Source organism: Coregonus lavaretus (genome assembly GCF_964263955.1).
Source record: "Coregonus lavaretus genome assembly, chromosome: 33".
Taxonomy (NCBI): domain Eukaryota; kingdom Metazoa; phylum Chordata; class Actinopteri; order Salmoniformes; family Salmonidae; genus Coregonus; species Coregonus lavaretus.
In genome coordinates, this window is record NC_140020.1 from 20,128,174 (window position 1) to 20,179,086 (window position 50,913).

The 50,913-nt window shown below is 41.0% G+C and overlaps 4 protein-coding genes across 5 annotated transcripts; 3 read left to right on the top strand and 1 right to left on the bottom strand.

Annotated features, from left to right (window-relative positions):
* Nucleotides 1–839: 839 nt before the first annotated feature.
* Nucleotides 840–5,658, bottom strand: LOC311108496 (uncharacterized protein). Of its 2 annotated transcripts, none has more exons than XM_084151127.1 (8): nt 5,587–5,658; nt 3,864–3,999; nt 3,744–3,773; nt 3,556–3,658; nt 3,277–3,391; nt 2,582–2,634; nt 1,647–1,721; nt 840–1,495 (listed from the first exon to the last, which is right to left on the bottom strand). In XM_084151127.1, the coding sequence occupies exons 2-8, from the start codon at nt 3,965–3,967 to the stop codon at nt 1,364–1,366; spliced, it is 612 nt and encodes a 203-aa protein (XP_084007253.1). In that variant the 5' UTR covers nt 3,968–3,999; nt 5,587–5,658; the 3' UTR covers nt 840–1,363. The 2 variants fall into 2 exon arrangements, with proteins under 2 accessions (XP_084007253.1, XP_084007254.1); XM_084151128.1 differs by having other exon boundaries at nt 1,259–1,495; nt 3,864–3,996; nt 5,587–5,654.
* A 2,542-nt stretch (nt 5,659–8,200) lies between these two features.
* On the top strand, nt 8,201–17,770 carry knl1 (kinetochore scaffold 1). The gene is made up of 24 exons (XM_084150885.1): nt 8,201–8,443; nt 8,769–8,808; nt 8,912–8,971; nt 9,058–9,140; nt 9,237–9,289; nt 9,596–9,652; nt 9,776–9,828; nt 10,091–13,783; nt 13,887–13,995; nt 14,132–14,199; nt 14,289–14,387; nt 14,508–14,623; nt 14,727–14,817; nt 14,961–15,077; nt 15,217–15,304; nt 15,503–15,568; nt 15,678–15,717; nt 15,893–15,997; nt 16,104–16,204; nt 16,373–16,438; nt 16,535–16,644; nt 16,804–16,925; nt 17,096–17,221; nt 17,332–17,770. Exons 1-24 carry the CDS (start codon nt 8,412–8,414, stop codon nt 17,426–17,428), a joined length of 5,592 nt encoding a protein of 1,863 aa, XP_084007011.1. The 5' UTR covers nt 8,201–8,411; the 3' UTR covers nt 17,429–17,770.
* Nucleotides 17,771–19,266: 1,496 nt separating this feature from the next.
* LOC311108050 (DNA repair protein RAD51 homolog A) lies at nt 19,267–23,055 on the top strand. Its single transcript, XM_084150699.1, has 10 exons — nt 19,267–19,320; nt 19,923–20,033; nt 20,203–20,340; nt 20,469–20,586; nt 20,717–20,808; nt 20,960–21,054; nt 21,261–21,374; nt 21,600–21,729; nt 21,931–22,052; nt 22,192–23,055. The coding sequence occupies exons 2-10, from the start codon at nt 19,950–19,952 to the stop codon at nt 22,313–22,315; spliced, it is 1,017 nt and encodes a 338-aa protein (XP_084006825.1). The 5' UTR covers nt 19,267–19,320; nt 19,923–19,949; the 3' UTR covers nt 22,316–23,055.
* A 14,655-nt stretch (nt 23,056–37,710) lies between these two features.
* LOC311108374 (cdc42 effector protein 3-like) lies at nt 37,711–41,900 on the top strand. The gene is made up of 2 exons (XM_084151010.1): nt 37,711–38,041; nt 39,452–41,900. The coding sequence occupies exon 2, from the start codon at nt 39,548–39,550 to the stop codon at nt 40,181–40,183; it is 636 nt and encodes a 211-aa protein (XP_084007136.1). The 5' UTR covers nt 37,711–38,041; nt 39,452–39,547; the 3' UTR covers nt 40,184–41,900.
* The last annotated feature ends 9,013 nt before the right edge of the window (nt 41,901–50,913 follow it).

Below are 50,913 nucleotides of genomic sequence, written 5' to 3' on the forward strand. Positions count from 1 at the left end.
CACACTGCTCGTGCACATCAACGAGCGTCTGCGTAGCCCAGGCGCTATAATTGAACTTGGTTCTATTTGTGACGCATTACGCGCTTTAAGTCCCGCCTCTCCCATCTCCTCATTGGTTTTAAGAGCCTATACCCACGTGGGTGATTGAAAGACGAGTTGACTCCAGTCCAGTCGGTGGTAATGAACCTTAAAGTTGGTTGCCAACCGCCATGTAAAGTCCAAAGAAGTAGAAAAAGAAGCCTGAAGGAGGAGAGACTACTAGAAACGAACTCGGTTTACCCTTTTATCTGGATTAGTCGGAGTAGAGGACCTTATGCATTTCAGGTAAAATAACAACCCAATGTTTGTATCCCAGGACAAACTAGCTAGCAACAGCAAGCTAAATTGCAATACATGTTTAATGGTTTTCGACCAGTCCCCAAATTAATATAGTTGGTTCTGAGTTCGTTTTGATATTTCAACCTGAGTGTCCTGATCGCGTCTGGCGTGGGTGGACAAAATCAACAAGCGCACGCGGTGTGATCAGCATGTTCGGGCCCTGAGTCTCAATCAATATTCAATATAGGCTAAAGATCCTACAGCAACTTCCAGAGAGGGTCAGGCTCTTGGCCTTTACGGTGGCCACTGGTTTATGGTGTCGCTGTAACCAAGTGGTCACACATCGTTCTGGGTTCCACTGCGCAAGAGCAGGTCGCTGGAATTTTATAAACATCAAGGCAGACAGCATTTATTCTCTCAACGTTCTGACGTTGTCAAACCTCTAATTGGTCTCTGCAGTGCACACATGTAGCCTACAGTTCATCATTCGCCAGAGAATACAGGGAAGAAACCACGATTTACCTACCTCTAGGCTGCTGTAGCCTACATATTTATTTGGTTTGTCGTTATCTTTTTTCATGGAATTTCTGTGGTAATAATTTATTTAGAATTGATCATAATTAGTGTATTTTCAAATTGGAAAAAAGTGAAGGAGCACTGCTCCCTCGCACTCCACATATTATTGCTTGTGAAGTTAAGGCAGCTGGTGGTTAATTAATTGTCGCGCCACTTTCCCACCCCTCGCGAAAAAAATCGCAGCACCCCAACCACCAAACTACTTCCCCCGGCGGTGGAGCTTGGAACTTTTCACAGACTGGTTTAAAAGACAGTACAGTACAGGTTTAGAAACCCTGGTATCTAGGCAAAAATAACACTTGTCAATCCAACTGCTTTTAAATTTGCAGTCTTCCAGACAAATAAAATAAGACTGAGTGAAAACAACTGTTTGCAAGTATTAACAATTTAACTTAAGTTAGGTGAAATATACAAAACATTTTATAATTACATTTACATTAAAAGCAATAAAAGCAAGCGCACACAGTTTCTACTCCAATAAAAGCTGCTCTGCATCCTCAACAGCCTTCTCCATTTCTTCAACTTCCAAGGAGAAATTCTCCCTCTCCTGCACGAGATGCTCCCGAGCCTCCGTGAGATCCTTCATGGTCTTTTGAACTTCCTGGAAATTAACAAACAATTCCCATTTCAAACGAGCTCTAGATAGAACAGACTTACCAGGGGTTGACATTAAGCTCTCAAAGGCACTTGCCCATCGGGTATACACACAGGATTACTTCTGCTTTTATGTCAATCAAACATAATGAACTTACTGTTAGTTGTGCACTTTGTTCTGTTGCCATGTCACCAAATGTCCGCAGTTCACTTAACAGATCTCGGGATACATTCTGCATCATTGGAGATAAAAAAATTACGTATACATCAACAAAAAAATACCTACATACAATTACAAAGCCAGATTCCTGCAAACAAGGACCTCAGTAACATTTGAGTCTAAGGGCATTTTCACACACAGTTTTGAGCTATCGTTCGAATCAGAGTTTGATTATTTGTTACATTGTATGTTTTATTATTTTTTGGTCCGGTTGGTTTCACAATGCCAAATGTCAAACAAACTAAAATCCCTAAACAAAACCACGTGTCCATGCAAGTAATTTGTTTATTGGACAAAAATGCTCATGTTAAATCCATCTATGATTATCATGAAGCTCACTTGTGTGTCCCAATCTTCATATTACTTTCATTTTGGTCTTCAAACAGCATGCTGGAGGAAACATCGCAATAGCCGCTCTAACTACAATGTGAATAGGCTATATTCAGTAGCCTATATCCCCGGCACAGCCCCCCCGTCTCCCTTAATCTGCATTGGATGCACTCAAAGGCGCTGCTACTAACAAAACATTTCAGAGATATCAAGTTATGACGCTGCGTGCATTTCATCATGCTCGCAGTCAAACAACCAATAATACTGCACGACTGGTTCTTTTCCTATGTTTGGTCCGAACTGTGTTCTCACCTGCAGCGAACAGCCCCACAGTACGAATTGAATTGGACCACCCTTTTTGAGTGAACCACGGTGCGTTGTTTAGTGCGCTCCAGAGTGCGGATAGTGTTCACACCAGTCCAAACTAACCGAACTAAGGGGGGTAAACGCAGCAGAAAAACTGCACCAAACTAATTTGGTGTTAAAGCCCCCTAAGTAATAAGACTGTTAAACAATATTGAAAAAACGAGTGAAAGTCCTTACCACCACCTCTCGCTGTTGATCCTCATTTTGCAGTGCAGTTTCTCCAATTCCCTCTCCCAAAACAGAGACCAAAAATGGTTAAAGAAACAATCTTTATAAAGCTAACCAAACTATCCAAATAAACAATTGTAAGTTGTTCATAGCTTTCACCTGAGAACAAATTCCTGTAGTCTTAACACCTTGACTAAACCGGCCCATGCATGCGCTGTCGTTTGCATGTTGATTTTGTCTATCCCCACCAGACGCGTTCATGACACACACATTACAATACCAGCTATGAACCAGCTATATTAATTTGGGGACAGGTCAAAACACACATGAAACATTCATGGACATTTAGCTAACTTGCTGTTGCTAGATAATTTGTCCTGGGAGATAAACACTGGATTGTTATTTTACCTGAAATGCATATGGTCCTTTTTTTTGTAGAATTTGAACCCATACAAAATTGTTTGTTTTCTACTCCCGACAATTAATCCAAAGATAAAAAGGGAAACTTAATTTGTTTTCTTTGATTAATATCACCTTGTTAATATTTCAAATCACCCAGGTGGGTTAGTATGCTCGTGAAAACCAATGAGTAGATGTAGAGGCGGGACTTGCATGTCGTCAACCGTCTCAAATAGAACCAAGTTCAATTTTAACACCTGGCTACGAACGTAACGTGGCCGGTCTAGTCAGGATGTAATGATTACCTGGATCAATATTTCCAGCGACTAGTAGCGCATGGCAGTCCTTCAGATGTTTCTGGATGTCTGCATTGGTTCCCTGGAGGTCACTGTATTGTTGCTCCAGCTGGGCAACTTTTTGCTGCAAAATGAAATGAAATGACTGCACTAGTTCTCTCTTCTGTTCAGGGCTAACATTGAACTCTTCTCAAGACGTTCCATTCAACAGCCCATAGAGAGAACCTAGTGCAGTGTTATGCTCACATATGTTTGGAAAGGAGTGAATCATCCCTTTAACGAACTTACCTGTGTTTCTGTAATTTTTTTCTGCAGTTCCTCATTGGCTTCCCCTAAAAGTTTATTCTGGCCCTTCAGTTCTGACTGCTGCTGTCCATGTCTGGTGGAAGCCCTATCAAAAGACAGAATGCTATGATCATTTTTTATTAGCAAATGTATTTCTCCCAACTTTTTAAAATGGGAAAGAGAAATCTTACCCTTTATGCATTTTGGCTACAAAATGATTTCTGGAAAAAAGAGGAGAAAGGTAGTTGGTCTTAAAATGCCCATACACTTAGATAGCCTTAGTTATCTCTCCTTTGTTAAATGAAAGTTACCTTGGTACGTTCTTATTGTGAGGCTTAGAAATAGCTGGAACGAAATTGAAGTCTGACGGTATGGATGTCTCTTTGAATTCGTATTTATTGGCCGCTCTCTTCATTTCTGCAGCACTGCCATCAGGTCACACACCTGCTAAATTGCATATAAATAGAAGAAAGGTCAAATGAAGGCGATCCAGATTCTTGCTAGTTACAATTCTGCCGAATGACAAGATAAACACAGAAAACACTGCTATTTGAAAGGGGGCTTGAGGTGGAACTGAGGTGTAGGAAACTAATAACTTCAACTTACTCTGTCCGCATTTAGTAATTTTCTATGCCATCATAACGATACTGTGTTACAATAATTTATTTGTATTTTTTATAAATATACTGAACAAAAATATAAAACGCAACATGCAACAATTTACACGATTTTACAGGGTTACAGTTCATATAAGGAAATCAGTCAATTGAAATAAATTCATTAGGCCCTAATCTATGGATTTCACATGACTGGGAATACAGATATGCATCTGTTGGTCACAGATACCTTAAAAACCAGTCAGTATCTGGTGTGACCACCATTTGCCTCATGCAGAGCGACATATCTCCTTCCCATAGAGTTGATCAGGCTGTTGATTGTGGCCTGTGGAATGTTGTCCCACTCCTCTTCAATGGCTGTGCTAAGTTGCTGGATATTGGAACTGGAACATGCTGTTGTACACATAGATCCAGAGCATCCCAAACATGCTCAATGGGTGACATGTCTGGTGAGTATGCAGGCCATGTACAGATCCTTGAGACATGGGGCTGTGCATTATCATGCTGAAACATGAGGTGATGGCGACAGATGAATGGCACAACAATGGGCCTCAGCATCACGTCACGGTATCGCTGTACATTCAAATTGCTGTCAATAAAATGCAATTGTTTGTTTTCCGTAGCTTATGCCTGCCCATACCATAACCCCACCGCCTCCATGGGAAACCGCTCACCCACACGACGCCAAACACGTGGTCTGTGGTTGTGAGATGGCTTATGGTAGAGAGATGAACATTCAATTATCTCACAACAGTTCTGGTGGACATTCCTGCAGTCAGCTTACCAATTGCACGCTCTCTCAAAACTTGAGACAAAAGTGGCCTTTTATTGTCCCCAACAGAAGGTGCACCTGTGTAATAATCATGCTGTTTAATCAGCTTTCTTGATATGCGATACCTGTCAGGTGGATGGGGGATTATCGAAAGCAAAAAGGAGAAACACTCAGTGACAGGGATGTAAACAAATTTGTGCACAAAAGGTGAGAGAAATAAGCTTTTGTGGGTGTGGAACATTTCTGCGATATTTTATTTCAGCTCATGAAACATGGGACCAACACTTAACATGTTGCGTTTATTTTTGTTAAGTATATATTGATAGTCCTAACGTTAGGTATATGTTATCTAGCTGCTACACAACTAAATAAGCTCGCTAACGTTAGTGACTCATTTCTTTGAGTATCTTGGCTACAGCTCCGGAATTGTTAGCTAGCAAGCTAGCTTTCTTCACGATGGAGTGGAGTTTGCCCGCTAAATTAGCTAACGTTAGCTAACTATCATCATCAGCAGCAGCAGGGAGTAGTTCGGTAGCTAACTCTCATTTACACCTCCACACCCACAGAATAAAACAATACTTAATAGGTAATTATTCTGACAGCCAATTAGCTAGCTAACTTGGCAATAAAACAACGCATCCTTACCGTATATTTTACTCAATGATAAAACCATTGAAAAGCGCTCGAAGATTTGAAAATTGTAGGAACGTCATTTCCGTACCACTTGCTTTCAACACAGGAAATTACTTATTCTTCTTCTTCAGTGGGGTTTATCGGCGATTGGCATCCAACGTTATGGTGCGTTACCGCCACCTACCGTATTGGAGTGTGGGCCAGAGACAGGGATAAACTAAAATCCTACCTGCCAACCCCGTTTCTCTTAAAAAAGATAACAACATATTTGAGACTATATCTAATGACGCTCTACTCTATATACTCTTTAAATTAATTTCCTGTATCTGCTTCTCCCTCATACTAAATCTCATCCTCTCTCTTTCCCTCTGATCCTGCCCACACTGTAGCAATACATGCTCCACAGTCTCTATTTCCTGACAATAATCACACTTTCCTCATGGATGCTTTCCTATCACGTTTAATTTCTTATTCAACGGGCTGTGTCCCACCCTTAATCTTGTAAAAATAGCCTCCTCTCTTCTGTCCCTTCCTGCCATCCTCCCCTCCCCGACTTTCCTCTGTACTTGAAATAAATGCCTTCTCTTATTATTTATATTCTACTGCTCCTGCCATCTCTGCACCATCACTATATATATCAGTCTTTTTGCCTCTGCCTTGCTCATTGACACTTCAACATCAACATCAACATCCCCACTACTAAGTGCTTGTTTAGCCTGTTCATCTACCGCCTCGTTCCCCTCCATCCACAGGAAATTACGTCAGCACACTAGTTATTTGTTTACCTTACCACAATATTCCGAAAGAGAGCGCATTTTAACATAAAATAATCTTGCTTCTCAGATTAAAATGATCCCCCTTTAAAATCAAATCAAATTGTATTCGACTCATATAGATTACAGCAGGTATAAAAGGTGCAGCAAAATGAGTATGTGCTAGCCATGCAGTACATTAATCAAAATCAATATTAACAATAAAAGAGTCAAGTCAAAAATAACAAGTAATAGAAAAGGTAGTATGCATGGACTGTATTTACACTGTATTTACAAATATAGAGTGGGTAGTGGCTTGGTCAGGCAGTAGAGTAAATAGTATATAATATAACAGCACCGTTGACTGTGTGTGAGAGAGAGTTCTGAGTGAGTGTGTGAGTTTAGGGTTTTTTGTGTGTTTGTGTGTAAATTTGTGTGTAAGGGTTGGATGTGTGGGTAGTTAGTGCAAATAATCTCTAAGGTGCAGGTCTGTGCAGGGAGACAGCTAGAGTTAGCTGTTCAGCATTCTGATGGCCTGGTGGTATAAGCTGTCTCGGAGCCTGTTGGATCGAGACCTGATGCTCTGATACAGCTTGCCAAAAGGTAACAGAGTGAACAGTCTGTGGCTTGGGTGACTGGAGTCCTTGACGATATTTTGTGCCTTCCTCAGACATCGCCTGGTGTAGATGTCCTGGAGGGCAGGGAGCTCACCCCCAGTGATGTATTGGGCCGCCCGCACCAACCTCTAGAGCCTTCCGGTTGAGGCCGGAGCAGTTGCCATACCAAGTGGTGAGGCAGCCAGTCAAGATGCTCTTGATAGTGCAGCTGTATAACTTTTTGAGGATCTGAGGGCACCTGCCAAATCTTTTCAGCCTCCTGAGGGGGAAGAGGCATTGTCGTGCCCTCTTCATGACTGTGTTTTTGTGTTTGGACCATGATAGATTCTTAGTGAGGTGGACACCGAGGAACTTGAAGCTCTCGACCCGCTCCACTACAGCCCTCTCAATGTGAATGTGGGCGTGCTTGGCCCTCCGTTCCCTGTAGTCTACGATCAGCTTCTTTGTCTTATTGACGTTGAGGAAGAGGTTGTTGTCCTGGCACCACACTGCCAGGTCTCTGACCTCCTCTCTATAGACAGTCTCATCGTCGTCGTACCAGGCGGTGATGCAGCCGGTCAAGATGCTCTCGATTGTGCAGCTGTAGAACTTCTTGAGGATCTGAGGGCCCGTGCCAAATTTCTTCAGTCGTGTTGAGGGTTAGCATGGCAGAGGTGTAGTTGCCTACCCTCACCACCTTGGGTCTGCCTGTCAGTTGTTCAGATTTGATCCCTTCCAACTTGCGTTTTTGGATCAAACAAATGAACAGAATACCCAACTTCAAAATTATCAACATTTTTGTTGTTGCCTTTGTGTTTCGTTTACACATAAACTGGGAACAGAATCAATGGAATAATGGAATAAAAAAACTGGTCCTGGCCCTGACGATATAAATTGTTTAGGAGTAAGTAGGGCGAAAATCCAGTCCAGCGTGTTTACACGTTTATACTTATTTACAGCTTTTTCTGTAAAAGGAGGAAGATTTATTGACGTCCAGGGGGTGGCAGTATAACGTTTATATCCACACAACCCAGACAGTTTAAAGAAGGTTATCCAACTGCGCATGTTCAAGAGAGGGCGGTTAAATTCAAAACCAACAACTGCTTTGACGCTTTATAGCTGGCATCTTAAAATTGGACGTGAACAACTATAGTAGCTACACGGTACAGTAGGTTTGTGGTAAATTAACAATGTAATATGTTTTCTACGTTTTAACATGAATGTGTTCAACTTAACAAGCTGGCTAAGTTAATTATCTAACATTACCGATTGACTTGCGACACATCTAACGTTAACTATTCTTGCTAACGTTAGCTAGCTAAGTATTTTAATTGTCATTCATTCAGTGTATTAGGAAACGTGGCTAGTTAAGTCGATTTTTGTATTTATCCTTCACACATCGAGTGCTCTTATCAATGTGAACGACGATTACTAACTAGCCAGTTAACGTGTTTCTGTCAATGTATTTGTTTCATAACTGACGGCGAAGATGGAGCCGCCTGATGCTGCTTCAAGGATGGAGTGAGTGACATGTTTGTTGATGGCCTCATTGTAGTTCACTAACTTTCCAATTTTATTAATCCAGGAAATTAACCCAGGAAATGCTTTGAAATTATCGCTGGCCATGACCCCACTCTCCGAGGGTGTCTTAGGGGGAGTGGGATATGCAAAAGATAAAATAATATCCCAATTCACACGTGTATAATACACACTTGTACATGTGTGAAATAGGACAAATGTAAGCACCCACCTAATTATTATTGTTACGTTTCTCCATGTGTATTTCAAGTATAGCGTTAATATTACTAGGTACGTTAACTGCTTGGGTTTGTTTTCTAAATTGCAGCAGTGATCATGTTGGATCCTCCAAACGGCGTATTTCTTCGGTTAGTACAGCAGTTACTCATAAAACTATTTAGTTAGCGGGTGTTTTGTCTACCATTTCAACAGAACGTCTCCTGAAGTAATATTTTATCTACATCTAATCAGATCCTGAAAGTTCCACGGACATCTATCAAATTCACTGGCCCAGAGCTAGAGGAGAGTCGGGTAAAGACTAAATAGATAGCAGTTGGGGAACTTCTGAATGTCTCTGACATGTCACTTGACTGAAAATGTATTGTTGTCTTCACAAGGTGGAGGTTGTCAAGCCAGTAGAGAAGAGGATCTCCAGAAGAGTCAGTTTCGCCACTTCCAATGATGTTCTACTGTTTTCAAAGTAAAACATTTTTGCTGTGCCACATTTTGAATTTAAACTACAATACCACGAAAATAACAAACTCTTATAAACAATGTTATTACCTTTGATTATCAGAGATGTGAAGAATGTCTCCCCTGTCCGGAGTCCTCTACAAAACCTCACAACTAGTAAGTAAGCCTACTGTATGCTTGAGACATTTTGCATGTATTTTCTTCTCAATGTAGAGCATATGATGCTTCACATTACTGCTTATTTAAGTGAGGCGACTGTCACAAATGTCTTTGTGTTTCACATTGGCTGAACTGTTTTATGTGACTTGTTTTGCTATTGCTAAAGAGTGAAAATGTGACAATAGAAACTCTGTTACAGTGAGTGCGATTGGGTTTTTTACTTTCATTTTATCCAACCTTTCAATAATGTCCATGTTTTTTAATGTAATGTATTTACAACTGACATGCAATTTGATTTAACAGCGGCAGAAAACATGATCATTCATACGGGTTCCATTGATGGGGCTCAACCAATCACAGGTAGGCCTAAAATCTAGTTATCAAGTAGATTTTCTGTGTGCGTTCTCAGGTAGGTGCTGTATAATGCACCCAGTGACCACCAAGATGCCTTTAACTGTTATGCACCTTCATTTGTAAATGTAGGCATGGAAACCTTGTTGAATGCTCCCCTCCATGTTTCACAACAAAGAAATAAGGTAAGCTATGACTGAGAAATGTGATTATTCTTTAAATTAGTCTTTCAATTGGTGTAACTACATTCATCCAATGTTTATATAGGTACTTAGACATTCATAACAATACAATTATAATATGAATAGTATTTTAACTATTGCCAAAAACCTAGGTACATTGACAATTTTTTCATTGACCTTACCAGTGCACTTCTTACTGTGTTAATCAATGCTGCTGTGGACTTTGTCATTCATGAGACGCTAAAGTAATTGTTTCTCCTAATAGGAAAATGTCATGTTCAACCAGGATGATTATGGGGAGAAAACAATGATGTTCACAGGAGAGGACACAGCATTTATGGATATGACTCACAGTCACACAATACTCATCGCCAATGATTCAGAATCATCAGTTGTTCTGCCACATGAAAGCAATGTGACTACACCTACCTGTGGAAACATGGATTTTACTTTTTCAGTGAAGAAAAGTAAAACTGGGTGTTTTCAGGACTCAACAGAGAATTCTGCCCTCTTTAAAAACCCTTCCACCTCAGACAGAGGTATAGATCCAGAGTTTGAAAATTTCCTTGCCAGTATAACAAAGTCAAGTGGCTCCATGGGTAATCCAATAACTCCCAAATCCTCAACTACTGTGGCATTCCACAGAGCTGCATCCCCTCCAGAAAAAACGGACAACAGACGTTTCCTTGCTGCGCTCAATGCGCGCAGGTCAGGAGTTGATAAAGAGAATCAGGTTCCAGCTTTGTCGACAACACGGAGAGACTGTACAGTGGGCTCAATTATCCCTCAAAGGCAAGGGCCTCAGTTCATGAATATGTCTACGATGCAAACTGAACAAGATCATATGGATCTGACAAAAAGCCATACAACTTTGATAGATGGCAAAGGAGTTTTTCAGTGTGTGCAAACTGTAAGCTCTGAAGAGCAACGGCTTAGAGGAAGCACTTTCAGCCAGGTATCTGTCTCTACTGATCCAGATGAAATGGAGTTGACCAGGAGCCAAACTGTTGCCATTGACTCCAAAGCCATTGGGATGATTGGCCCTAATCCCTCTCTGAAAAAAGAAAGGAGAAGTGTGGCCTTCACATCAGATCCCAATATAACCCAGATCTTCTCAGGTGATGACCATGGTATGGAGATAACTGCAGCTCTCAATGTTCCTCTCCGGGAGAATGTGTGTGCTCCGACCAAGAAAGGTGAATCATCACCCTGGATGTTTCCCCCGGAAAACAGAATCTCCTCCTTTCAGTCAAATCAACAGACCTTTCATAGCACCTCCTACCCATACTCTGATGACATGGAGATGACAAGATGTCAAACCGTTGCCATTGATTCCAAAAGTGTAGGCCTAATGGAAATTCCCTTACTAGGGAATACAAGGAAAAGTTTGTCCTGCATGCCATCTTCTCAGAGAGGTGTGTTTTTGTCAGACTGTAATGGTATGGATCTGACAGAGGCCCTCACTGGAAATATTGTGTCAAACAGCCATACAGCAATTAATGAGCCACTACAGCGCTTGTTCCCCACACCAGAGATGTCCCTTCACTCTGATCGGAGTACCAACATGGAGATGACTTCAGGACAGAGACGTAATAAAGAATGGGAACCTGCATCCTCTGATCCTAATGACATGGAAATCACAAAAAGCCTAACTGCTGTAATTGATTCCAAATATTGTGTGATGGAGAAGCCTTCTCTTTGCAAATCCAAGACCAAGTTTGACCTTGGTCTATCCTATGTGCCACCATCTATGGAATGTGGCAATTTCTCAGACGATGCTAACAGTGTGGAGAGGGCGCTGGATCAGGTAAAAGGCAGCGCGATCAGTGTTTCCGTAGCCATATCGGATCCTGATGACATGGAAATAACTAGAAGTCAAACTGTTGCCATCGACACCAAAAGCCTCAATGTTGTCAATCACATGCAAAACACTACAAGGAAAAGTATATCCTTCGTGTCAGCTTCCAACAGACCAAGTCGTATATCAGAGGATGACTGTGGTATGGACATGACCAAATCTCTCACTGTGTCTATAGATCATAGAAATGATCTGAATGTGACAGATGAGACCACTGGCAGATTGCTCCCCATAACAAAACACCAAAAGGAAACATTTGAGAAGAGCCTGATTAGAGCAGAAATTAGTACAGATGACATGGAAATCACAAGGAGCCAAACTGGGGTCATTGACACCAGAGGTTTTGGTGTCGCAACTCCTTCACTCCAAGGTGGAAGAGGAAGATTTGTCAGCTTTTTGGATTCAAATAAAACACTTATTGGGGAAGACGACAATTGTATGGAGATGACTCAAGCTCTCACTGCACAGATATTAGCAAATGTGTCACATTCTGCCCATGGGGATGAGACCTTGGCTAGGACGTCCACAATCTCAAAGACACATTTCACTGGAGAAAAGGGCAATCATTTTGTGGGAGTGGGTCACAAAACCGATCAACATCGGTCATCGGATTCAGATGATATGGATATGACGAGAAGTCAGACCGCTGTAATTGAGTCTGAAAACATTAAGATGGGGAATCGTGACCCTTTCAGAGCAAGGCAATGTTTATCCAGTGTGAGTAAGACCCTGCAGATGGTTCCTCACTCAGAGCAGAGTGCACATGGTGAGATTATGTTTCAGTTAGGTGTTGAAAGCCTCTGCAGTAGAAAGGCACCTAGATCTTCTGACTCTGATGAAATGGAACTGACAAGGAGCCAGACTGTTGCAATTGAATCCAAAGTTATTAACATGACGTTTTCCCCCGAAACAAAAGCTCCATTAGGGAATGTGACAAAGGTGTCAATTAATCAGGCAAGTGATATGGAAGTGAAAAGAGTAGTAGAAGCGACACGTTGTAGAAATAATCCTGTAGCTGTACCCTCTAACCTCGAGGAGAAGAAAATGGCCAGAGACGAAACTGAAATGTTTTCTGAGGATCATGAAATGGAGATGACCAAGGCTGTCACAACGCAAATTGAACAACATGCACCTACCAATGTGAAAGATGTGAAGGGCACTTCATCCACCACAAATGCAATTTCCTTGTGTCTACCTGAGGGTCATCCTAGAGAAATCCCCACTAACCTTACAGAACACTTTGACCTAAAGGGATTGGCAGACAGAAAGGATCCTGATCTGAAAGATGAAGACTGCTCCTTTATTCCTAACAAACCAGAAAGCTCTCCCATTGCCTCTTCAGTCTCAAAAGAAGATGATAACGTACTTTCCAAGAATGCTAAGACCAGGCGAATGAGTTTGGCAGATCTGCAGTTGAAACTTAATCATATGAGCCGCATGATAAATGAATCCACTGAAGTGATGGGTAGCTGCACTGCACCTTTATCTCACCTGGCGAGGACCTCCGACAAACACGGTGTAGAGACAGAATCCTTAACAGCTGTAGACTACGGGTCTAAAACCATGGGATTAATGACTGAGAAACCAGCAAGCGTTGAATTGGAGGACCATATTCACAATGACAAACCTAAAATGACTGCTCCTTTGAAATTGAGGAGTAAATGCCTTGCATCACGACTGTCATTTGGTGGTTTCCTGCCCAAACTCCCACAAATGGCTAAACCCTCTGAATCAAACCAGACTGAGTCCAATAGCGTGACAGATTTTGCGAAACTTCTGAAGAAGAATAGCTTGGGTGGCACTCATGAACTGAGGAGCAACATCTTGATGGACAACATTGATGATGAAGTGCTTCCAGACATTAGCAGTGAAGAGGACTTATCAGAAACTGTGGACACAAAGTCTCCTCAGAGGGTCGACGTCAAGGAAAATATTTTCCAAGGCAAGGTGATTGAGGATGTTGTGGAGCATGAGGTCTTTAAAGAGCCAGTCCTAACTGTTACCCAATGTCAGAAGAGATCCCTGCCAGAAGAGGGCCATGAAGACTCCATGGACGAGGTAAAGAGGAGTAAGCCATCAACAGAAAACATCAGAGAAATGGTAAATGCTCAGTTCTTTTCATTTAATCAGTTAACATTGATTTTGTTAAATGTAATCAATACGATTTAATAGATTTGTCTGTTTTCACATTTTATCTTGACAGATGCCACCTACACAGGTAGTTCAGTGGGACAGTAACTGTACAGGAGCTGCAGCTGATGGCTCCAGCAGCAACTCCAACCTCCGATGTGAGGGCACATTTGAGTCGTCAAGTGAGTTATGAGGAGCTTTTACTGCTCATTTCTGCTGTCTCACTCAAACATTCGTTATCCCCTTGTCTGTCTTAATCCCTTTTCAAGTGCATAGTCTAGGTTAGGTAGGCAATACTAACTTCATGCCATTTTCCAGCTTACAGACAAAGCCAATTCGAGTCCCAGCTTGAGGACACCGGGGACTACACATTTGATGTACGGAAGGTATGTCAACAACTCCCTTTTACATTTACTTTTCCTGTTAACATTTCCGCTATACTGTGTTTTCACTGCTCTTTCACATTTAATTTCAGAAACTCCAAGAAGGCACCGTTACAGTGGCAGAGTTCCTGAAACTCTTCAGCATCGACTTTGTCATCCATAAACCTCGACAGAGTATTCTGCCTGCGAGAGTAAATCTTGAACCTTTGTCTTTAGAATTGTATTTTGCACAAAACAAATGTACTAATCACTTTTGAGGAATTATTACAAAGGATAATAGGTACTAAATACAGATTTTCCACTCCTTATAGATTGTGTCAGATCTGGATCGCAAAACAGAGGACTTGTTAATCGAGAAGCATATCAACCGTCCCAAACAGAGGGTGTATGAGACAGACTGCCAGATACTCACAGAAATGGTGGAGGGGTATGTTTAATTATACATGTCATTGCCAACTCATTCTCACGCTTTACATAGCATTTTATTTCATGTAGCATGTTCATCCCTTTGGTGTACTTTCTGATTTCAGGTTGAAAGCACATCTGAGAGACCAAGACAATCTTCTGAAAAATGTTAATGGAACACTTTGGGAGGCGGTGAAGGGCTTTTCAGATGAAGAGGTATTTAACTTTCTGCCTGTCTCCCTGTCTTTTATTTTCTTTGGATATTTGTTGATTTTCCTCTTGCTATTTCTAGTCAAAGTTTGATGCAGAAATGATCCATTTGGACAACCCATCTTGATGTTGTGGCTTATTTTCCCTAGTTGCTTCTTTTTGGTGCCAAGTTGAAAGAGAGGATGACATTCTTCAGAAAGAGAAGCAAAGTCCGATCTCATGAAATGAAAGCCGTTTTGTACTCCAACCTTGTGCACACAACTCGGGTAAGACCCTTGATGAGAACGAGAATCCCTTCACTATGTTGCTAGTAACCTTTGACTGAAAAAGACATATGCTTACCACATTTGTGTGTGTAACTCGCCTAATAAACTGTTTCATTGATGTCCCATTACATCTTCACAGGAGGCACAACATAACTTGAGAGGAAATATTGAGAAGACAGATCAATGTCTGAAAGACCTTGATGAATGTCTACATGACTTGGAAGCTGGTATATTGGATTTTTGTTAATCTCCTTTAGACCCTTTAGTATTCTCTATTGTAATTCAATTTGAACCAAGGGACCTAATATTATTTTTCACAATGCATGCTTGTCATCCTCTTAAGATAATTGGGTTATTGGAGGTGGGAATCGATTAAGAATTTTCAGAGGTTTTGTCATGCTTCTTTTGTCTTCTGTTTGCCACAGAACTTGCAGCTGTGGAGGGCACCGGGGTAGAGGACAGTGAGCTGACCTTGAAAGCAAGGCAGAAAGGTAACATATGACGCCACAATCTTCTGTTTCTTTTTGGTTCACTTTTTTATTTATTAATCAATGGTGTGCTTGCTATTTGACATGTTAATGTTGAATTATGTTCTATCAGGGTTGGAGACTGTCAACAAAGCAATTGCTGAAGGTGAAAGGTAAGTCTACATTGCTTGACTCATAATTTAGTGCAAATAAATTGGATTTAGTCCATTTCAGTTTTTCTTTGTCGTCGCCAGAGCTACGGTCTCTATAGAGATTTTAATTTGTATGACTTTACTCACTTCCGCTGGATGTGCAGAGAAATGGAAACCATTTGGTTTTTCTCCACAGGCAAATGTGTGAATTGAAACTACAGAAGATAAACTCTGTGGACAAAGTGGACAGACTCCGAAAGGAAACTCTGGAACTTGAGAACCACATTGCCATGCTGGATAGGTCAGTTTCTCATTTTCCAGACAGGGATACATTTTTCCCCCCCCTGCATATACGCCTACCATTCCATTCAACTTTGAATTTCAATTTTTGCCTCTTTTGGTTTCAGAGTGAATGAATGGAAGTTTGGGCAGAAAGATGACAGGAAGAGCATCTACAGCTTTCTCTATGAGTCCTTGCTGTTGGAGGTGCAGTTTGAGAAACCTAACGGTAAGATGTAGTGATTATATATTTTCTTTGATAGTATAACTTTCCTTGCACCCAAGGTGCTAGTATGTTTATAGTAGTTTTGCTCTGCAGTTTCTTTCAAAGGGTTGCATTAAGACAAGTGATTTTCTTTAAGATCAATGATTTTCAATGCTTTGCTCTCTTATTTAGGAGGAGAGGTCTGTGAACAGACTGAGCGTAACATCATGGACATCACATTTCAACGTCAAATGGATGGTGGGGAGAAATTAAGCTCTGACACTTTAATGTAGAATCTTTTCTTGGTTCTCGCCACACACAGGACTCTTGCCAACTCACCTTTCTTTCTTACAGATGAAAAGTCACAGTGCTACTCTCGGCTTGTACACAATCTGCTATGCCAGTACATTGGCAGTGAAACCACTTGGTTCAAGAAGTACCCCACCAGTCGATACATTCCCAAGGTAAGTGTGAGGCTTGGTTAAATGGGTATTAAAGGACGATCCACACGACGTGAAGTCCAGAAAAAGGGTTGGTGTTTTAAATGTATCTCCTAGAATCACATTGCATGTTCAGCGGTTCAGTTTTGGCTAAATAATATCTGTCTGTTTCTCGCTCTCCAGCTGCTGCACGATGTGGGTCTGGTGGTAAGCCGCTGTCGCCTCCTGGGAGAAGAGATCCACCTGATGAAGAAGTGGGGCGCTCTGAGGCTGGACATCCTGGACATCAGCTGTGTGGACACACAGTAAGATCACACACCATAGAAATACAACTCTTAGACTGGACACATCCCCATCAGACCACCAGAGAATGTTGACTTAAATGGGACTGTCCTTTCTAGGGAATTTAATAGATATAGTTACATATAACAGCTTTCTGAATGCAAAACTACTTATTTTTTGTCCTCTATTTCAGAGTTCGAATCCTGTTCTCCAGTCTCAAGTCATTTGCCAAGTTTGAGATGACTGTAGCTGTTACCTACGCCTACCCCTTCGGTCTCCTTCATGTGCAAAACTTCCGAAATCACATTGGAAACGCAACGTAAGACTTAATGTTTGTCTTCTCACGCACACACCTGTGTTTTGTTTCTAGTCTTATTTGTACATTGTTGCAACAAGGCACCTTTAATAATTCATGTTTATTCTATACAGGAGAGACCAGGTGGAGGACATTGTATCATCAGTAACACCAGCCAAGAACTACTTGACCAAGATTGTCAAGAGGATCCATGAAAGTCTGCTGTGCTGAGACCAGTTCCAGTCAATGGCTGTTGTGGTGCTACATTCCATGTAGTGAATGAAAATATGTATATGTTTGTCAATTCCATTTATTAATAATGTTCAATATCCCATTTTCTTTTGTGTTAATTTGACATGTTTTCTACCATAAGTTTTGATGATTTTTATAATTGTTGTTCATAAGGGATCAATAGTCATGTTTTGTAATAGTTGGCCATTACAAACCATCTTTGATGTATTGCCTCTAGCAAAACTATGGCGAGAATTACAATAACTGAAAAACGCTTGAATACTACATGAACATTTGTCTTTGTTTATTGCCTGAATCATTATTAAAATGTTACAACTTTTACCCATGTTTTCTCCTCTGTATGATAACAATTGTATATATGTTAGACCAGTGTACCCTTGGCTCTTCAGTACTCTCTTTGTGAACAAATGGGGGTTACATATCATATCTGGCCATCATACAAATATGTACATATAATTTCATAGTATGGGAAGTTAACAGGATTTTTTACATCGGGCGGATTTGATTATGCTGCGCTGCGCGGCACCGGGCATAGTTCCGTTATGTAATCGGGTGAAAGCAGGGAGAGAGGCACGCTTTCAAATCGAACAGTACCGGTAATCTGCGCTGCTCAATCATTTTGTCAAGAAGGCAGCATAGTGCTTCGTCTAGAAACATGCATATCTTTTCCATAAAATGAATGTTCTAACTAGTTTTCATTGGGAAGGCAGATAAAGCATTTTTATCAAAAGCAAACCCTTTTGCATGAGAAACCACAGAATCCTAGTAATTACTACACGTTGCTTTATTACGTCACTTTTGTTTTTGAGCCGACTTTGGCGTGTGCTTTGAACGGGGCACCTGTCTCACGCCGGGAGGCAGCCCGGTTCCAAATCGAATGCAATCAACTTTCAGCCGATAGAAAACACGCCTACACGGACACCCGGATGGGATTAATCGAACCCCCTGAGTGAAATTACTGTTATGCTCACATGGCTGCATCTCAATAGTCTCAAGTGGCCTCTTGTTGTCTCCTCCCCTTCATCTTCTCTGATTTGTAATGTGTAGTAATTGTGACCCTTGTGGCGCTAGGGCAGATCAGATAAGACCTCAGCGGGGCAGGCTCTCGCACCAGGCGGGAGAGAGAGGGTGCCATACATATTTATCTTGTCAGTCTCAGTAATTGGTTTCTCTCTCTCCGACAAGAGGTTCATCTTTAGGTTAATGTTTATGCTGCTAAGTTATTAGCCCTGTTTATAGCTGTATTATAATAGTGTAATATTATGCTTATTCATTCATGTTTATATAGCCTATCTATATTGCATAAGTATTACACTTTACTGATACTGTTATGTTGTGCATGTTTTTGCCTTATAGAACCACAATTCATTTGGATTAACACAAGTACAGTCCACCAAGATTCACTCCCAGTCAAGATTTATGTTATATGACCAAAAGTGTGTGTGTGGTTAATGTGTGTTGGTGAAGAGGAAAAGGAAATAACAACCCTGAAAAGAGAAGCATTAGCATTGGTCTTACCGGACATCCTGTGGAGGGTCAGAACCCAAATCACAGTCAGCATACTAGTGGGTGAGGGAATTCACAGCCTACTGCCCAGACGGGTGAGGGCATAGCAGCCAACCGTTTTTATAAATAGCAAACGCATAGGTTATATAGTGCTCACTGACCACTATATTTTCCTTGCTTCCGTATATTGTTTTTCCAGGTGCAGATCAAGGGAATGAAAGGAAGTACATGTTTATCATTGAGATGCAGCCCAACAATGTCCAATCCCAGCGCTCGAGGGAAGGGTTAGCGTAATTACGTAGCCTGCTAAACAAGTACGTTGACTAGCGAGCGGGAGATTTTGGTTCAAGCAAGAAAAACTAGAGGTAAGTGGACGCTGTTATTATAACATTGGATAAATCCTATGCCATAACTTAAAATTAACATGACCTAGGTACTATTTTGAGTTAAACATATGGACGTAAGCCAAGTCACTCACAGACATGCCAGATCATGTCATTCAGTATCTCAGCAGAACAAATTAGCCTAATGCTAGCGAACGTTACCTACCTTTAATGAATATCAATCAAATGCAAAGACTGCAAGACCAGTAAACCAGAAATACAACACCTACTAGGTGGCCTAGCTAGTTAAATCTTATATTTTCACTTAGTAAGTCAATAATTGTTTGATAACTAGATGCCTGAACAGACTGAAAGCTGGAAAGGTCAACATCAACAACTTTACCAGTTACTAGTGTAGTTAGTTTCAATTTCCGGTTGTGTAACATCTCTTGGTAGTTAGAATAATTTCTCAATTCCAATGAGAAAACAACCCTGTCTTGATCAAGTGTGTCTCAGTAACTAACACAATGGAAAGTACTATCTGCCTCGCAGTTGTTTTGTCCACTGTGAAAAATACTTGTTTACTAGCTATAGAGTTATAACTCTTGCACCCATGCACCTTCAAATATGTTCCCCTTTGACAGACATACCTCACCTGTCCATAAATCAAGATGGCTGTGAGGAGCGAGGCCAGGGTGGAGGCAGAGGTAGAGGAGGAGGAGAGTTTTGGACCACAGCCACTGAGCAGACTTGAGGTAGGTGTTGGTGCATTTATTCCTAATTTATCAGGGGTACAGTATTAGCTATGTTTGGCTGATAATGACAGGCAATTCCCCGTACTAGGCAGAACTGATTAATATTCAAATGTTCCGTCTTCACATCAAATGCATGATGGTAGTGTCATTTGCAATGTCTCCTACACAGCAATGTGGCATCAGTGCCAGTGACCTAAAGAAACTGGAGGATGCAGGCTTCCACACCATTGAGGCAGTGGCCTATGCCCCCAAGAAGGAGCTGCTTAACATCAAGGGGATCAGTGAGGCCAAAGCAGACAAAGTCCTGGTTAGGTCACCTTCATATACCAATCAGAGTTTTTATTTTCTGCTCATTTTGGGTTGCCCACAGTTGACATTAGGCCTGATATAATGACTGTGGCTGATGTTCCTCTACCTCTATGGTATTTTCTCCAGGCTGAAGCTGCCAAACTAGTGCCCATGGGCTTCACCACAGCAACAGAGTTCCACCAACGCCGAGCTGAAATCATCCAAGTCTCCACTGGGTCTAAAGAGCTGGACAAGCTGCTACAGGGTGAGGCTGGGATCGTTGGCAGTTACCTAGATTTTAGAACCATTGTTTATGACTCAGGACACGTTTTTTGAGTTGCCCAGTTGTATTTGTCGTTATCGTTAGTATGAAAAAGTTTTTCTCTCTCTCTCAGGTGGGATAGAGACAGGCTCCATCACAGAAATGTTTGGAGAGTTCCGGACAGGAAAGACACAGCTGTGCCACACCCTTGCAGTCACCTGTCAGGTACTGGTCATGGTGCCATTCTTTTTCACACTAATAAAGGAAGACTTTGCTGTACACTCTTATCTCATACCAATCACATCTGCTCACAGCATATGACGATAGCACTCAGGACATTCAATTTTTAGATTTATTGTGCTTTTCCCCAACTCAGTTGCCCATTGACCAGGGTGGTGGAGAGGGCAAAGCCATGTACATTGACACAGAGGGGACCTTCAGGCCAGAGAGGTTACTGGCTGTAGCAGAGAGGTGAGTTCTCTCATGGACTAACACAATAACAATGGAGTAGCTACTGGGTTATATGACACTGACAGATAGAAATTTGGAGCAACACTATTCCACTACAGGAATAACGGGCATCAATTTCTGTCTGTTCAGAGAGTTACCATTGCAAATGCAGTACTTCCTTCAAAAAGCTGTATCACACTAGAATGTACTGTTGTGTCTTTTATTAGGTATGGACTTGTTGGGAGTGACGTTCTGGACAACGTAGCCTACGCTAGGGCCTTTAACACAGACCACCAGACCCAGCTGCTTTACCAAGCCTCAGCCATGATGGCAGAGTCCAGGTCAGGCCCATCTCCCTCCCTCTTCGTGAAGTTTCCGATCCTTCAGATGTTTTTCAATTTCTCACATACATTGCTTTCCTTCCATGTTAATAGTATTGTTTGTAACATGAGTTGGTGATCTGGAATAAGGGCACCCTCAAGGAAATCCTAGTAAAGTACCCCTATGGTCACCCAGTCTGCAACACTATAGGTCTTTAACCATGTGGCCCCTTCTCTCTCTCTCAGGTATGCCCTGCTGATAGTGGACAGTGCCACAGCCCTCTACAGGACTGACTACTCCGGGAGGGGAGAGCTCGCTGCACGGCAAGGCCACCTGGGACGCTTCCTGAGAATGCTACTGAGGCTAGCAGACGAGGTAAGGTCAGGGCTAGAATTACAGGGGCTTTGTCTGTTCGCCGAACTCCTTATCTATTGCGCTGGTGTCGGTCTAATGCAATATGTTTATATCAGCAACGTTCTGAACCCTTCTCTGTAGATCAATTTTATGTGTGTGCACAACTCTCTTCATGGTATGGTCATAACGCTAAAAAAAAATTTGTCTCGCGCCTTGTCACAGTATGGCGTTGCCGTGGTGATAACCAATCAGGTGGTGGCCCAGGTAGACGGTGCTGCCATGTTCTCGGCAGACCCTAAAAAACCTATTGGGGGCAACATCATGGCACATGCCTCCACTACGCGGTGAGTGACTCCATTGACCCCTTCTTACTCCCTCTTTGTCACATTCAAATTTTTTCAAACATAGCATACCACTTGTTAAGCCCCTGGGTTCTAGAAGAATACAGCTAGCTATCAAGCTAAAACCGCTCCTTGTTTTCAGACTGTACTTGAGGAAAGGCCGTGGGGAAACGAGGATCTGCAAAATCTACGACTCGCCCTGCCTTCCAGAGTCTGAAGCCATGTTTGCCATCAACGCAGATGGGGTGGGCGACGCCAAGGACTGAGCTCAGCTGCCACCATACCAGGGAGTGAGAGCATGGCTGTATGTCATGTGGCTATGCCCCTCACCATAGACTTGCACAATGGCAGCTCTTGTGTGTTTGTGTGTACACACTTCCCTGAGGCAAGAGCTAAGAAAAATGGCTAATGGGGAGATGCTAGCCATAACTGTTGGGTTGATATGATTTTGGACCGTCCCATTACTGAGGGAAGAATGCATTCCTACACTACGAGAGGGTACTTTTGCATGGAGAATGTTGCCTATTGCCCTAAGGAGCACAGTGATGCGCACATGCTTAGGCTTACACTGTATACTGATTTGTATTGTACAGTATATGGGCCTATAGAGGCTTTGAGAACCAGAGGGAGCTCAGCTTCACAAATGTGACATTTTTCACCAACCCAATGGACTTGTAAAATAATAATTCTAATAGTGTTAACTCCACTGGATGACGTGGACATATTTAGAAAATGTTTGTTATTTTGTTTTTCAAGGGTGTCTGGTTTTCTACCAGTGTGTTTTTCATTTAAATCATCATCTTTGTATTTGACATTACAACTGTACATCAATATATCAATTATCTTTATTTGTCAAACATCTGCTCTTAATAGAATAAACGTCAGTACATGCCCCCTAACTAACAAGGTTTACTACCGTTAACTACTCAATTTTCCCTATTTGTTTGTACATTCAAGAACTATAGTTTCTGTATAAGATGCATTGTATTAAAATTATTTTATCATTAGATCTCCTGTCTACATAGGTTATTTCAACTCAGTCTTACTTAGTTTACATATTTTCCCAAATTGACATGATATCCATTTTAAAGGACTGTATTGGAATGTTAAAATAGTATTAACTTAGTCCTATTGAAACCAACATAAATGGAAGAATACAAATGCAATGTGTGCCAAGTAAGATTTAATTAATCTTTAATGAATGCAAATCATCAGCTGTAAACATTTCCTCAAAACAAAAATCAGCAGCATAACACACTGGAAACAAGGTAGATTGATGTCTTCAGTTATGTACTTACAGTAGTTAACCTAAGAAGAATAGCTCCATGCTTCTTCTAAAATGCCATTACATGGGCTGGTGCTTGGTTCATTGAAACAATTTCACTACACATTACACACAATCTTCAAAATAATAATCATGATATCTACAGTGGCTTGCGAAAGTATTCACCCCCTTGGCATTTTTCCTATTTTGTTGCCTTACAACCTAGAATTAAAATTGATTTTTGAGGGGTTTGTATCATTTGATTTACAACATGCCTACTGCTTTGAAAACAGATAAATAATTCAGATTAAAAAAGTAATATTTCTGTATAACAAAAACACATCTCAGAGGTACAGTGAGGAGGAAAAAAGTATTTGATCCCCTGCTGATTTTGTATGTTTGCCCACTGAAAGACATGATCAGTCTATATTTTTAATGGTAGGTTTATTTGAACAGTGAGAGACAGAATAAAACCCAAAAAATCCAGAAAAACGCATGTCAGAAATTTTATAAATTGATTTGCATTTTAATGAGGGAAATAAGTATTCGACGACTCTGCAAAACATGACTTAGTACTTGGTGGCAAAACCCTTGTTGGCAATCACAGAGGTCAGATGTTTCTTGTAGTTGGCCACCAGGTTTGCACACATCTCAGGAGGGATTTTGTCCCACTCCTCTTTGCAGATCTTCTCCAAGTCATTAAGGTTTCGAGGCTGACGTTTGGCAACTCGAACCTTCAGCTCCCTCCACAGATTTTCTATGGGATTAAGGTCTGGAGACTGGCTAGGCCACTCCAGGACCTTAATATGCTTCTTCTTGAGCCACTCTTTTGTTGCCTTGGCCGTGTGTTTTGGGTCATTGTCATGCTGGAATATCCATCCACGACCCATTTTCAATGCCCTGGCTGAGGGAAGGAGGTTCTCCCCCAAGATTTGACGGCCCTGTCCATCATCCCTTTGATGCGGTGAAGTTGTCCTGTCCCCTTAGCAGAAAAACACCCCCAAAGCATAATGTTTCCACCTCCATGTTTGACGGTGGGGATGGTGTTCTTGGGGTCATAGGCAGCATTCCTCCTCCTCCAAATCATTCAGATCTTCATTGGCAAACTTCAGACGGCCCTGTATATGTGCTTTCTTGAGCAGGGGGACCTTGCGGGCGCTGCAGGATTTCAGTCCTTCACGGCGTAGTGTGTTACCAATTGTTTTCTTGGTGACTATGGTCCCAGCTGCCTTGAGATTATTGACAAGATCCTCCCGTGTAGTTCTGGGTTGATTCCTCACTGTTCTCATGATCATTGCAACTCCATGAGGTGAGATCTTGCATGGAGCCCCAGGCCGAGGGAGATTGACAGTTATTTTGTGTTTCTTCCATTTGCGAATAATCGCACCAACTGTTGTCACCTTCTCACCAGCTGCTTGGCGATGGTCTTGTAGCCCATTCCAGCCTTGTGTAGGTCTACAATCTTGTCCCTGACATCCTTGGAGAGCTCTTTGGTCTTGGCCATGGTGGAGAGTTTGGAATCTGATTGATTGATTGCTTCTGTGGACAGGTGTCTTTTATACAGGTAACAAACTGAGATTAGGAGCACTCCCTTTAAGAGTGTGCTCCTAATCTCAGCTCGTTACCTGTATAAAAGTGTGCTCCTAATCTCAGTTTGTTACCTGTATAAAAGACACCTGGGAGCCAGAAATCTTTCTGATTGAGAGGGGGTCAAATACTTATTTCCCTCATTAAAATGCAAATCAATTTATAACATTTTTGACATGTGTTTTTCTGGATTTTGTCGTTGTTATTCTGTCTCTCACTCTTCAAATAAACCTACCATTAAAATTATAGACTGATCATTTCTTTGTCAGTGGGCAAACGTACAAAATCAGCAGGGGATCAAATACTTTTTTCCCTCACTGTACTAACAAGATACATGTCTCTCCACTCTAACAATGGGAGTCGTTGACCATAAAGCGGCACGGCAGGCTGTCAATCTCCCGCCTATCCTTTTAGAATTAGTTTTTGTCAAGTTGAGGGGTGCAGAACACGACAGAAAGACAACAGAAGATGACATAGCCAAGTCTCACGGAAGACGGCAGGCATGTTAGCTAGCAACGACAAGAGCCAGAGCAGCATGGACACAGGATGACGCAAGCTCAAGCAAGAGAAAGAACGAGATGGACCAGGACGAGAGCCTTTCAACCCCTTTACCTCACAGACCCCAAGCAAAAGTCTACTGGAGAAAGCAAAAGTCTACTGGAGAAAAACGTGAAAGAGGGCATTTCCATGTCCAGACCCTGACTATTAATCAAGATGCCACAAGTTTCCACCATAGAGCGGGCTACCAAAGAAACATCAAAGAAGATGGATAGTTTGTCAGAGACTGTCCATCAGTTTCACACAGATGTGAGTGGGAACAAGGAAAATATAACGTTTCTAGAGAACGAGGTGAAGAAACTGCAGTCCCAAAATAAGGAGCTGAGTGAGAGTCTAGCTGAACTTCAACGTTACTCTCGCAGGTGGAATCTGAAAATCCAAGGTGTAAGAGAGGTAGAGGGAGAGGACATCAGGTGTTGTGACGTCACTTACTTTAATGTCTGACTGTTATTTATCAAATCACCTAACTATGTTTAATTGTCACTCGATTAAATTAATCATGTAACAATTAATTCATTAGGAATTTGGGGCACTACGGAAAAAGTTGTTTAACGAGTTACCATCTCCCGAATTAATTAATTAAACTATTATGTTATATCGATAAGTCACTTATTATAAATAATTACTTCTTATCAGTCTCATTCTGAACATCGCATAATCCTTGAACCTGCAAGAAGGTCTAGTGCATTGTCTTCTTCTTCACCTCGTGTAGCAGTTGAGAGTTTCAGAGTTTCTCCATTTCAAACGTGTGGACTAACGTCTCACGTTTTCTGGTCTTTCTGGTCTAACCATTTTGTAACGTTTAGCTCACGCTTCACGTCTGCCTGTCTAATGTTAATTAGTTTTTCAAGGCTTTTTATGCACTCGGGGTAAAAGGGCCGTTCCATTATGTTTGTGCTCATCTGGGCGTGGCCACTGACTGAGAACAAATCAATATGGAAAACAATAATCTCATCTAGAATGCTAAAATCACATTGTTATCTTCACAAAAGTATTATTATACTTAATCATTCGTTTTATACAAAAATTAGATGCAAACCTCATAACTGGGAAATGTACACCCGCAGAGATACAGTTATGTTGTTCCACCGTCTTTAATGACATCACATCATAGTAACGAATTTGACATGATTGACTTCAGAATAAAATTTGTAGACCTCCACAAGTCTGGTTCATCCTTGAGAGCAATTTCCAAACGCCTGAAGGTACCACATTCATCTGTACAAACAATAGTACGCAAGTATAAACACCATGGGACCACGCAGCCGTCATACCGCTCAGGAAGGAGACGCGTTCTGTCTCCTAGAGATTAATGTACTTTGGTGCGAAAAGTGCAAATCAATCCCAGAACAACAGCAAAGGACCTTGTGAAGATGCTGGAGGAAACAGGTACAAAAGTATCTATATCTGCAGGCGTTTGGAAATTGCTCCCAAGGATGAACCAGACATGTGGAGGTCTACCATTTTTTTTCTGAGGGCTTGGCTGATTTATCTTTTGATTTTCCCATGATGTCAAGCAAAGAGGCACTGAGTTTGAAGGTAGGCCTTGAAATACATCCACAGGTACACCTCCAATTGACTCAAATTATGTCAATTAGCCTATCAGAAGCTTCTAAAGCCATGACATCATTTTCTGGAATTTTCCAAGCTGTTTAAAGGCACAGTCAACTTAGTGTATGTAAACTTCTGACCCACTGGAATTGTGATACAGTGAATTATAAGTGAAATAATCTGTCTGTAAACAATTGTTGGAAAAATTACTTGTGTCATGCACAAAGTAGATGTCCTAACCGACTTGCCAAAACTATAGTTCGTTAACAAGACATTTGTGGAGTGGTTGAAAAACAAGTTTTAATGACTCCAACCTAAGTGTATGTAAACTTCCGACTTCAACTGTATGTCCCTGTGATTGAGAATGATTTCCACTCAGTTTGCGAATCACTTGCGTCAATCACGGAGAAAAAAGGGAAATCACCTGGCCTGATGGCCTGTCAGTTGAATTGTATAGGTAGTTTTGGGAGTTACTAGAAGACCCTATTTCTAATATGTTTCAAGATTGCATTGAAAATTGTGAAATGGTTTCCACTATGAAGCAGGGCCTTATTTCACAGATTCCGAAGCCTGATAAAGACCCTTTTCTCATTGACAATTGGAGACCAATCACTTTATTAAATATTGATTACAAATTGATTGCTCTGGTTTATGCCAAAAGATTAAAGAAAGGAATAGATACAATTAAAAATTCAACTCAAACAGGATTTATGAAGGGCCGTCACATAAGTTCCAACATTGGTTTAGTCTTGGACCTTATGGACTATTCAGAAGCAATTGACTCAGACGCTGTTATTTTATTTCTAGACTTTTGTAAAGCCTTTGACACAATTGACCATTAATTTCTCTTTCGGTCTCTGAAAATGTTTGGTTTCAGTGAACATTTTATCAAAGTAATTCACATGTTTTACAAAGGTATAAATAGTTACAGTGGGGGAAAAAAGTATTTAGTCAGCCACCAATTGTGCAAGTTCTCCCACTTAAAAAGATGAGAGGCCTGTAATTTTCATCATAGGTACACGTCAACTATGACAGACAAAATGAGAAAAATAAATGCAGAAAATCACATTGTAGGATTTTTTATGAATTTATTTGCAAATTATGGTGGAAAATAAGTATTTGGTCAATAACAAAAGTTTCTCAATACTTTGTTATATACCCTTTGTTGGCAATGACACAGGTCAAACGTTTTCTGTAAGTCTTCACAAGGTTTTCACACACTGTTGCTGGTATTTTGGCCCATTCCTCCATGCAGATCTCCTCTAGAGCAGTGATGTTTTGGGGCTGTCGCTGGGCAACACGGACTTTCAACTCCCTCCAAAGATTTTCTATGGGGTTGAGATCTGGAGACTGGCTAGGCCACTCCAGGACCTTGAAATGCTTCTTACGAAGCCACTCCTTCGTTGCCCGGGCGGTGTGTTTGGGATCATTGTCATGCTGAAAGACCCAGCCACGTTTCATCTTCAATGCCCTTGCTGATGGAAGGAGGTTTTCACTCAAAATCTCATGATACATGGCCCTTTCATTCTTTCCTTTACACTGATCAGTCGTCCTGGTCCCTTTGCAGAAAAACAGCCCCAAAGCATGATGTTTCCACCCCCATGCTTCACAGTAGGTATGGTGTTCTTTGGATGCAACTCAGCATTCTTTGTCCTCCAAACACGACGAGTTGTGTTTTTACCAAAAAGTTATATTTTGGTTTCATCTGACCATATGACATTCTCCCAATCCTCTTCTGGATCATCCAAATGCACTCTAGCAAACTTCAGACGGGCCTGGACATGTACTGGCTTAAGCAGGGGGACACGTCTGGCACTGCAGGATTTGAGTCCCTGGCGGCGTAGTGTGTTACTGATGGTAGGCTTTGTTACTTTGGTCCCAGCTCTCTGCAGGTCATTCACTAGGTCCCCCCGTGTGGTTCTGGGATTTTTGCTCACCGTTCTTGTGATCATTTTGACCCCACGGGGTGAGATCTTGCGTGGAGCCCCAGATCGAGGGAGATTATCAGTGGTCTTGTATGTCTTCCATTTCCTAATAATTGCTCCCACAGTTGATTTCTTCAAACCAAGCTGCTTACCTATTGCAGATTCAGTCTTCCCAGCCTGGTGCAGGTCTACAATTTTGTTTCTGGTGTCCTTTGACAGCTCTTTGGTCTTGGCCATAGTGGAGTTTGGAGTGTGACTGTTTGAGGTTGTGGACAGGTGTCTTTTATACTGATAACAAGTTCAAACAGGTGCCATTAATACAGGTAACGAGTGGAGGACAGAGGAGCCTCTTAAAGAAGAAGTTACAGGTCTGTGAGAGCCAGAAATCTTGCTTGTTTGTAGGTGACCAAATACTTATTTTCCACCATAATTTGCAAATAAATTCATTAAAAATCCTACAATGTGATTTTCTGGATTTTCTTTTCTCATTTTGTCTGTCATAGTTGACGTGTACCTATGATGAAAATTACAGGCCTCTCTCATCTTTTTAAGTGGGAGAACTTTCACAATTGGTGGCTGACTAAATACTTCTTTCCCCCACTGTATGTGATACTAAACCTTAATACATCCAAAATATTCAGTATCAACAGAAGTGTACAACAGGGATGTCCAATTTTGCCTTTTTAAAATTAATTTTGGTAGTGGAACTTCTATCTCTAGATATTCTGAATAATTCAAATTTGCATGGCTTATCAACTTTTGACATAGAAATCAACATTTCCCAGCTGGTTGACGATACTACTATTTTTTTATAAGACAAAGACCATACTCTTAATTCCAGCACTGCATTCTCTATTGCTTCTGGATTCAAACTGAATGTTTCTAAATGTGAAATCTTATGTTTATATGACTCTCATGATAAATAAATAGATAATATTCCTCTAAAGAACTGCATTTAATATTTAGGAATACATCTATCTAAAAATCATTTAGGCAGACAACATATGAATTTATGAATATTAAAACCAAGAACATATTTAATAATTGGCTACAAAGGGATCTATCTATACAGTGGGGGAAAAAGTATTTAGTCAGCCACCAATTGTGCAAGTTCTCCCACTTAAAAAGATGAGAGAGGCCTGTAATTTTCATCATAGATACACGTCAACGATGACAGACAAAATGAGAGAAAAAAATTCCAGAAAATCACATTGTAGGATTTTTAATGAATTTATTTGCAAATTATGGTGGAAAATAAGTATTTGGTCAATAGACCTGTAACTTCTTCTTTAAGAGGCTCCTCTGTCCTCCACTCGTTACCTGTATTAATGGCACCTGTTTGAACTTGTTATCAGTATAAAAGACATCTGTCCACAACCTCAAATAGTCACACTCCAAACTCCACTATGGCCAAGACCAAAGAGCTGTCAAAGGACACCAGAAACAAAATTGTAGACCTGCACCAGGCTGGGAAGACTGAATCTGCAATAGGTAAGCAGCTTGGTTTGAAGAAATCAACTGTGGGAGCAATTATTAGGAAATGGAAGACATACAAGACCACTGATAATCTCCCTCGATCTGGGGCTCCACGCAAGATCTCACCCCGTGGGGTCAAAATGATCACAAGAACGGTGAGCAAAAATCCCAGAACCACACGGGGGGACCTAGTGAATGACCTGCAGAGAGCTGGGACCAAAGTAACAAAGCCTACCATCAGTAACACACTACGCCGCCAGGGACTCAAATCCTGCAGTGCCAGACGTGTCCCCCTGCTTAAGCCAGTACATGTCCAGGCCCGTCTGAAGTTTGCTAGAGTGCATTTGGATGATCCAGAAGAGGATTGGGAGAATGTCATATGGTCAGATGAAACCAAAATATAACTTTTTGGTAAAAACTCAACTCGTCGTGTTTGGAGGACAAAGAATGCTGAGTTGCATCCAAAGAACACCATACCTACTGTGAAGCATGGGGGTGGAAACATCATGCTTTGGGCCTGTTTTTCTGCAAAGGGACCAGGACGACTGATCCGTGTAAATGAAAGAATGAATGGGGCCATGTATTGTGAGATTTTGAGTGAAAACCTCCTTCCATCAGCAAGGGCATTGAAGATGAAACGTGGCTGGGTCTTTCAGCATGACAATGATCCCAAACACACCGCCCGGGCAAACGAAGGAGTGGCTTCGTAAGATGCATTTCAAGGTCCTGGAGTGGCCTAGCCAGTCTCCAGATCTCAACCCCATAGAAAATCTTTGGAGGGAGTTGAAAGTCTGTGTTGCCCAGCGACAGCCCCAAAACATCACTGCTCTAGAGGAGATCTGCATGGAGGAATGGGCCAAAATACCAGCAACAGTGTGTAAAAACCTTGTGAAGACTTACAGAAAACGTTTGACCTGTGTCATTGCCAACAAAGGGTATATAACAAAGTATTGAGAAACTTTTGTTATTGACCAAATACTTATTGTCCACTATAATTTGCAAATAAATTCATTAAAAATCCTACAATGTGATTTTCTGGATTTTTTTTCTCTCATTTTGTCTGTCATAGTTGACGTGTACCTATGATGAAAATTACAGGCCTCTCTCATCTTTTTAAGTGGAAGAACTTGCACAATTGGTGGCTGACTAAATACTTTTTTTCCCCACTGTACTTGGGAGAGTGCTTCTGTCCAAGGCAGAGGGACTGTCTGGTTTGTGTACCCCTCATATTCTTTATTTGTAAATCACTCTACCTTTAAAGAGATTAACAAGATCTTTCTTGACTTCATTTACATTTACATTTTAGTCATTTAGCAGACGCTCTTATCCAGAGTGACTTACAGTTAGTGAGTGCATACATTTTCTTTCTTACATTTACATTTACGTCATTTAGCAGACGCTCTTATCCAGAGCGACTTACATTATTATTATTATTTTTTTCATACCCCCAACCCTGGCGTTGCAAACACCATGCTCTATCAACTGAGCTACATCCCTGCAGGCCATTCCCTCCCCTACCCTGGACGACGCTGGGCCAATTGCGCGCCGCCCCATGGGTCTCCCGGTCACGGCCGGCTACGACAGAGCCTGGATTCGAACCAGGATCTCTAGTGGCACAGCTAGCACTGCGATGCAGTGCCTTAGACCACTGCGCCACTCAGGAGACATCCCTTCTTAATTCTTCATTTGTAAAAAGAAGTCTCTCAAATAAGAGATCTGAAGGAGGTCTGGAAGTGTTGGATTTTGTTGACATAACACTTTCGAGGTCAATTGGTTGAAAAGATGTTTGGTCAATACAGAATCAATTTGGTATTTCATTCCAAACAATGTGTTTAATAAGTTGGGAGGTCTTACATTTTTCTGACATTGAATTATCTTCCCGAAAGATTATGCTAGGTTGATCGGCTATGTTTCACCAACAAGCTTTTTTGGCAACATCTTTACACCTGACATTAGCTAGGTTTCCATCCAATTTGCAACAAATTCAATTTGAATATTTTCCCACCGGAGATGTGTTTCCATCAAACTAACTTATTGTCAGTGCTTGACTTTGACTGAAATAGGTGCCGGTACTCATTTTGGGAGCTGGTACTGTTTATATCAAATAAGCCATAAATTTTTTTGATCACCAAATTCGACACTCTCTCATTGACCTCCTTACAAAAACTCCTTGCTTGTTGGGTGAAACAACGAAAAACCGCCACCTGCTGGAGGGAGACAGATGATTTTCCGCCGAGTTGGGCCTCTCTTTTCCTCTTCCTCTCTGGGAAGAATCACAAACGCACGATTCCCTAAAATGTGTTACATAATAATAATTCCCTCGGTAAACAATGTTTCCATAAAGTTTCCTAAAAGTCCCAAGGATCCCGGATAGCAAGGACCCTTGAAGGAAATGATAGATTATGCAACAAAAAATTATGTTTCCTAGCTATTTTATTCATCATCGCCAAACATCAGTCTTAGGATAGGTAAGGTTCTTCATTTTTTGTGCATTTATAATACATTTTAGGCTACTAATATTTGCCAAGTACCTCAACTCCTCCACGGGGTATGGCGCTGACTAATGTTTTTTAAATGAACCTCCGAGTCGCGTGGCGGAGTTTAGGTACTTGGTAACAAGTCAGCCCCATGTCCCAACAGACTCCCATAGTTGCGGTCCTGAAGCTAATTAAACCATTGACTAATTTGTTGAGTGAAATGAAAGGGTTCTAGAAAAATATGTTTTCCAATGTCTAGTAATATTGCTCTGCAGTCTGCACAGAATGACAAGTTTACAGACAATCAGAGTTTGTTTAATCTGTCTGTCATTTTACTGTAGCACAGCCTTGAGGATATTAAAGATAGTATCTGTGTTGGTGATGCCTTCTCAATGCAGGAAATTGCTGATTTTAGTCAGTGCACACACAACTCACCCAGCTCCATCACCTGAAGCATCCCCAAACCACAGAACATTATTTAGCCACACAGAGAGACAGCAAAACATCCAACATCTGGGAAGCTTTTGTAAGGATGCCATATATTCTCATCAGCACACTACTCTGCCTGGTCAGTAGTCTATTTTCTATTTTCACCATTGATTATGCATATGTTGAGAGAGACATGTATGTGTTCAACAATGTGTTGCTTTATTTAACTAGATCCACACAATGATGTCAATATAACATAAAGATAAGTTGTGGCAAACATCCTTTACTTTGCTTTATTTCTACAATTTGTGCAAGATATAATTGGTAATAGAAAACGAATCATGTTGCAGTCCAATTGGGAGGGCATTGGAAATTAAGTTTACCTTGCATTATCACTGTGCTTTAGGAGACGGGTCCAACAATGGTTGGTGATGAGTTTTCAGACCCATCCATAATAAACTACTTAGGAGCCAGAAAGACCAACAACTTGTGAGTAATTTGCATCATTTACTGCTTTTTAAAATAAACTACAGAATCTACAGAAAATGTGTAGTGTAGTCTAACAAATGTGTATTTAACATACCCTTCAAAGGGCATACATATTCCTTAGTGTTACTTAATTGACCCTAACTATTCTTACTCCATTTATTGAGTTTCTGTATGAATTTACAACAAATACCTAAACACCATAGTGTTGGTTTATAAATGTAAAACCTTTGGCTGCCATGGATTTTCATTGTGCAAATGTATTGTACTAATGCAATGTGTTCTCAGGCAAATAATAACTAGATCATTGCATTTCCAGTTGGGAGTACCATGTGGACGAGCCTCCCCGGGTGGTTCTGGACAAGCTCCAGGAGGTGGGCTTCTCTGTGGTGACCATGACAGGCGTGGGGGAAACACTGGTGTGGCCAAACTGAGCAATCGGGGAAGAAGGGCCTTGGTCAGGGAGGTGACCAAGAACCTGATGGTCACGCTGACAGAGCTCCAGAGTTCTTCTGTGGAGATGGGAGAACCTTCCAGAAGGACAACCATCTCTGCAGCACTCCACCAATCAGGCCTTTATGATGGAAGCCACTCCTCATTAAAAGGCACATCACAGCCCACTTGGAGTTTTCCAAAAGGCACCTAAAGGACTCTCAGACCATGAGAAACAAGATTCTCTGGTCTGATGAAACCAAGATTGAACTATTTGGCCAGAATGCCAAGCATCACGTCTGGAGCAAACCTGGCACCATCCCTACTGTGAAGCATGGTGGTGGCAGTATCATGCTGTGGGGATATTTTTCAGCGGCAGGGATTGGGAGACTAGTCAGGATCGAGGGAAAGATGAATGGAGCAAAGTACAGAGAGATCCTTGATGAAAACCTGCTCCAGAGTGCTCAGGACCTCAGACTGGGGCGAAGGATCACCTTTCAACAGGACAACGACCCTAAGCACACAGCCAAGACGACTTAGGTCTCTGGAAACCTGAAAATAGCTGTGCAGCGATGCTCCCCATCCAACCTGACAGAGCTTGAGAGGATCTGCAGAGAAGAATGGGAGAAACTCCCCAAATACAGGTGTGCCAAGCTTGTAGCATCATACCCAAGAAGACTCGAGGCTGTAATCGTTGCCAAAGGTGCTTCAACAAAGTACTGAGTGAAGGGTCTGAATACTTATGTAAATGTGATATTTCATTTTTTTTTTTTTATGTACTAACATTTCTAAAAACCAGTTTTTGCTTTTTCATTATGGTTTATTGTGTGTAGATTGATGAGGGGGGGGGGGGGGGGAACTATTTAATCCATTTAGAATAAGGCTGTAACGTAACAAAATGTGGAAAAAGTCAAGGGGTCTGAATACTTTTCGAATGCACTGTAGATACTTTGTAGTCAGCAATAAGGGAGTGATTGCTTCCTACAAGAACACAAAATGTGTACATTTCTAGATATCTTTAAAAAGCGAGTCGGGTAAAGAGCTTTATTTGGTCTTAAAGGAGCGGTGTTGTATTTTGAGGCTTGAATAAGCTAAGTAGCCAATAGGCAGAGGGTAGCATAATTTGTCTGATTCTCTGTAAAAATGGTATGGGAATAATAATGCATTTTGTAAAGTGGTTTCTTGCCTCAAACAACACAAAAACATTTTCAGTCACCTCCTTGTCTGAAGAACAAGTGGATAAACAGGTTAATGTCAAGCCCTGCATGTTTTTTTCAAAAGTCTCATGGAATGTAGGCCTATATTGAACACCACACATTGGCTGCTACTGAAGGCTGAATGATAGAAAAGCTATTTCCTTATTAAAATGTTACGGGATGCACTCTGGTGGGTCTACATTATGATCAAATAGCCACAGTAGCCTACTTGACCACTGTAAAACTGTAACTTAAAGTGGGTACAGCCTCAGTGTTCACAGTAAACGGGTGCTGGAAGTTGTACAGAATTTTCACAACCTTCAAGTTTGCGCTCAGCAGACCTGAAATTTGCTCAGTGCCGAAAAACATTAGAGGGAACATAAGTCACTGGCAAAGTAAGTTTTATTATTTGGTTCTTTGCTTGCTCTCTTTCCACAGTTCACAATACCAGTAACTGACAGAAGTGAACTAAAGATCTTATCTGGTGAGTGGCATCCCTTATTGGCTACAGCAGGTCTATGGAGTGCAATGTGTGAGAATCTGCCTCCCAAAGTGCTCTGTGAATTTTTCACAAGCTTCAGATTAATTTGCCATTTGTCATCTCCTTCCTTCTGCTGCTGAGGAGAAATGCATATAGAGTCTGAACGGTCCTTAGATGGTAGGTTATATATTCATTAGATAAGGACTTGTTGCATAATCAGGTTGATCAAAATATGCAAACTAACGCTCTTTCTCACACCTAAAGATCATGCCGTCTCTTTGAAGGGTATCAATCAAATATCAACCAAAATTGGATGTTAAAATCATATTCACAATGCATCTCAGAGTAGTGCTAAACTGGATCAATTTACCTTTTTAGATCCTAATGCATACGATTATATGGACAGGGGGGACTTGATCCTAGATCAGCACCCCTACTCTGAGATGTTTTGTGAATATGAGCCCAGATATTAACATCCCATTTTGGTTGATATTTGTTTGATACCCTTCAGAGAGACGACATGTTCTTTAGGTGTGAGAAAGAGGGTTTGTTTGCATATTCGATCAACCTGATTATGCAACAAGTCCTTATCTAATGAATGTGAGATGCAAACAGGGTCTGGAATGCAGGTCTCCTGACCATGTGTACCCAACAGGCTGCCTCGAAGAAATCAAGGTGTTCAGCTGGTGATTTAGTAATGCAATTCCTTCTGAATATTGGAGGGGTACATTTTTCCACTGTTCATGACCTGTAAAAGCCTAGGACCAGACTGATCATTTGCTTCGCAAACCAAAATGTTGTGTGCCTTGAAAAGGCACAATTCAGAAACTAGCATAACAGTCTATAATAATGCTCAAATCCACAAATTGGCAAGAAAATGAGAAAGACTGTTAAATGAGAGAATAATTATTCTCAATAATTCTCAATGCATGATGTAAGATACTCTGAGTCAGTGTTTGTAGCATACTTATCATTGTGAGAGATGAATTACATAATTCACCTTTAGGACTATCATGGCAAGCTGAACATTGTGTCTCTGAGTGGAGAATAACTTTTTCATTAATACTGAGTGGATTGTGCAAACGGAGGTGGTGTGTGTTTGGAGTGGAGGGAGGGCCGGCCCTAGCTTTTTGGGGTAAATCATTTGAGAGGTCCCCCTCTTGATGGCAGAGAGATTTATTTTTATTTTTATTAATGCTAATTTCCTGCAATTCTACGTATTTTGCCATGGGGCGTAGAGAAAATGTTTTGGTTTTAAAGCACATTTTCTGCATTTCTACACATTTTGCCATGGGGTGGAGATAAAATGTTGCAATTTTAAAACTAATTTCCTGCAATTCTACACATTTTGCCATGACTTATGCCATGTTCATATGATATCTGAGTGAGAGTGACTAACAAAATCAATGTGGGCCCTCTGGAGGTTAGGACCCCTGGGCACAAGCTCTGCGTGCCTGGTCAGTTATTCAGCCATGATTACTACAAGGTGTAGGTAGCTGGCTAGACTTACTTTTTAAAGAGAAAAACTGCTGATGCACTAACAAATTTCGAAATTGCAACTTGTGTATTGTAATATTATAACTCTCAACAGTAAATTGAGACCCCGCTTTGGCTTCTTCTGCATGCATTCACCAACCCACATTCACCAACCCACAGGGAAAGTGATATCATCTAGAACACTTCCCCCTTTCCCTACCTTCGTTGAAGAAACCCTAGCAGTTTAGAGTTCACCTGAGCGTCATACACCCCTCCTCTTGTCACGCCTCCACAATAAGAGCTGATCCTCTATTCTAGAGCTTATTGGGACTAGAGGACTACCTGAGAGAAGATATTCACAAGAGAGAAGACACACAGACAGAGATATAGATAAATCAGGGTGGAGGGACCGAAGGTTTATCACTCTAAACAAACACAACCCAGAGACATAGGTGAGCTGATAAGGCAGTCTAGCTCAGTTTGTGTCTGTGCTTTAGGATAGTAGACCTTGTCAGTGTTTCAGAGTCAGGGGCGCTTTTTCACACATGGAATGTCTGGTGAGCTGTGTGTTCTAAAACTGCATAGAAGAGCGAGAAGAGCGAATATACTGAGAAAGCATAGAAAGACTGCTTCCGGATACAACGATAGACACTGGTAAGCTTTCAAGACTTACTTTTAAGCAATAAGTGAATGAACACTACAGTAATTGTTTTCCCTCACTACAGCTTGATCAAACAGTGTGTGGCCTATATACTGTAATGGCTTTAGTTAGTGGTTCACATGTTGACTTAGTGTCAGTGGACCAACTAATTGTCCAAAGAAATGATTATTTTCATCTGGAAACAGCATAACAAATTGGCAGTTTTACTGTATTTGAATCATGCCAGCTACCTCAGCTTACCTGAGGCAGTATCTTTGACACATTGTCCTCATAGCTGTCTCTGAGAGACTTCTAAAAGTCCCATACAAATCTTAGATGTAAAAACGAAATAATTGTAGATCCATTGGAACTAAATTGTTGAGGATCCATGATTGGAACTATCAGGAAGTTTATAAAACCTTGTACTAACTGTACAGAAAAACAGCCCACCTTGGGGATTTCTGCATTGTCTGAAATATTTGACAAAATTCCTAAACAGCAGCATTTTCCTCAGGTGCTTTTTGCTATAACTAACAATACAAATAAGACAGTATCACCTTCACATTTTAGGCAAATGAGGAAAGTCCCTAACCAGGTTGTCTTCCAGTCAGGCGTAAACCATTTTCCTTAGAATTACCAAGGCATTGTTCCATTACAGGTAATATGAAACACTACCCTGGGGAAAAACACTCATCTTTCCAATCTTTAATCTGAGTGAAATGTGATACTACCAGTTACAACAAGCCATGATTGCAACACTATCTCAAAACTTCAAGTAGCTTTAGACACATAAACATAGTGTGAACGATGACATCGAGTGAAACCAAAGCTAAAGCAATCACAGAAACACCAACAGTCAAAAGAAAAAAGCATTTTTATCAGTTCAGAGATAAAAGTAATGGCCCTGAAATAAAACAAGTCTCCAAGGATACTTATTAACAGACTAAGGTGCCTCAGTGTTCTACTTTCCAGTACAAGAGGTTGTTTAGACTTTTCCTTCTATGAGACAAATAATTCAGCATTCAGCTCTCTTTAGGCATAGATTCTTACTAGATTAATGTCAAATCCGTGACAAACCTTTGTGCCGCAAGCTATGTGTGTGAAGTTAGAATAGTATTACAGTGTGTTTGCTTAGACATGTATACAAGAAAAACAGGTTATTTTATTATACAGTCATGGCTGCAGGTACCAGTCCATATATGGCCATTGCTAGCTACCCCATCTCAACCTGGAATCCAATTTCATGACAATCGTGGCAAATGATTATATGATGATTATAACAATTGTGACAAAGGTTGTTTAGCATTGGCATTTCTAGGGGGTAAAGCTATGAAATGCCTAAATGGAAAATATACAAAAGAATGAGTATCCAATAATTTAACGTGAGTTTTCTTAACCTAGTTTGTTTGTCCTCACATTTTCAGAGCTGCCTAAAGGTCAACTGGACCCTTCAACTGAGTGACCTCCACCTCAGCCTAAAAGGGTTGAACTCACTGACGGTACATGCCATTAAGTCCAAGATGCCTCTGAAGACTACCTTGTACCTCAAATCGGCCTCCATGCGCTGGCCTCGCAAGCAGAAGCGCCGTGAGCTGCTGTCAGTCAACATGATCAGCCTACCGCTGGGCGACTTCCGCCACCTCTCCCACATCGGAATGGATGCCCACGGTGATGTCTTCGGCGACCTCGCAGCCTTCCAGCGGACCGGTAGTCTCATCCTCCACAGCTCTAAAAGCCACCAGGACCTCTACTCTAACATCACCCCCAACGAGACTCCCCCACCCCCACCCAAGCCCCCACGCCTCCTCAGCCCAGAAGAGATGGATGCACAGGCCGCCAAAGCCAGAACCCTTCCCCAGGCTTCCAGGCACAAGAGGTGCCTCTTCCTGCCTTTACTGGATGGTGTGGAGGTGGTGGAGCATGACAGGTTGCACCACGGAGAGGAGGTAAAGCAGGAGCAGGAAAAGAAGGAGGAGGGAGGGTTAACGATGGGGCCGGATGGATCCGAATTGAACACGGCCCCCCAACAGGCTCCTTGTCCCCCAGTGGAGGCCCCTCCAGGGGTCGATGAAGACTCGTCTTTTGTCCTGGACCTTGACCTGGGGCCGTCCATACTAGAGGATGTCCTGAAAGTAATGGACCAGCTTCACCAGTAAGACTTTGAGAAGTGTGGCCCTCATACATATGATTGTAATATGTTTTATTCTAAGGGCCTTTCAAGAAACCCTACATATATAGGGGAGAAAAACTCAAAGCTCCTTCCTTTCTAATGGGGATTGAAAGGGGTTGTGTCATGGATGGATAAATGGGCTGGACTATTTTCAATTGCCAGGATGCTAATTGGCACATTTATTTTTAATTACTGTCTTCATAGAGGACAGATTGTATAATATTTTCTTATATTGGATGCAAGATAATATGAGCCTCTATTGTTAGTTTGGCTAACTAGAGGAATGTGTCATATCTGGGTCAATGCTTTGAACAGTTGCCCTTCTCAGGTGAAAGCTCTGTGAGCCAATGACACTCCACCTGGATCATGTGACTTAGTGACAGATAATGTCACATATTTGTATGACAGGTGTATAGAGGAGACATGTTGTGAAAGGTAAGAAAGACAGACGGTAAACTACGTATGAGACAGTGCTGTGAGGCAGACATTTATGACTTATGCTTGTCTGACAACTTCTATTGTGAAAACCTAAAAGAACACGGGTTGCTTTTTCTTTTCAATATTTAGGCCTACTATACAGGGACAGTGAAAACTAGCTCTCCCATAGCGTCTAAGTCAGACATATGCAGTAGCACTAAGGACAGAAGCTGGGTTGTTCCCTTTTGAGTCCCTTGGATATTTTAAGTCTAAATTGTGCAGCAATATAACATTTTAAAAGCCTGTTATATTACTTGAAGTGCACTTTAATATAGACCACATGAAAATGTCTATTCATCAGATTTTTTTATATGAATAAAGAATTGCTAAAGTGCCAAAACTCTGCACCCTCTGTGACTTCTAGGAAGATTTTAACCCACTTAACCCCAGCATTTCTCCAAGTTGTCATCATCATTGTAAAGCCCTAGTTATTTTGTTGCTTTGACAAAGTCATTTCTTCATGTGATTAGTGATTCATTTTTAGGTTAAAATCATTTTAAGGTCAACCCTGTTACGTGAACTGAACTCTTGTGTTAATATGGTGAAACTGTTCCTTTAAAAAAAAATCTAAAGAAACATTGAACATCTAATAGTCAAATCGTAATGTAATTTCTGTTTTTTTGTGGTGAAATACTGAGTGGGTCGAGCATAACACGTCAAACCCTGTTACCCATTTTTGTAAAGCTTGCATTCAATTGCCCCTCCCTGTTGCACACAACAAGCTTCCATCCCTCCTGTCACAAGGGGATTTATGGCTGATTTAAAATGAAATTGTCAACCCTGTTAGGGTCAACCCTGTTACTCTTCATGACAGAATGTTAAAATTAGGTGAAATAAAACATTTTTTGACCAAGTAGCACTACCCAAAAGGGACTTGATTTGTGGAATGACCCAGTGATGACTCACTAGAGTCTATACAGATAGGCCTATTTTATATTTCAGTTGTATATTCATTAAGTTCAAACCTTTATGAATATACAACTGTATAAGTCTTTTATAAGTTATTACATGGTTTATGGTGTGATCGTGAACAGTATCAGTCTCTAAAAAATGTATTTAGAAAATCAAAGCTCACTGACAATCCTTTCGTTTCCCATATCAGAATCTGTTAGATAGAATTTTGTTTTGGTTAAGGTGGAGCATGAACTCTGCTCGGCACAAGGAAATCACATTTGTGCAAAATCTGTAGAATAAGCTTTCATTTGTGAAATAAAAACCATAAACCCAAGTAAGATCTTACCGTTTGCATCGCTGAGCCGCTCTTATTCTTTAACAACATCTTCTAACAACTATCACATCAGTTTGTCTTTCCTCACCACCTGATGGCGATATTTCACAGCCTTTTATTGGGTGGCATGTAGTTTACTTCATTATTTCATGGTCCAGTGGGTCCATGTCGATTATTAGATATATAGATTAGATAGATTAGATAGATAGATAGATAGATAGATAGATAGATAGATAGATAGATAGATAGATAGATAGATAGATAGATAGATAGATAGATAGATAGATAGATAGATAGATAGATAGATAGATAGATAGATAGATAGATAGATAGATAGATAGATAGATAGATAGATAGATAGATAGATAGATAGATAGATAGATAGATAGATAGATAGATAGATAGATAGATAGATAGATAGATAGATAGATAGACAGACAGACACAGCTTTATATATCTCCCTCAAGCTCTTTGACAGAAACTGGAATCAGGAATATATCATAAATCTAATTTGCCCCATAACAAATTAAAATAAAAAAACTGAAGAATTTATTAGTTCTATACTCAATATGGCCATCCATCTTTTTAGTATGCTTTTACCACACTCAGACAGTTCGATTTTGGCTAATTTTCCTCCCTGTATCCTATTTAATATCCTCCATGTTGTTCCCTCTACTCTTGGGATTCAGGCAATCTCAACAATGGGACTGAGGCACAACCGCACCATTGATTCTCTTCCGCATCTGTGTGCGAGATAACAAGAATCAGCTTTTTGTCTGGGCCAGATACACTGCTGACCAGGGGCATTTATAGGATTTGAAGACATTGGGGGCTTAGCTCAAAGCCAGTATGGGGGACATCCTTCCCCGGCAAGAAAAAAGGAATTTCAACAGCTAAATGCATGAATTTGGTGCACTTTGAGATTAACATTGAGAGATTAGATATTTTTCAGGTAACTTGCACCTGCCACAGCAGACACTGCCAGTGCTCAATTACAGTAGCTACTCTATGCATGAACCTTTTAATGCGTGAGTTCCAAATATCTCTAACAGCGTGAGTATTTTTAAATATTTTTTTTGATGTGTGTGATGTCAGAATGCTCTCATTGTTCCAAAATGTGATTGTTACGCAACAGCAAATTTAACCCGCGCTGCCCTCAAATCAAGGCATGCTAATTATCTATAGGCTGTTTCAACTTGTCAATTTCGAATTATTTTCTAACAAGTTTTATTTTCTAAAAATAGTTTCAATTGAGATGTGTTCCGCCTCCTCATTAATTCACATAGAAGTAGCCTATTTCACTGTTGCGAACAATTTACGTTTGAGGCTAATTTCTCGCTTCGACTTCCCCAGTGTTTCCCCAGATCAAGTATGCAGACATTTGCGCATCTTCAGGAACTTTTCCCCCCTGGCACGTTTTCCGGTTGGCACCCGCATTGCCTTCATTGATGTCTTCCTTACTAATAATAACTTTGGACGTGCCTTATTACGTTATCATTAAAGTTTCTGTATATCATGTTGTCATTTCTACTGTAGCACACCGTATGTATGTATGGAGAATAATGTTTTACTGTTTTATTCACGTTTTCAAATACTGGTGACAAATCATGCATTTCGATTCTTGCATAGATTGTAATGGACACATATGATGTGCTTAAAATACTTTTTTGAAGGTTGTACTGATTATGATGAGCTAATGCTAATTGCCAGCTATATGTGGCGCCATGTTTGTTGACATCATACAATGTATTCTGGTTGTCACATAAACGTCAGTCAGACCAAAGATGTTATAACAAAACGAGGTGAAGGGATGGTTCACTCGTCTTTCGAGTAAACTTCCGGGAGTGAATGATGGTAGACGACACACCCCCTTCAACATTCATACTGAAAACAGACCCAACTCATCTTGTCACCTCTTATCTTTGGTTGACGCAAAAAAATAATGGCGGCGCACACAAACTAACCTTTTGATTTTTTGAAAGTGTTTTACACAAATATTTTGATCACTGGTGAGCTCACCCGTGATGTGATGAATTATGAATAGCAATTGCTATTAGAAACCATAATATGAATTAGCTGTCAGCCGAGAGTAGCTAAATATGACTGCTTGTGTTGGGGCACTCTTTCCACAGTTAGTGCTACGACTAATTTAGCCTACATTTTCCGGTTGGGATGAGAATTGTGTTATGCTGTCGCTACTTCTGTGAATGACTGAACATTGCATCCAAAAATAAACTGCTCACATTGAGGACATACGGTTGTAAAGACTGCGTTTGTGCAAAACGTTTCTGTGAAAAAACAGTGTGGCCAGCTCAAATGCTGACTGTTGAGTCAATCGTAACTGGACATTCTAAATAAGTGTTCTATAAGTGTTCACCAGTTTGAGAGTACGCTGCAGGGACCACTGTAGAACGATCACACCCGCTGCAGGGACCACTGTAGAACGATCACACCCGCTGCAGGGACCACTGTAGAACGATCACACCCGCTGCAGGGACCACTGTAGAACGATCACACCCGCTGCAGGGACCACTGTAGAACGATCACACCCGCTGCAGGGACCACTGTAGAACGATCACACCCGCTGCAGGGACCACTGTAGAACGATCACACCCGCTGCAGGGACCACTGTAGAACGATCACACCCGCTGCAGGGTCCACTGTAGAACGATTACACCCGCTGCAGGGACCACTGTAGAATGATCACACCCGCTGCAGGGACCACTGTAGAACGATCACACCCGCTGCAGGGACCACTGTAGAACGATCACACCCGTGAGTTTGTACGTGTCAAAGGGTTCATTAGAATCCATAGAGCAACTTTAAGTGATACAGTCTATTGTGTGCTCACCCGTCCTCTGACTCTCTCCATCGCTTTCTCTGTGTCGTCTGTTGCTGTCTCTTGTTTGCCCTCTTCTCAAATCAAATCAAATGTTATTTGTCACATGCGCCGAATACAACAGGTGTAGACCTTACCGTGAAATGCTTACTTACAAGCCCTTAACCAACAATGCCAGTCAAGAAATAGAGTTAAGAAAATATTTACTAAATAAACTACAGTAAAAAATTTAATAAAAAGTACCACAATAAAATAACAATAACGAGGCTATATACAGGGGGTACCGGTACCGGGTCAATGTGCGGGGGTACAGGTTAGTTGAGGTAATTTGTAGTAGGGGTAAAGTGACTATGCATAGATAATAAACAGCGAGTAGCAGCAGTGTAAAATCAAAGGGGGGGGGTACATTGTCCACCCAGACAATGTAAATAGTCCGGGTGGCCATTTCATTAATTGTTCAGCAGTCTTATGGCTTGGGGGTAGAAGCTGTTAACGAGCCTTTTGGACTTAGACTTGGCGCTCCGGTACGCTTGCCGTGCGGTAGCAGAGAGAACAGTCTATGACTTGGGTGACTGGAGTCCTTGACCATTTTTTGGGCCTTCCCTTGACACCGCCTAGTATATAGGTCCTGGATGGCAGGAAGCTCTGCCCCAGTGATGTACTGGGCCGTACACACTACCCTCCGCAGCACCTTACGGTTGAATGCCAAGTAGTTGCCATAACAGGTGGTGATGCAGCCGGTCAGGATGCTCTCGATGGTGCAGCTGTATAACTTTTTGAGGATCTGGGGACCCATGCCAAATCTTTTCAGTCTCCTGAGGGGGTGTGTTTGGACCATGATAGATTGTTGGCCCGTCGATGTGAATGGGGGCATGTTCAGCCCTCCTTTTCCTGTAGCCCACAATCATCTCCTTTGTCTTGCTCACGATGAGGGAGAGGTTGTTGTCCTGGCACCACACTGCCAGGTCTCTGACCTCATCCCTATAGGCTGTCTCATCGTTGTCGGTGATCAGGCCTTCCACTGTTGTGTCGTCAGGAAACTTAATGAGGGTGTTGGAGTCATGCTTGGCCACGCGGTCGTGGGTGAACAAGGAGTACAGGAGGGGCCTGAGCACGCACCCGAGGGGCCCCAGTGTTGAGGATCAGCTTGGCAGATGTGTTGTTCCCTACCCTTACCACCTGGGGGCGGCCGTCAGGAAGTCTCTTAGTCTTCTATGTTGCTGTCTCTTAGTCTTCTATGTTGCTGTCTCTTTTGTCTACCCTCTCTCGTCCTGTCCTGGTTGTAAAAATTGTCAAAGTAAACAGTTGTTTTATGTTATCTTTGTAAACCATGTTTTACTTTTTTACTGTCTGTATTTCACCTGTTATAATTTGTGCAAATAAATGAAACTAATTAGAATCTATGGAGCTGCTGGAAGTGATACAGTCTACTGTGTGCTCAACCCACTTCTGTTTTCTCTCCATCTCTTTTGTCACATTCTCTGTGTCTTGTCTGTTGCTGTCTTTGTCTTGTCTGTTGCTGTCTGTGTCTTGTCTGTTGCTGTCTGTGTCTTGTCTGTTGCTGTCTGTGTCTTGTCTGTGTCTTGTTTGTTACTGTCTCCTTTGTCCATCCTCTTCTGTTTTGGCCTGTTCTTCTGGTGTCTCTCTCCATCATATCCTATTATTTTGTTGCTGTCTCTGTGTCTTGTCTGGTGTGTCTGTTTATTTTTGCAATCCAAAACGGTCAAGGGGATACTGGAGTAGCTTAACTTGTTTTGGGCCTTTGTCTGGGTCACCTAAATCATCCTCTTCCTTACCAGTTGCCCCTGGCTGCTGCTGTTCTAAGTGATCCACTAACCTGCTGTTCTCATCTGTACTCCTCCTTGGCTCATCTGCAAGGTAAAGATATAACATGTCATTAGTTAGTTTTAAAGGACGACTGCACTTCCTGATTTGGCCTCATTTTGGATTTGGTTCATTAAGAAACGCTAGCGGCCATGACTGAATTCAAACACAAGTTGTTTCGGGTGTGGTTTGATGTGGGTGCCTCGTGTGTGTTTCGCAGGTGTGAAGAGTTAGCCTAATCATTTTGCCAATTAGCTTCAGCTGGCTGGTGTGCGACCTGATTGACTTTGGATAGCCTTTCTCCGGGGCTAGTTAGGGACTGTCAATAAATTATACAATTTAAATGATATGATGATAAAACTACAAGACAGCTATAAATACATTACATCAGGTTATTACAAGTTATAATAGTAAATTGAAACTATTGCACACTTCAGTAAACTAATTTACCACTGTGACCTGTACGCTCTTGTTGGCTGGTCCTCACTACATATTCGTCGCCAAACCCACTGGCTCCAGGCCATCTATAAATCACTGCTAGGCAAATCCCCGCCTTATCTTAGCTCATTGGTCACCATAGCAACACCCACCCGTAGTATGCGCTCCAGCAGGTATATCTCACTGGTCATCCCCAAAGCCAAAACCTCCTTTGGCCGCCATTCCTTCCAGTTCTCTGCTGCCAATGACTGGAACGAACTGCAAAAATCTCTGAAGCTGGAGACTCTTATCTCCCTCACTAACTTTAAGCATCAGTTGTCAGAGCACCTTACCGATCACTGCACCTGTACACAGCCCATCTGAAATTAGCCCACCCAACTACCTCATCCCCATATTGTTATTTATTTTGCTAATTTGCACCCCAGTATCTCTATTTGCACATCATCTCTTGCACATCTATCATTCCAGTGTTAATACTAATTGTAATTATTTTGCACTATGACCTATTTATTGCCTTACCTCCATAACTTGCTACATTTGCACACACTGTATATAGATTTTCTATTGTATTTTTGACTTTATGTTTTGTTTTACCCCATATGTAACTCTGTGTTGTTGTTTTTATCGCACTGCTTTGCTTTATCTTGGCCAGGTCGCAGTTGTAAATGATAACTTGTTCTCAACTGGCTTACCTGGTTAAATAAAGGTGATTTTTTTTTTTGGGTCATATACACATGATATACATGGAATACACAGCGCAATAAAATGCTTACTTGCAGGTTAACCTCTCGACAATGCAACAACAATAGAAAAAGTAAGTAGCTAAGTGAATAAAAAGAGAAATACAAATAAAAGCTCAATGAAATTATATTGAGAAATTGTTACATAGCTTATATGAAAATAGTGATGAAAAAAACTAAAAATATAAAATAAAATCGGTACAGTTACATACATTTATTTTATTCTTATACCGAATGGTTATGGAAACTCATATCAGACTGAACAAATATATATATATTTTTTACCATCAAAAGGTTCAGTGCTGGACCAAAAACATCCGGCGCTGAAGCCCCTGAAGCCCAGGCCTAATATTGCCACTTCTGCTGACTCATTCAAACCCACAGCTGTTCTTGACAGGTCTCCCTTTTAGCAGTCTCCTTCACAGGCGTCGTAGAAACCTGGACATGGCATAGGTTATCCTTCAGCAAACCTCCACTGTTCCAAAAACATTTGCTGTGTATGTTGACATGGTCATTGAATTGTAATAATTCATCCATGCTACAGTCTTATCATCATCTGGGTTGGCTTCATTTTCCGTTCTTTAAAAATCTAAATAAAGGTAACTGATTAAAGGTTATAATCCGCTTTTATTGACTTAGCTAAATGCCGGATGTGTGAGAGATAACTATTGCAGTCAGCATGACTCAATGTTCACACACCCATGGCTGAAAAATCTATTCAGCTTTTGTCAAATTTGGAAGCTAAACTGTTGTGCCTTTTACAGGAGCATTGAAACAAAAGTTCCAAATACAGATCCCATCACAAGCTGTATAAGAGCAACATTCTTCAATATATCATGGGGTAGGACAACCAGATAAAAAGTTTATATTTGGAGAGTCATGTTTTCTCCTGTTACCCATGTTTTCTCCTGTTGTGTGACTGACTGACTTTGAACCTGAATCGTCTGTGTACATGATAGAGTGTAGCTTACTGACTGTGAGATGAGGATTGCTTCTTTCTGACTATCTATCATTAAAAGGTGGGTATCTATCTATGCCGTGTTGGCATTCCAATGACAGGTGGTAATACAAGAAATGCATTGGGCATGGTACATACAAGCAGGGTCATAACCAGGGTGTGAGTTTTAGTGAGGTCCAGACAGGTGGCTCACTAAAGCTCATTTACTGCATTTCTATATAATTAAAAAACTCTAAAATGCTATTTGGAGAACAGCAAAAACAAGCAAAAATAACCCCAGCCATTATCACATTGGTTGCTGTAGCTTCATTCACCTCAGTTAATCTACAAACACATAGCCTATTAACTATACAATTAGCCGCTACACATTAACTCACATTAACTCAGCACCGGAATAAAAATATATAATTTAATATATAGAGGGATCTGTTAGCAAAAAAAGTATTTAATTAACAAAAAGTAAACAAATTAGTTAGCTTTACAGAACTTTTTGTTGCAGTTTTACAGCTAATTTCCTTGTAGACTTATGCAATGTTAATATGATATCTGAGTGAGAGTATCTAACAAAATAAATTGGGGCCAGCTGGAGTTCAGTGCCCCTTTTTTTATTTCTCAAAAAAATTACAGTGCTCCGGACCTCGATATCCTCATATGTAGTTACGGCCCTGTGTACAAGGCATGTCAGGTAAGAAGAGCACATCGCATGCATGTGCATGTATAGACTTGTTTTCAAATGTCTGTTCTGTCTTTACCCTCATGGGACCTAGCCTGGGTGTGTTTGACTATCAGATGGCTTTACATTTTTTACATTGACATTTTAGTCATTTAGCAGACGCTCTTATCCAGAGCGACTTACAGTTAGTGAGTGCATACATTTTTCATACTTTACTTTTCATGTAGACCTAAACCCTTCTCCCTTTAACTTAACCTATACAACCCATACTTCTCCAGCTAGAATAATGTGAAGACATCCTTGTAGACATTTAAAACTTTTCAAGTGTAGGCCTACACTTAATATGCAACTGTGTGAATATGTTAGTTTTATCTTGGAAGTTCGGTGGATATTCGTTTTTCTCTTGTCAATAGGTATTGAACCAAGCATGCCATAACTATGAAGATGGTATATTCTGAATCAGGGGTGAATGGAAAACAATCCACCTTTTTCTTGTGTGAAAATAAATAAAATACGATTTTGGATTTCAAACTCCAATAGCTCTTACAGAAAATGTACCATGACTAGGAAAATGATATATTCTCAATCAGGGGAGGATAGAGAAATTTGCACAGCTTTTTTTTTAGGTTGAAATGTTGTTATTTTGTAAATGTGTTGGCTTTCAAACATCAATAGCTCTTACACAAAGCGTGGCATGACTATGAAAATTATATATTCTGAATGGGAGGATGGAGAAAAAATCCCCAGCTATTTTTGTTGTTGAAATTGTATTTTCTTGTGGCTTTCAAACTTTAATAGCTCATACACAAAGCGTGCCATGACTATGAAAATGATACATTATGAATCAGGGGGGGATGGAGAACAATCCACAGTTTTTTTGGGGTTGAAATCTATTTTATATATTTTTTTGTTCTGGCTTTCAATATTCAAGAGCTCTAACACAAAGGTTGCCATGACTATGAAAATGATATATTCTGAATCAGGGGAGGATTTTTAAAAAAAAATCACAACTTTTAATGGTTGTTGTATTTTATATTATATTTTTTGGTTCCGGCTTTCAATCTTCAATAGCTCTTACACCAAGCATGCCATGACTATGAAAATGATACATTATGAATCAGGGGAGGATGGAGAAAAATCCACCGTTTTTTGTTGTTGTTGAAATTGGTTTTTTTGTTCTGGCTTTCAATCTTCAATAGCTCTTACACAAAGCATGTCATGACTATGAAAATGGTATATTCTGAATCAGGGGAGGATGGAGAAAAATCCACTGGTTTATGTTGTTGTTGTTGAAATTAGGATTTTTTTGGGGTTTGGGATTGTTGCTGCTAGTTAGTACACTGTTGTAGTCAGACATGAGTTAGCTTGTACCACTATAGGTGCATCCAATATTTATTTGGCCCTAGACATGCATTGCACTTCTGAGGCTAATATTACTGTTTCGTCGAACTTGGCATGGAAATACGATGACATTGCTAAAGTAGGCAAATAATTAGTAGGAAACAACTTATCCATATTATGATGTCAAATATTAAGTAC

Excerpts from the sequence above, each read along its gene's own strand:
- LOC311108050 (XM_084150699.1), top strand. The coding sequence starts at position 19,950 with ATGGCTGTGAGGAGCGAGGCCAGGGTGGAGGCAGAGGTAGAGGAGGAG. Across the intron at positions 20,341-20,468 it reads CCAAAGCAGACAAAGTCCTG|GCTGAAGCTGCCAAACTAGT; the intron begins GTTAGGTCACCT and ends TATTTTCTCCAG. Across the intron at positions 22,053-22,191 it reads GCACATGCCTCCACTACGCG|ACTGTACTTGAGGAAAGGCC; the intron begins GTGAGTGACTCC and ends CCTTGTTTTCAG.
- LOC311108496 (XM_084151127.1), bottom strand. The coding sequence starts at position 3,967 with ATGAAGAGAGCGGCCAATAAATACGAATTCAAAGAGACATCCATACCG. Across the intron at positions 3,774-3,863 it reads CACAATAAGAACGTACCAAG|AAATCATTTTGTAGCCAAAA; the intron begins GTAACTTTCATT and ends TCTTTTTTCCAG. Across the intron at positions 3,392-3,555 it reads AAAAAATTACAGAAACACAG|CAAAAAGTTGCCCAGCTGGA; the intron begins GTAAGTTCGTTA and ends TTCATTTTGCAG.
- knl1 (XM_084150885.1), top strand. The coding sequence starts at position 8,412 with ATGGAGCCGCCTGATGCTGCTTCAAGGATGGA. Across the intron at positions 14,200-14,288 it reads ACACATTTGATGTACGGAAG|AAACTCCAAGAAGGCACCGT; the intron begins GTATGTCAACAA and ends ATTTAATTTCAG. Across the intron at positions 15,305-15,502 it reads TCTACATGACTTGGAAGCTG|AACTTGCAGCTGTGGAGGGC; the intron begins GTATATTGGATT and ends TGTTTGCCACAG.
- LOC311108374 (XM_084151010.1), top strand. The coding sequence starts at position 39,548 with ATGCCTCTGAAGACTACCTTGTACCTCAAATCGGCCTCCATGCGCTGG.